The 69,871-nt window shown below is 46.1% G+C and overlaps 4 protein-coding genes across 15 annotated transcripts; 2 read left to right on the forward strand and 2 right to left on the reverse strand.

Moving 5' to 3' along the window:
* The first annotated feature begins 9,226 nt into the window (after positions 1-9,226).
* Positions 9,227-14,956, forward strand: LOC106737825 (zinc finger protein 501). 3 transcript variants are annotated; one of them, XM_014596069.3, is made up of 2 exons: positions 9,227-9,327; positions 12,831-14,956. In XM_014596069.3, exon 2 carries the CDS (start codon positions 12,944-12,946, stop codon positions 14,099-14,101), a length of 1,158 nt encoding a protein of 385 aa, XP_014451555.1. In that variant the 5' UTR covers positions 9,227-9,327; positions 12,831-12,943; the 3' UTR covers positions 14,102-14,956. The 3 variants fall into 3 exon arrangements, with proteins under 3 accessions (XP_014451555.1, XP_019355836.1, XP_014451556.1); XM_019500291.2 differs by lacking the exon at positions 9,227-9,327 and adding an exon at positions 9,452-9,877; XM_014596070.3 differs by lacking the exon at positions 9,227-9,327 and adding an exon at positions 9,884-11,196.
* A 5,082-nt stretch (positions 14,957-20,038) lies between these two features.
* Positions 20,039-26,540, forward strand: LOC102563998 (zinc finger and SCAN domain-containing protein 12). 7 transcript variants are annotated; one of them, XM_019500287.2, is made up of 5 exons: positions 20,039-20,169; positions 20,418-20,481; positions 22,339-22,392; positions 23,145-23,319; positions 24,278-26,540. In XM_019500287.2, exon 5 carries the CDS (start codon positions 24,384-24,386, stop codon positions 25,545-25,547), a length of 1,164 nt encoding a protein of 387 aa, XP_019355832.1. In that variant the 5' UTR covers positions 20,039-20,169; positions 20,418-20,481; positions 22,339-22,392; positions 23,145-23,319; positions 24,278-24,383; the 3' UTR covers positions 25,548-26,540. The 7 variants fall into 7 exon arrangements, with proteins under 7 accessions (XP_019355832.1, XP_019355831.1, XP_019355833.1 ...); XM_019500286.2 differs by having other exon boundaries at positions 22,339-23,319; XM_019500288.2 differs by lacking the exon at positions 22,339-22,392 and having other exon boundaries at positions 23,112-23,319.
* A 4,563-nt stretch (positions 26,541-31,103) lies between these two features.
* On the reverse strand, positions 31,104-47,015 carry ZNF648 (zinc finger protein 648). Of its 2 annotated transcripts, XR_009462444.1 has the most exons (4): positions 46,747-47,004; positions 35,441-35,760; positions 33,490-33,692; positions 31,104-31,506 (listed from the first exon to the last, which is right to left on the reverse strand). XR_009462444.1 is itself a non-coding variant. In XM_059728378.1 (2 exons), exon 2 carries the CDS (start codon positions 43,777-43,779, stop codon positions 42,037-42,039), a length of 1,743 nt encoding a protein of 580 aa, XP_059584361.1. In that variant the 5' UTR covers positions 43,780-43,849; positions 46,747-47,015; the 3' UTR covers positions 36,369-42,036. The 2 variants fall into 2 exon arrangements, 1 of the variants encoding a protein (XP_059584361.1); XM_059728378.1 differs by lacking the exons at positions 31,104-31,506; positions 33,490-33,692; positions 35,441-35,760 and adding an exon at positions 36,369-43,849 and having other exon boundaries at positions 46,747-47,015.
* A 3,371-nt stretch (positions 47,016-50,386) lies between these two features.
* Positions 50,387-56,420, reverse strand: LOC132250812 (zinc finger protein 239-like). Of its 3 annotated transcripts, none has more exons than XM_059728381.1 (2): positions 56,194-56,420; positions 50,387-54,810 (listed from the first exon to the last, which is right to left on the reverse strand). In XM_059728381.1, exon 2 carries the CDS (start codon positions 54,679-54,681, stop codon positions 53,737-53,739), a length of 945 nt encoding a protein of 314 aa, XP_059584364.1. In that variant the 5' UTR covers positions 54,682-54,810; positions 56,194-56,420; the 3' UTR covers positions 50,387-53,736. The 3 variants fall into 3 exon arrangements, with proteins under 3 accessions (XP_059584364.1, XP_059584363.1, XP_059584365.1); XM_059728380.1 differs by lacking the exon at positions 56,194-56,420 and adding an exon at positions 55,432-55,710; XM_059728382.1 differs by lacking the exon at positions 56,194-56,420 and adding an exon at positions 55,038-55,322.
* Between the last annotated feature and the right edge of the window lie 13,451 nt (positions 56,421-69,871).

A 69,871-nucleotide genomic window follows, 5' to 3' on the forward strand; every position in this document is an offset into this window, starting at 1 on the left:
CCAGCCAGTCATCATGGCATGGGCATGGCCTGGGCATAAAACTGTTGCTAGCAGTGGTTAAAGCTCATGCCACGACACGGCAGCCAACCCTTCATGGCCTGGTACCAGGCCATGGCCCAGTGGTTGGGAACCTCTGGTCTAGTTAACCAAGCAGTAGAGCAAAGGAGGGTGAGCCAGGCATTTGGCTGTTGGACTAGGGCTCAAGAGATTACAGGTTTTTTTCCCAGTGCTGTCACTGACCTGGGCATGCCATCAGCTTGGACATGTATGTCACTTCAATGTTTCGCCTCCCATGCATTATTGGTCATTTCTATTTAAGCTGTAAACTCTTTGAAGAAAGAATTGACTCTTTTTTTCTTGTTTTGGAACATGTAGGATAATGGGATTTCTGCCTTTAAAAGCTATGGTAGTAAAAATAATAACCTGAGAAAACTGGAGATCTAAAATAATTCTTGCCATTATTAGGCATGCAGTTCACAGTGCCTTCCATGCAGTGCTATCAGCATGCACCTTATAAAACCTATAGTGAGACCACCTCCTGCCATCAGGGCAGCATAGATTCAGCTGTCAGGTGTGTGTGTGTGTGTGTGTGTGTGTGTGTGTGTGTGTGTGTAAACTAGCATAAAGAACTAGTAGGGTGGATCTTGATTAAGGAAAAATGGCTTTTTTACTTTTCTAAGGAGGCCTCATAGCTGATGAGAGGTTAGGCTTCCAAAGTCAGATGAGTGTAACCTCTCTTGGCATTAACACTGCAGATAGAAAGAACCTGGCATCTTTTTGTTCCCTGCCTTTAGGGGCTGAAGCCGTGTACAGCTGTGCACATGGTTGCTAGGGAAACTGTTACTAAGTTGCTGAACTCTGTCAGGAGCAGCCTCCTGCTGTTTCTGGTCCCCTCCCCTAGCCACTGAAGTCCACCTGCTAAGTCTTGCTGTTCTGCTGTGTAACACCAGCCCGGGCACTCCCTGTGGTATTTCCAAGTTGTCCGTCACCCTAAGTAGGGTGCTGTGTTTGCTTTTAGTTTCATTCCTATGGGAGACTGGAGTCGTGTGGACCAGAATAAAGGACTGAGGCTGGTAAAAGTTGACTTTTCTGAACTAGATAGCTACATGTTAGCAAGGATTGTTTTCCATACCTAAATGCATTCAAGGATTATCCCAAGAAAAGTTAAAAGGGTGGAAATGGCTGAAGTGTGTAGATGAAGACCCAAAATCTTGGACTTTATCCAGAAAAAAGAAAACATGAGTTAAGGAAGCTCAGGGTTACCTTTTCCTCCTATTTTTGATACCAACCTGTTACTTCCCATTTACTGCTGCTTTTTTCCACTAAGACTATTTGCCTGAGATGGAGAGAAAGCATGAAAAGGAAAAGAAATATAAAGTTTATATATATAAAACTGAACAAGGATAGCCCCCCCTGCCACAAAGAGCTCCTTACCAGTTGATTTACTGTAATATACTAGGCACCATGTCTGCTGTATTACAGATGCATGACTCATGCCTAGAAAAATTCCCCATATTATTAGGCCTTGATCTTGAAAGCTTTGTGACCATAGGCTTGAAAGGTGCTGTAGGTATAAGGGATACTTAATCAGGCATAAGGGATAAGGTATAAGAGATCACCTGCATTGATCTAATTGATTATAGGCTCAGTGCCAATCTAAACAAAAATTAATGGAAGGGAAACTTTTTATAAGCATTTCCTAATTAACCAATTTAGCCCTTTTTTTTTTAAAAAAGAGGAAGATCATGTCTGTTCAAGTTCAGTTAAGAAATGGGATCAGGAGTTAAGGGCAGCAGAGGTCTTTCTGTCTAGTCAACTGATTGAACTACCAGTTTTCTTCTTCTTCCATGTAATCTTTCCAAAATAATTCTTCCTTTCAGAGTTATATTTTTAGTCACTAATATGCAATTCTGGAAATAGTTATTTTGAATTATTGACTAATAACTTTATTAGAAAGATTTTGCTTTTAAATAATCTGTTTACACAAAAATACCTAAGAATTCCCTACAGTATTAATCATGCTGTTATAAAAAAACCCAACATCTCATTCAACTAGTATATTAGTTTAAAGTTACCCTTCTTCAGAGACAGAACTGATAGAAAATGTGCTGGGGGCGATGTTCCAAACTGGGCATACCAGAGGCACCTGCAACAGGTGATGGAGCCCCTGAATGCCTGGTAGGATTTGGAGTGGCAGGTTCATTTCAGGCTCAGTCAATTATATTGTGTTTCTGGAGCAAAGTACCATCAGTTGGCTCTAACTTTTATTCTTCTCGTGCTTTGCTGTTGAGGGTATATGTATTGTTTTCTTAGAAGGGGCATCAGAAGTTATTTTTCTACATTGCTTTAGAGAGGGCATTTCAGTTTTGCTGTGCAGCTATTATTAGGTGAGTTTTCCTTGCTTACAGAACTGAAGATGCAGGGCTTCTGTAAAAGTTTCAGCCTTTTGATGAATTTGACTTTTAAGATCAGGCCCCAGACTGTTGTTCCCATGCAAAAGGAAGGGTTAGATTATGCTGTCAAATAATTTCTGTAGTAATTTTATTGGAGTATCTTATTTATCCACTGGCTTCTTTTATCCCATACAAGGCCTACAAGCATTCTATTTCTTCTAGCACTACAAAGACAGTCTGCTATTCCTTAACAGAGTTTAGGTATATATAATTTAACCTGTTCTGACTCTATATTCTCCAAAATAACAATTTTATTTTATTGGGTTTACAAAGCTTTTTTTTGGAAGACTATTATTCTCATTTTTTTTCAAGGTTGATCGATAAAGTCCATCTGTTGCAGAATATTTCTATTAGGTGAGATTACTTTGGACAATATCACAGTTAGAGTGGCCAAGGTCTGGAATGGGCTCCCAAGGGAGGTAGTGCTCTCCCCTACCCTGGGGGTCTTCAAGAGGAGGTTAGATAGGCATCTAGCTGGGGTCATCTAAACCCAGCACTCTTTCCTGCCTATGCAGGGGGTCGGACTCGATGATCTATTGAGGTCGCTTCCGACCCTAACGTCTATGAATCTATGACTCTATGAGTATCTTATGTGGGAGACATTTATGACAGCTCATATGCATAATGCAGGCAGCATACCTCTGAGATGGTTTAGTACTGAGTCCTGGCTCTGCAGTGTGCTCCATTAGCTTTGGTAGTTCACTGATCTGTATTCTGAGAAAGGTAACCCTGAAGTTAGTTTGTTTTACTAATTTTTTTTCCTGGAAAAAATGAATTTTTCTCCTTATATAAATCACATGCTTTAAACTGCAGCATTTAACTGGGGATCAAATAAAGCAAAAATAGATATGTATTTTAGCTGGAATAATCTGTTTTTGCAGAATATAGGGGAGGGCAACTCAGCCAGAAGAGACCAGAAATATCCAGAATTAGGGTGTGTCTGTCACCAGGCTTGTATTTTTTAATAGGAAACTGGCATAGTGGGTAAGCTGGTCAGCAGGTCATACCCAGTCATCCTCCAGAAAATGAAGCAAACCGAACAAAGAGCAGAATTGGGCACCCCTCCTTTTAAATTTACTATTGTCATTGTCAGCAGTCCATCAAGTTGAGAATGATCTCTACCATGGCTCACTGATGGTGACTTAAGAGTCCAATCTTTCAGCTACAGATCCATCTGCAGAAGTTATAGGTCCTTCTGCAAGGGAAAGTAGGCTGAAGGCTTGGATTCCTCTCCTTTTCCTTCCTCTGCTCTCCCTTCTCTGCTTCAAGGGTAAGATGCTTTACCTTGAAACGGGCTGCTGCTTGGACACCATTGTGGTCTGTTGGCAGCCAGCTCCTCCCAAGTCTTGATATCAGCATCCATTGTCTCGAGGTATGCCTTCCATGTGTTCTTGTAGAATTTCCTCTGGCCACTGGGAGATTTCAGGTTGTTACTAAGATTTGAGTAGGGCACTTGTTTTGGGAGCTGAGAGTCAGGCATCTATATATGTCTGGTCCAGAAAAGTTTGTGCTTGAGAATCACCAAGTCAATGCTGGTAACATTGGCTTCAGCAAGAATTCTGGTGTTCGTGCAGTGATCTTCCCATTTGAGGATTTTCCAGAGGTATTGTTGGTGATTTACTATAACTTCTATGATAATGACAGCCACATGGACTACACAACTGATTAATATAGGACTAAGAGATGTGTGGACTCGATCTCAGGGTCTGTATTTGGATACAGACTGCAAATTTGCTTCATCAGCAATAGAGGATTAGTTTGTTAAGAACCCAATGTTTGAAATGTTACTACTATGGAGACCTTGAGCTATTAGTTTCTGACTAATAGCTGTGAAGCAGTTGGAGAGATCTGAGATGCTGCTACTCTTCTCAAAATCTATGATCTAGTTGGAACCAACCTCATATTATGGCCATTCTCTAGAGCAGTGGTTCTCAACCTTTTTAGACTCAAGGCACCCCTTGGTAAACCCAAGGCACCTTTTGGAAAATGTTGGCTCTTCATTTTCACTCTTTTTTTCCCCTACAGAAAAATAATGATAGTAATTTTTCTGTCGCAAAGACTTCAGAAAAACCACAGAGGTCAGAATGTTTTTAACACTATGGACTCCTGCTTGAAATCTCTGGCCATGTCCAGATGAGTGTGGCTATGCAGTATGTGGCACAGTAAATACGTCTGCGGTGCCATATACTTCACATTCAGGTGTTTTCCGTGCTGCAAGGGAGTGCTGCCCATGCTTGCACTGCTTTACTTTTTTTCCCCGCAGGATATCCAGCGGTCAAAAAAACCCGCTGTGAAACCCTGGTTGAGAATCACTTCTCTAGAGACTGAGAAATAATTTCAGAAAAAAGATCACAGGGATACTTATGTGCATGTGCTAAAGTATAGCAGTATAAATGTTATATTGAAATCTTACATTTGAAAAATGTAGCAGTAACAGTAACAAAGTGGTGAAAGGAACACCAGCGGATTTATTGTTTGAAAGCTTTTGTTTAAAAATTACTCATAGTATGATGAATTTGGCTTTGAATATTCTGTGTGTGTATTGAAAATTTGTTTTTCCTAAGGAACTGTATAGAATATTCTGTCTTTGAAAGGTAACCATGCTTTATTTAAACCTACTCTTCTGGGTTTTATGTACAAATTGTTCTGAGGTTTTACTTCATTCTGTACTTTTTAAAAAAGCCTGAAAAAATTTGGATTGTTTTTCAACAACGGGTTAAGCCGAGGTGCAGGGAAATAGGGAGTATAATAGAATTATATGAAACATTGCCTCAACATCTCTTATCCCATTGTGTATATATATAGTTTATTTTCACCTAGCATCTGACAGACTTTACAGATTTAATTTGTTTTCCGTCAGTTCTGCCTTATAGCAGTGTAAAATTAAGTCTACTATGTCCTTTTGAGTCATTAGTTTACTTTTAAGAATACAGGGCAGATGATATCTTGTCTTCCTTGTGCCTGCTTGTAGAGGGGTAGAGAGGTTGCTTGTTTTGATGTTTAATTAAATATAAAGTAAAGATCTGATTGGTTGATTTCTTAATTGCTTAATTTCTTAGGCTAAAAACTGACAACTGATTTACTCAATAATTTTATCTTGGGATCCTACAAGTGTATATGTTCATTTTCCCACTTTAAGTATCCGTAAAGTATCCAGATTAATACTTTGCCCTGAGACAATCAAAGCTACTTCAAGGTACTTGCCATTCAAGCTGCACGTGTAAATGATTGTCCCTGCCTGTCCTGCTGCGAGTTAAAACCCGCGACAGTCTGTTTTTAGCTTTAATAATCAAATTTCCTGTACTGTCAGATACCTTACTGGGCAGGGTGCATGTGGGTGTGTTTGCCTCTGGTTCTGTCAGGCCATAGGTGAGGGTCTGCTCTCTGTGTGTGAGGGCCTTGCACCTTATGCAGTGAGCTACACAAATGTTGACTGGTGTTGTGCTAGCTTGAAGTTTGAAGCAGTCACACCCTTATCTTAGAAACCTTCTCTGCCTGTCCCCCACCTGCACATCTGTGACTTGCCACTAGAGGCCTGGTGAGCCAAGAGTAGGAGCTGTAGCTGTGAGTTGCTACTAGGGCTAGGGACCCACATTCAAAAAGCTTGAGCCTGAACTTATTCAATCTTTGCAGGTTAGTCTAACTTGCAAAGCTTGAGCTGATTTGGAGGTGGATAGACATTCCCTTTTCATTCCAGAAATGCAGGTACATGCCTGCAGTGGCTCAGACTAGAAGCCAGGGAGTGCTATAGCAGCCTCTCCTTTACTTCCACAGAGGGGAGCTGAGGGGGGTGTGGCCAGGCCCAGGTAGGATGCTCTTATTATTCCCATGTCCTGAGCTACCCAGCAGGGAATGTTTATCACCCCTAACTCAGTGTTTATCAACCCATTAAGAGAACAAAGCCTCTCTCCATTAACTAATGGAGCTCTTCTTAAGCAGCTCTTCTAAGGAAGGACCTTAAGCTACCTGTTGATTAGCTCCAAAAGGTCTGTCTGCCTTTATCATCTCCCACAGCACTGACTGTAGCCAGCATGTGGTCTGCTAGCTAATGCTGAGGTGTCTGCATAAGGCAGAGGAGAGTGGGGAATAATCCCTGCTTATCAGGGAGAAGCCAGGCAGACACTTTGTGCCTGTAAGTCTCCGCCAGAGCTGCAGCCAGGGAGCAGAGGGGAGGGGCCAGCCCTGCTGTGGAGCAGAGAGCCCCACAAAGCCCAGCCCAAAGAGCATGCTGGGATGCTGGGGGAGTCTCGTTTATCCTAAACCAGCAAGGGGTCTGGGACAGACATTGCATAAACCAATTTGACCCAAATCAGTTAAGTCTGATACTACATTCAACCAGGTTTATCTCAAACTCGTTTCAGCCATTTTCAAACTGGTTTATGTGCACTGAACATCTGTTCTGTTACAGGTTTAAACCAGTTTCTGATCACTTAAACTCGTTTATGTGTAATGTCTTTCCCTAGCCTAGAGGGCTGGTGAGCCAGGACAGGCTTCTATCCCTGCTCTGCTGGTGGGGGTGTGAGAAATACTGGGATACTAGAGGACTTCAGCTTGGATGGCACATCTATGGGAAGTGGCCACACCTTAAGGAAACAGGAGCTGGGTAGACAGATCAGAGATAATCCTGCCCTGGAGAAGCATAACTTTGAGCTACATAATGAATGCTTAACAACACTCTTAACAGGGGTGACTGGTGCATCCTGAGTCTGGGTGGTCATAATTTGTGGGCGGGCCCAGGCGTGGTACAAAAGCCCCATATGCACTCCTATACTTCTGTGCTGCAGCTTAGTGCCCCTCTCAACATTTGGCAAAAAAAAGCCCTGTCCTGAGCAGTGCCGAGTTGGGGGTCAATCTCAGGGAGGGGGGTATGGGCGACTGGTGTGGCCTTAGGGGGGGCACATGCCCCCCCAGCAATCTTGCTGACTGGGGAGGGAGGTTCCCTGTGGCTGATCCCACTGACTGGGGGGGTTCCCCATGGCCAATCACTGCAACCACTTCCAGGAGTGGCTGTGGCCACTTCCAGGAGTGCAACAGCACTCCACTCCCCGGCCAGCGCTGGTAGGGGGGCACTGGTGCTCATGCCTGCCCCCCTTGTCCATTGCCTAAGCGGCAAGCGCGGCCAGTCAGCAGGTGCACCAGCACTCTCACCCCTGTGCACCCCTTACTCATCGCCATTGAGGGGGGCATGTGCCCCCCTGTGCCCCTCTACCAGTTGCTGTGACTCTTAAAGTGCTAAAGTGCAGACAATCTAGTGGTTAAGACAGGAGTGGGCAAAATACAGCCTGCAGGCTGAACTAGCCTGCCAACTGATTGGCTCTGGCCCATAGGCTAGTGCCTGCCAATTGATTGTATCCAGCTCGTGGCTACACATGGGGCTGAGTCCTCCTTGCTCCTGCCCAGGGCAGCCTGTGCCACACCCCTGCCCATCCCAGCCTGGCCAACATGCACAGCTTCCTAGGCAACTTGGGTACTTCATTAAATCCAGTTCTCCCCACCTCCACTGGCTCCTCTTCCACCTCCTCCTGCCCCTGTTAGTATGGTGAAGTGAGTTAGTATTGGGCAGTTCGTATGGAGAAGTGACGGTGGCTGTGGGGATGCATGCTGGGCAGCAGATGCCCAGCCAGGTTGCGGGGTGGGGGCAAAGCTGCACAGGGCTTCAGTTCCTGCTCTCACTCCCAACCAGCACAATGAGCAGCCACCTGTGGGTGACCAACTGGGTAGAAGGCAGCTGGGATCTGAAGTCCCATGCTCTGGGGCAGGAGCCACCCGGCTGCAGCTTCCCCCTGCCTGGAGCAGTGCAGCATGGGCAGGAGGACGAGCCAGTGGAGGCGGGAGGAGCTGAGTAGTACCTGGGTGGCTGCTGCTACACCAGGAGTAGCCCGGGCAAGAAGCTGTGCATGCTGCCTTGGGCTGGGGCCTGGGTCAATTCAGGCAGGAGAACGGCACAGGCTGCCCCCAGTAGTAGTGGGCAGAGCTTGGCTCTATAGGGAGCACCCCGGGGGCAGTGAACCGCACCTGCACCCACACCGCACCGTACCACCTGGGTGAGCTCTGCTGCATGGGCCCCCTTCTCCCCAGCAGCTCCTGGGACATGGCTGCGGGCATTTCTGCGCCCCTGCCGTGCACAACCTCCTGGACCCCCACAATACACAAGTGTCAGACTTTATTGTGAGCGATGATGCAATCGCCTCTAGACACACGACTCAGAACAACGTAAATCAGGACACAACATATTTATTGAAGCAAAATTAAAATGTGTCACGGTGGATGTTTGGGTTTTAGTTCACGATTTTTCACCTATAACGTGCTACAGTGACATCTCCTGAACGAGGCTGTGCGGGCGGTGCCGGGGCAGCGGCCCCCGGCGGGAGGACTTGCCCAGCCCTGCAGGGCCGAGAGCTGCAGGAGCCGCCCGGAGGGCTGTGGGGGCCGCCCTGCGCCCGGGGCTGCAGGAGGGAGGCTGGTGCGGCTGCGGGTCGGCCCGTGGCCGCGCGTATCACGCAGTGCCAGAGGCCGGGTCTCGCTGCCACTAGGGCGCTGAGGGAGCCCCGACGAGGCGGGGCCGCTGGCAATCGCGGGGGTTGGTACCTGGCGCTGTCAGTCAGACGGGGTGGGCGGTGCCTGTGTGTCAATCCCTGCGCGGTGTGAGGTGGCAGGTCTCCGGCCCTGCCAATCACTCCGGGGGCGGGGCTGGGGCAGTGGATGCGTCACCCCGGGGGCGGGGCGGGGCGGTGCTGCCCGCCGGGCGGGGGGCGGGGGGCTGGGGGCGGCCCGCGCGCTGTCACTCACGGCGGCGGGCGGGGAGAGGGGGCTGTTTTCCTCCTTCCTGCAGATGGTCCCGGCAGAAAATGGCCTCCGCTGGCCGGGATGGGCTGTGAGTGCTGCCCTCGTTGCATGCGGGAGACCCGGGGCCGAGCCCGGCTGCTGGGGGCGGGGAGGCGGGTCCTGAGCAGGCGGGGCAGGGTGCTGAATGCAGGGGGCAGGGCAGGGCAGGGCAGGACAGGGGCACTGCGGTGCTGAGCTGACCTATTGCACGGGCAGCCCCGCTCCCTGTGCCAGCCTGGGCTGAGGCAGCAGTAGGGGCTGCTGCTGTAGGCAGGGCACCGGGCACAGGCAGGCTGCACCGTGGGGAAGGGCGTGTGGCAAGATCCCAGGGGCAGACTGGTGAAGAGGACGGAGGGCGAGTGGGAAGGCTCAGTCTTGCTGTATGTAGCAGGTCGGGATTGACAGGCTGAGGGAGACGGCTGGCAGGCAGGAAGAAAGCCGAGTCCCGCAGAGGGATGCGCTGGCGGTGCTTGCTAGGTTCTTGCCATTCAGTCCACACGAAGTAGAAGCAGATACAGCCGGGGGATGTCTCTGCAGATAGCTCGGGGCTGAAGACAGAGAAAATGTGCACTGGATGAGCCTGGCCTCAAAGAAGGAAGGTAGAAAAACATACAAGTTCCTATTTTTGGAGTAGGTTTTGCCTCCTAAAATACAGGCTTGGTTTGTTTGGGGGTTTTTTAAGCTGGAAGAAAATGAATAGCATAGTTGGGGAAATCTCAACAGCTTTTGGTGGGATTTGGATCAAAAGCATTAAGAGGAAAGGGGGAGATGGCTAGGACGAAAGGAAGGAGGAGGAAGAACGTAGCAGAAAGCATTCATCGAAGGGGAAGAGCACCTTCTGCAAGCAAAGTGCTGCTGGTGACAGTGAAGGTTATGTGTTAGGAGTAAACATGAGACTTGCCGTGCTGGATCAGACCTCCTCGTTCATGTAGCCTAGCTACCGCCTCCATCAGGAGTTTGCAGCTGGTATTTCAAAGGAAAGTGCAAGAAACCGCACAGTGGATGTGGGAACTCTGTCCCCTCCCTCACCCATGGATGAATTCCTGCTAATTTCTGATGGAGGTTAGGTTAAATGAGCAGTTTGGGTTTACCTCAAGATTCCTGCTGCTGGGACACAAGATTTTTCTAAAAGGGGTGAGCGAGGAATGTCAGGAAATGGAAAGAAGGTGCAAAGGCAGCAGGACAAGTCTTAGGGCATGTAGAAGAGAAGTCAGAACGTTTCTCTGAAACTGAAGTCTGTGTAGTTTGGGGGAATCTCCATATGTTCAGTCATTCAGAAAACCAATACCTATTCCTAGTAAAAGTTGTTTCTCTGTAGATATTCCCATTGGGGGAAAACTAAAAGAAATTCCATTTGCTCATAGTAATATAACCATATGCCCATCCTGTTTAAATAGATTATCCACCATTTAATCCAATAACTGGACTATAAAAAAATTCAAACCAAGAATATGGTGATAACCCTTTAGCATATAAGAGTTTCTCAGTCTCTTAAGAGTTGTAGTTATACATCGTTTGGCTTTAAAAACAAGCGTATCAAAGGTGTAGTTAAATTAGGAAGAAAATGTTCTCCCTTACATCCCTGTCCCATAACTCCAAAAAATTAGTGCAGAAGTGATTGAAGTTGCTCCTTATGAAGTCGGCAGAGGTGGATCTTGCAGATTCCTTAATAGTTTTGGACCCAACTCATTAACGGACCTGTTGGATTCAGACAGTGGTTATTGGCAAGATGAGCTCAGAAGTACTTGCCTTGGAAAGCAGCTAAACATGTAAACCGGCACATGAAGGATAATACCGCAGTTTGAGAAAACAGTGTACTTGTGCTAGAGAGCTCGTTGTCGCTCGGCCATAGTTTTCCAGTCATTTGCGTAGTTCCTCAAACTGTTTCCATCTCTGTGTGGCTTGGCTTTAAATTTATGTAAGTATACCTCCCTCACTCTGGGTTACCCCTCCTTTTCTCAATTCGTTAATTGTTCCAAAATGCGCTCACCCTGTAATGTCAGGTGATTGTGACCCAGTGGTCTAGAACAGTGGGGGCCAACATTTCTGATGGGACTCTGGAGGCCACAAGGTAGCCCCACATCCTTCTCAAGTCCCACTAAAATCCCTTCTACCACCCAATCTGCTGCTCTGCTTTCTGCTTCCTTCCCTGTGTTCTGTCCAATCTGTTGTTCTACTTTCTGCTTCTTGTCCTTTCTGCCACTGTGCTGCTTGTCCATTCCCCGGTCTGCTGTGTGCCACACAGAGGCTGCCTGTGCCAGGTGTGGCACACATGCTATATGTAGGTTGGCCACCTTGGTCTAGAAGATCCTGGAGAGGTTCACAATAATGAGAATTATGATGATAGGCCAAAAGCAGTTAAGGAAAACAGACTGCATCTTTGTACCTCCATGTTTGAGAATAAATGACATGAGATTTTGCAGTTTCTTTTATCCCATCCACTTTCTCAGCTGTTCATTGCTAGAGAAATAGCTTTGTAGTCTCCCTACTGCAGTTGAAATTTGCTGGTATATTATATAAGAATGTCATGGAGAAAGCACATAATTACAAGTCTTTGTGGTGTCACTCATGCAAAATAACTCTAGCAAAAAACCCCAAGTTTAATATAAATCTTCTGACAGGCTGAGCCCTGTGGGGGATCTTGTCTGTCCTCTGGGAGTTAGTCAACCTTCAGTCTTAGGAGTTGGAATATCTCAGTCCAGCTTATATTTAAAGAAGGAACATGTTGGTTATTTGCTTACGATAGACTGGGACTCTGTGTAAATTGCAAAGCAGTGCTAAAAGAAATGGACGAAATGATGCAGTTAGAAACTACATAGCCAAAAGGGGTGCAAATCTGTACAGAATGCACTTTAAATTATTTCATAATTTGTGTAAGCATGAAGTATAATTTGTACAGACAAACAAGGAAAGATTGTATCTTTGGGGAATTCTTGAAGTAGGAGGGTACAGCTCTGTTTTTGTTTTCCCCAAGATTTTTTTGTAGTGTCAGAAGGTAATTAACAGTGAATAAATAATAAAATGTAGTTTGTTCAGATAAACAGACCACAGATAGGCAAATATTTTATTTAGTATAATTGTTATGAGGGGAAGAGAGAGAATAATTTTAGATTTCAGGACAAGAAGTTGGGACTAATAGGAAGAGATTAAAATGCAGAATTAACAGAAGTCTTATTTGCATAAATGCAAGCTGGGTATGAAGAAGTCCTGAAAGAAAGGTTTTTACATGGGTAGGGGCGGGGGCGAGCACCACAAAGACAGTGAAAGCATAAAGAGAACTGAGTATTTGAACTGGTTGCCCCTGGGACATCCAGATAAATGTCTGAATTTAAAAACAAAAAAAATTCTCTGTTCTGTGGTAAGACAGAAGAGACACTCCTATATTTTGTACAGCCTTTTAAATATTCCAATTAAAAGTATTTCCTGTATGCCAGTTTTTAGCAAAGCAATAGATTATCCTTTGGTGAGAGAGTAGGCAAATTTCTTAGTGCCATCCCTGACATCAACATCTGCAAAGGTAGCTAATAAAGTTGCCTCTGTTTCTTTTCTAAGGTGGCTGTAATTGGAACTGAGAATGAAAGGGGCCAATCATGAGAAGACATAGGTACTTGGTATTCTGGCCTCTACAGTTACTCATCAGTAAGTGCCCTCTATGATGCCAGAGGATGGATGTGGAGGTAGACTTGGAGTCTGATAATGACACTTGTGACACAGGTGAGGACCATTCAGATGATTCCAGTCAGACATCTGAGAGGGTGGGTCGCAAAGCCAGCCTCCAGCTGGAAGTTGAAGAGGATTATTCACCACCATCCAGTCCTGACTGCAACCCTGCTGGAACTTCAGGTAGGCAAGAACTTCCTGTAGAACTGCAGTGTGAAGAGGAGGAAACTTATGAGACCTATTACCAGAAGCGTAATTCAACCACACCTGGGGTCTTTGTCACCTCCAGCACCAACTTTGACTTGCAATGTGAAGATGAGGACCTGGAACTCTATTCCTCAGAGCACTCTGAGGAACCTCAGGGTGGACTAAGTGAGGATGATGAAAACATCATTCTTATTGATGCTTTTGATGAGGAGGAACTGGACCCAATCTCTGGAGAAGCTTATCGATGCAGGAAGTGTGGTACCTCTTTCCAGGACCTTAGTGAATTACAGGAACACCAGCAGATTCACCCAACAGAGAATTCATACCAATGCCCGATCTGCGGCAAAGAGTTCTTCCGAACTGCAAACTTGCGAATGCACATGCTCATTCATTCTAGTGACAGGCCACACAAGTGTCCAGAGTGTGACAAAGGCTTTATCCGCACAGCAGATGTCTGGAGGCACCTACGCAATGTACACAAGATTGAGCGTTCAAAAATTTTGGGGAATGGTATGGTTAGGAACCCATGTTCTTCAGTGCACAGGAACCAAAGTGGTGGAGATACCTATCAGCAGTGTTCAGCTGATCAACAGCCTGGAGAAGAACAGTCTAAACCTTACATCTGCCCAACATGTGGCAAAGGTTTCCATAAACCTAATCTGCTGTCCAAACATAAAGTGATCCACCGGCAGGACAAGCCCTATGAATGCCAAGAATGTGGGAAGTCCTTTGTTCAGCTGCTCAGGTTGAAAAGACACCAAAAAACTCACTCTGGAGAACGCCCTTTCTACTGTGAGGAGTGTGGAGGGACCTTCACACGTCTAGCTTCTCTACAGCGTCACCAACGAATCCATACTGGAGAAAAACCCTATTCTTGTGCTTACTGTGCTCAAGACTTCACAGAATCAGGCTCTTTGAGGAGACACGAGCGCACGCACAAAGTGAAGACGGTTTAGTGTCTAGAAAATGTTGCACTAGTAGGAATTTTGTTTCTTATCTGACTGAAACTTGTCCATGCTGCTTAAAAAATGTTCCCACTCCCATGAGAAAAGCCAGTTAAGAGCCTTCTTCTCTAGGTCTGACTGGTATAACCCTAGTAAGGAGACATTTCATAAGTAACTGCATGATCTCTGCAAGTAAAGACAGTGCTGAGTGGCTCTGCAGACTTACTTAGCAGTTGACAGAGGAAATATCTTCATTGCCATTTTGTAATAAGCACACACAAGTCTACTGATATATGTAGAAAGTAAAGACCCTTGAAGGTATATGACAATTTTATAGCTAGTTGAACTTTCCCAGGGGGTGCCTCTAGGAGTGATGCATTAAATGAAGCCCTTTCACATTCATGGTCTCTGAACTGGTTGGTGTTGCTGTCTGTAATGTGACTGTTCTCTGGCACTGGATTTGGAGATGTGTCATTGTTAGGCCTTCATAATACAGTCAGAGCTGGCCCATCCATACCTTATCTCTGTGCATTCTCTGTTTTTTTTAGTGAAGTATTTTATTTGGAAAGAAAGCATCACAGCACTTGTAAAAATGGACAGTTAACATCTACACTGCATACACATACCTGCCGATGGAGATACTGATCCATTGTGTGTTTATACATAACTAGAGTTATATATGTATATTGGTAAATGGAGAGAGGGTTGTATGGATGGTTGTGATGGTGCATGTGAATGGTCTGTCTGGATCTGTGCCACTTGTGTCTAGCTGGAGGAGAGCCTTTACCCTGCCCAGCTACTGCATTACAGTAACAGATATTTGAGAACTTAAAATCAGAAAAAACAGTAATAAAAATAAGGAAAATACTTGCTGTTGGTTTCTGCAGTGTGTAGTAGTTTGAATTAATTTTCCTCTATCTCTAGTTCTTACTCCAGAAGAGGCAGTGTGCTAGGTAGCATGCATTTTATCACAAATTCTAGAACTATTTTTAAAGAGATACTGAGAATTAAGGTATTTTGTGAACTTGCTAACTTGAAAAAAAACCTTTGCTTTGCAGCTTCTGCTCTCCTATAGTGTCTTGTCTTGAAATTTAAAAAAATATCTTCATAAATAACTTGCTGGTTTCTAGCTCCCTATTTTAATTACCTTTCAAATTCTCATTCACTGTATTCTCTTATGACTGCTGCCTGTGCACTTTCCATTTCAGCTCTGCACCTGCTGTTATTGGTGAGAACCTATTTTTTTCAAAGACCTAAGAATGTGTAACTCTCTCCACTAAATGGCATCTAATAAAAAAATTAAAAATAGGAATAATCTTCTCATTCAGTTATAATCTCAGGGGGTTACCTATAATAAGAATGAAATTGTCAGAAGTAATTACTATAGAAAACTGACTGTCCCTATGCAGTTGGTTCTTTTGATGTAAAAAACTACACAATGTAAAAGCAGGTAGGGATTTGAGTTAATGAAAGAGTATATAATCTGTAAAAGTCTATTTCAGCAACACCTCATCTGCCTGTTATTTTCTCTTTTTGCAGCCATGCTCATATAAACTATTCCTGTAGCAGGGTATGTTATGGACAGGGATCCTGTTTTTTTCTGATTTAAAAAAAATCCCCAATTTTCAGTTTAAAAAGTAAGCCCAAATCCATATTTTTCTATGATTAAAATGAAACATCGCTATATATATCTATATATTAGTGGTGTTTCATTTAAATCATGGGAAAATGTGGATTTGGGCTTACTTTTTTAAAAAAACCCAAAATTGGGGATTTTTTTAAATCGGAGAAAACCAGGATCCCTGGTTATGAAGATTGTTGGAACATGACAATAAAGTCCCTGCTCAGTTTTAAATTTGCTTTAATTTGTTTGTCAGTATCCTAATTTCAAAGAGTTGCCTGCCATCTTAGCCCTGTGTGAACTTTTTCTTTCCCATTAGAGATGTGATAATTTCATGGGTAAATTAAGTGTCTTGTATTTTCCACTCCTAATGCTCCTCTCTTCTTCTTCATATTCCTACCCTCTGCCATCCACCTGGTCAGCATGTCATCCAGCTCGTGGGGCTCCCCAAGAGTATTGAAATTAGGCAGCCAGGGAGCAGTGGCAGTGTTCATTGCCAGTCTCCTGCTGCCAAATTTCTGGGCCCATGGAGAACCCCAAGGGCATGGGATAACATGGTGTTGCACACCAGATTGTACCAGTGTGTAGCCAGATTTAGGTGCATGGCCAGAAAGTAGGATTCAGGCTGCTGGGGCAAAAGGTTGGGTGCTACAAGTGCAAACCATGCCGGTATCTAGCAGAGAAAACATTTGCTACTGTCCTCTTTACTTTATCTCTGTCCTTTGCTGTATTTACTCTTTTCCCCAGGTTAACATGTATATACTGATTTAATGGCAATATGCAGGGATGTTTATTTTTAAAATTGAAAACTAATTTTTTAATTGAAGACATTTAATTTTTTTTTAATTGAAGATGGTTCCTTATGTGCAAATCAAGGGAAGTGACTCTTCTGCTCTATTCAGCACTGGTGAGGCCTTACCTGGAGTACTGTGTCCAGTTTTGGGCCCCACACAAGAAGGTTGTAGACAGTTTAGAAAGATCCCTGTGGAGAGTGCCAAAAACGATTAGAGGCCTGGGAATCATGACTTGCAAGGAAATGCTGAAAGAACTAAGGCTATTTAGTCTGGAAAAGAGAAGCTTGATGGGGCGAGGGGGAGGGTTTGGTAATACTGTTTAAATAGCTGAAAGGCAATTGGAGAGGATGGAAACAGACTATTCTCTGGGGCCATAGAGGACAGAACTAGGAGCAATGAACTCAAGCTGCAGCAGAGGAAATTTAAGTTAGAGATGAGGAGGAGCTTACTATAAGGGTGGTCAAGCATCGGAAGAGGTTACCTAGAGAAGTTGTCTGAGTAGATGTGGTATCTTTTATTAGACCAACACAGTCTAATAAAAGATATCACATCTACTCAAAGAACCTTGCCTGCCTATGTCCTTAGACCAACACAGCTACAACCAGAAACCTAGAGAAGTTGTGGAATCTTCATTCTTGGAAATTTTCAAGAGCAGCTTGGACAGATACTTGGCTTGGATGGTTTAATGAGGGACAGTCCTGCCTTGAACAGGGGCTTGACTAGATGACCTTATGGAGTCCCTTTCAGCCCTGCTTTCCTATGATTGTATGTGCAAATTTGTGTGATGTGACCCTAATGGAACGTTACTGCAGATTTTAATACGTGCCTTTTTTAATGCTTTTGCATGCCATGGGGAATTCTTAGCGCTTTGTTTTGCTGATGATAAAATTGAAATATGAATAGTTAGAGTCCTAGAAACTACTGCCACCCAACACTTAACACCCCTAGAGACTAGAAAGAGGAGGCCATGTGAAATCATTGATGTAACTGCTTAAATATTTTCCTGATCATGTCTTTGGCATACACCTAACTGAAAATAAGCATTTGTATCAAATGGCATTCTATACCTCAATTTGTGAAGAAAAGAGAGGTAGTACCTATTTCCTTCAGTTTCTAGAGTAATCTTTTAATGAAAAAGTAGGAGGTAGGGCTAAATAAAGGTATCATAAGCATAAGATTTCTGGCCCAGAATTTTACAACACATAGTTTAGATTTTTTAGCATAACACCTAATATCTACTACGCAAAGCCTTAAGAGTGGGAGACTCCATGATCAAAATGTTAAATGTTATATTCCTCTTCAAACTTACTGATACAGTTCTCATTTTGCAAAACCGGAAAAAAGTCATGTAAGGACTGGTGTTTGCAGTTGGTGACAGGTGAGGAAAAGAGCCCTTAGACTAGAGGATAAAGGAAGATCAAGAAGACTACAAGGCTACTAGCAGTGTTAGATTTGTCGTGGGCTAAATCCTTAAAAAGGTTCATGGGATAAGAAGGGCTAACAGCTTATCCCTGAACATCACAACGTGAATCTGAATGATTATTTTAAGATTGCATCATTAAATCTGGCTGACAAGTGGCAGGGCATTCAGCTACTTGCTAAATCCTGATTCAAAGGGTGATGTGTGTACATCTCAATCCCGGGATATCTCTGTTGAGAAAAAAGCAATGTCTGTTCCTAGCCCAAGACACCCCTTATGTGTAAAGCTGGGAATAACCAAGTTAGAAAACAAGGAGTATTTCTCCTAGGAGAGAGATGTATTTGAACTAAATGCCCTCACTGAGTTTCTAAAATAGTGGCCATGATATATTTAAGCACTGCACTGTTTTTTCCCCCCCTCAGAAATAGCAAATCCTACAGCCTGTAACCAAAACTACATCCACCACCCTGGTCTCCAATCCTATTTCATGTTTCTCTTTTCTCTCTCTCTCGCTTCCAGTTACTGCCAGGTTCCAGCTACCTTCACTTCTGCTGCTGGCCCTACATGGGGTGAAAAACCAAATCCATTACGTTTGTGGAAATGGCAAATCGTTTTTCTGTGTAATATAAAAAAATACTTTAATTCAGTTTGGACTATGCCTGAGCTTTTAGCTACTGTGGCATTTTGAAACAGATTTACCAAAGCAAGACTTTTAAAAATGCATAAAGATTAAGCAAAGACCTTTTATTTTTTGGCATGTACATGCATGGCAATGCATTATTCACATTGTTCCCCTTTTACTCTTGCACTAGCCCTTTAGGTGGTGGAATCTCCATCTCCGTCCTTGGAGGTTTTTAAGGCCCAGCTTGACAAAGCCCTGGCTGGGATGATCTAGTTGGGGTTGGTCCTGCTTTGAGCAGGGGGTTGGACTAGGTGACCTCCTGAGGTCCCTTCAAACCGTCATTTTTATGACTCTATAGGTGCTGCTCTGACAAATATCATGGCTGCATATCTTGAAGTTTTGTCCATTGTCTTAAAACAACTCTTCATGTATTCTGGTGACTTAATTTGTGGTAACTTCCTCCTAAGTAAGGACAGTCTGTGAGATGCGTGCAGCATTATTACTCAGTCCTGTGCTGCCCTCAGGTCTCACCCCACAATTCCCAGGATTAACATGAGTCCGATATGCAGAGGAACTAAAATGGAAAATGTTGTACTCTGCAGGCTCATCCCATCCTGGGAAGAGAATGTGGGAACTGTATCCAGAACAAGAACTTAAGAAAGTTGTCATTTTTGCCAGGCAGTAAGACATTCGTTCATTAAGAAATGTTGTCTTTTTTACCAGGCAGACCAGAATCAGAGAGAAGGAGGGTTGGAAGGGACCTTAGGAGGTCATCTAGTCCAGCATTTCTCAACCCACAGGTCACGACCCAAAAGTGGGTTTCAGGAATATATAAAAGGGTTGCAAACAAACTTTAAAAATGGATCAACAAAGTTTAAAAGCGGATTCTCCTTTACAGGAGAAGTGTGGGAAGCTGTGGCTTTTCCCTTGAAGGCTGGCAGAGCTCCTGCCTGAGGGGCTGCTTGGCCCCCCCGCCCCACATCCTGGGGACAGCAGGTCAGGAGTGCGGGGCGCTGGGTTGGGACGGGCCGCTGACGTTTACAAATGGGTCCTGGTACAAAAAAGGTCAAGAACCGCTGCTCAAAGCCGGACCCTGCCCAACTAGGTCATCCCAGCCTACGCGATCTCTCCCCACACCCCGACGCTACCGACCTCGCAACGCCGGTAAGTCCCGCTAATAAGCTGGGCAGAGAGCCCTCCCGAGGGCCCTCCCCGGGGGAGAGGAGCTGCCCGGGCCGCGCCGCCGCAGCAGAGAAAGGCCCAGGCCCGGCTGCAGCGGGAGCAGAAGGCGCAGCGCTGCCGGAGGCCGTCGAGGCTCAGGGACTCGGCTCGGCTCGGCTCGGCCCGGCCCGGCCCGGCCCGGAGCGCCTCGAGCCCAGCTATGTCGTCCCCCGCCCTGCAGAGCGCTGCAGCTCCGGGCGGAAGCAGCCCCGGGCCGGCTTCAACGCGGCCAATGCGCCTGCGCCGCCTCTCGGCGCCTGCGCCCTGATGCTGGGAGGTGGTGGCCCCTCCCGTCCCCACCCCTGCCGGCGGCTGGTGCGAGGCGCCCGGCTTGTCCCGGCATGAGGGGGCCGACCCGCCGCCTGCGCCGGGCCCCGCTGGAGCTGCGGGCGGCAGCGCACGGTGAGCGCCTGCAGCCTGCGTCACCCCCCTCCCCACGGGAGCGGGATGCATGGGGCCTGAAGGGCGGGGCTTCCCTGTCGGGTGGGGGCGGGGCGTAGGAGGGGCTGGTTTTGGGGGCGGGGCGTGGGGGGCTGATCATGGGGGCGGGGGTGTGTGTGGGGAGCCGATCCAGAGAGTGGGGTGTGGGGGGGGGCTGATCGTGGGCCAGGGTCCACCCAGCCCTCTACTCTGCCCCCTTCATCCCGCAGGCCTGGAGATGCAGGGTTCCCACCAGGAGATGGAGCGACCAGCGCTGCCAGGCCACGGCCAAGGGTGAGAACCTCACGAATCCTGTACGGCGCCAGTCGGAGGCTGAGGGAGGTTGTTGGCGGCGGTCGCCCGAGGCAGGGCTGCATGTGGCAGGCAGTACTCGGCTCCTCACCCTGCAGATGGTTGGCCTGAGAGTGATGTGGGTGGCAGCAGGTGTTATCATGTGCTCACGCTCAGTCCAAGTTGTCGCACGGTCCTGCCAGCTATGATGTAGAGGGACTGGAGCCATCTGCAGTCAGCCAACAGCTCTTTTGTGGGCCAAGCCCCGGCATCGCACCAGAGCCTTGAGTTAACTGCATTGTAATACTGGGCAGTGGCTCTTAATCCCAGCACCTGCACCATACTGTAGCCCGTGAGAACTGTTTTTTATCCCTTTGGAGCAGTCCCACGATAGCTGAATGTGTGCAACTTAAAACCGAAGCTCTGTCTTTGCTACGCATCCTTTACTGCTCGAATGTGCAGGTGCTGGTGCTTCAAGTGCAGTTAACACGTCGTAAGTGTAACATATGTCAGGGCACTCCGATTAACGTGATCAGAGAAGCATAAGCAATCATAGGTGCCAGCCATTGCTTTGATAGACAAAAGCTTGTGCCTTTCTGAATGTGTTCGTCTCTAAAGTTCTACCATAAGCAGAACCCTCAGCGACTGTGCCCTGAAAAACCGCACCTAATGCCTGCAGCAGGGAACAAGCCATGTGCATCATTGGGTCGGGCAGGTTCAGGGCAAGTTCCTACAAACTGAAACAGTTTACTGCTTCGGAATATGTCCTGTGAGGTGTTTGGCTGTGTAGGAGGAGGTAAGACAATAGCTTGAAGAGGGGAATGAGGAAATGGAAAGACCATAGAAAGGAGGGAAAGAAGTATATGTAGGGAAGCATAAGTATTCAACTGAAGGGATAATTGACAGGACATGCACATAATGAGGGTTTATGAAAACAAAACTAGATTTATCTCCGTATGTAAGGGCAGTTTGTGAAGTTCTGTATTGATTATACGTGGTTCCAAAACCATATCCATGGATGAGGATATATCGTCTCTTGGTACCTGGAAGTAATGTTTCCATAAATCAAGTTATTGTAGAACTTCATCTGTCACCAGCCAACTTTAAATGGCCCAGGTACTTGAAATTCCCAGTTTTGGAAGCAATATAGCCACAAGAGTGTGGTGCTGGGACCAGTTTGATGAGCACTGTTTCCTAGTTCATGGTTGTCTGGCTGGCAGACCGTGTCTCCTGAAGGGTTTGCATGCAACCTGTGGGCTTCCAGCTGCCACTTCCCTACCATCAGTTGCTCCTGCCCCAGTGGGTAGGAGTAAGCTAGAGTGCCTGAGCTGCTGGCAGCAAAGGGAGCCAGGCTGCCCACGGTGTAGGTGGGTAGTACGTGAAGCCAGGAGAGCAGGTGTGGGTGGGTTCTGTGCACATGGCATGTATGGGGAAGTGGGGGGTCAAGGAAGGTGCCTGTGTGGCACTCATAGCTGGGGGTAGATCCAGGCTGCTTGTGCTATGTATTCAGCATGGAAGGGGTACTGGGCTGCCTGACTTCCCCCCACTTCCAGCTGTGCACACTGTGCATGCAGACCACTCTCCTCAGGTGCTATGTGGGTAGGGCCAGGCTGCCTGTGCTGCATGGGTATGGGGGAGCTGTGCAAGCAGCCCTTTGCAAGAAGGGTCGGGCAGAGCACTCTTCAGATTGCATGCTGGAAGGGAACTGCAGAGCACCCACCCACCTGCGTAGGTCTGTGGCCTGTGTATAGTGTAGCTTCTACGTCTGTAGTCTCCAGTTCCCCAAAATTTAGACAGCCCTGACCTAGATAGTCAGGGCACAGTACTGCACTGCTGTCACTATACTGCTTCTGTTTCTAGGGTTGGCTCTGGTGTCTTCACAGCACTGCCTTATGCCATGCAGACATATCTTGGGTGAGACCAGCACTCATTTGTAAACATCAATGGCCAGTCCTGACCCAGTGTCCCTCACTCCCAACCCACTGCCCCCTAGGCCCCAGCCCCTCAGTGTTTGGGGCAGAGGAGGCCCCAAGCAGCCCCTTGCAGACCAGAACTCTGACAGCTTGCAAGAGAAAAGCTGCAGTCTCCCACATTTTTCTCCATTTTTAAAGTCTGTTGATCCATTTTTTTTAATTTGTTCGTGACACTTTCATATATTCTTGCAACCCACTTTTGGGTCACAACCTATGGGTTGAGAAACGCTGTTTTAAACTACACTTGATATTAGCACATTCCTTGCAAGAATTTCATGTGGTTCAGAGAGATTCCTTTGGGCCAGTTCAGACAGCTCCTGTCCACTGCCATTTGTAAAGCGAGCTTTTCCAGGGAATTTAAAGATATTCTGGGTGGCCAGCTGTAGAGAATTCTTATGCCTATAATATATATAGGGTCTGAAAGAACAACATACAAGAATAACAGCCTTAAAGATTATTGTTATTTTTCTAACTTCAAATTCTTGATCAAAACACCTCATTCTGAGGAATGAATTTGCCTTGTATTACCATCCTCATCTTACTTTGCCAGCTTTTCACCAAAATTATTTGCCCATTGCAACCTAGCCATTTCCTGTAGTTGTATCTGACGTGTATTATTTCTGTCGTTGTACCTTTTTCTCTGACAAATTATTTCTCCAGAATTATGTCTCTTTCTTCTCTATGTGGTGCCAGCTGATTGTTGTCAAGTGGTCTGGAAAGTCCTGAAGAGCTTCATAATTATGAGCTGTGGTGATGAGCCAAAGCAATCACAGTGCTTCATTGTCTCAGATGACCTGTAAGGGAGCAGTATGAGCACATACAGCTTCTTTGGGCTCCGCCTCCGCATACAGCTGCTTATTGCTACAGGGTTGGTTATTTGATCTACTTACTATTGCTGGATCTCTCTGCGTGTGTTATGCAATCAGCATCAGAAAGATAATGCCTGTGGCTGTTTCGCCTAGTTTCACTCATGGAAAATCCATTCTCCCTTGCAATGTAAAAACAGTGCTAATATTAACCTTTAGGTGGAGCATAAGGTGGTGAACCTTAAGGTTTTCAGTGTAGTGAGTCTGAATATCTCAATTCCAAACCTTCTTGAAATAAAAGAGAAGTTTGTAGTTTGCTCATGGAAAACTGGAATTATCTGATGTTTCTGCATCAGAATGCTTGGAAAATAAATAGGCCAAATAATGTACAAAACAACATGGCCAATAAGCACTAGCATCTTGAATGGGTGCAGTTTCAATTATTTAAAAATTGTATTAGACTCCCATATAACTTGCATGGGCCAGAAGTGAGAGAGCCTATTCTAGGAAGGCATGGGGAAAAATCTAGACATGCAAGTAGCTCAAAAAACAACAACAATAACACATGTTTCTGCTATTTCCTCCATGTATTCTGACCAAATATGCATTACTGTTGGGCATTTTGTGTGTCTGGGTCTCAGACCTAAGAGAAATCACATCTAATGGCAACATAAATGTGGAGAAGAGTTGAGTACAAATAAAAGTGGGAATAATTTCTAAATTATGAAAGGGGAAACTTAAGACCTAAATACTCAGAGTAGAAGATGCATGCTAAATCTTTGTTCTAAGGTGACATAAGCCAGAAATGGTTTTTGTTATATTTTTTAATTTGCAGTAAGATCCAACTAAGTAAAGAATTTAATGTTATGAAATTTTAGAAACATTCCATATGACCATAGCCATATAATGAGTCAGTTTTTTCCATGGTGAAACTAATGCACATATCCATGATACTACTCTGTTCACCCGAAAAGGAGCTGTACTATAGTGGTCTCTGAAATAATCCCGTATGTTTTTTAGGGAAGGCTGTGATATGAACTGTGGACCAGCCATGAAAGACTCTTAAGTTCTTGGTGAGCTTACACCCCACTAAGCCATATGTGAAAACAGTGAATGACATCACAGGATGGATGTGGAGGCGGACTGGGAGTCTGATAATGACACTTGTGACACAGGTGAGGAGCATTCAGATGAGTCCAGCCAGACCTCTGAGCAGGGAGCTTGTAAATCTAGCCTTCAGCTCAAGGTTGAGGTAGACTACTCACAACCATCCAGTCGTAGTTGCAGCCCTGCTGGACCTTCAGGTAAGCAAGAACTCCCTGTAGAATTACAGTGTGAAGATGAAGAGACTTATGAGACCTATTATCAGAAGAGAGGTGAGACCACAACTGGGGTCTTTGTCACCTCCAGCACCAACTTTGACCTGCAGTGTGAAGATGAGGATCTGGAACTCTATTCCTCAGAGCAGTCAGAGGAACCTCAGGGTGGATTAAGTGAGGATGATGAAAACACCATTCTGATTGAGGATTTTGATGAGGAGGAACTAGAGCCTATCTCTGGAGAAGCTTATCGATGCAAGAAGTGTGGTACTTCTTTTCAGGACCTGAGTGAATTAAAGGAACACAAGCAGATCCACTTGACAGAGAATTCATACCGATGCCCAGTCTGTGGCAAAGAGTTCTTCCGAGCTGCAAACTTACGAATGCATAAGCTCATTCATTCTAGTGAAAGGCCGCACAAATGTCCAGAGTGTGACAAAGGTTTCATCCGCACGGCAGATGTCTGGAGGCACCTACGCAATGTACACAAGATAGAGCGCTCCATGGTAATTTTGGGAAGTGGTATGGTTAGGAACCCATGGTCCACAGTGCACCGAAACCAGCATGGTAATGGGGACAGTGATCAACAGTTTTCAGAAAACCAGAAGTCTGGGGAAGAAGAGTCAAAATGTTATATCTGCCCCACATGTGGCAAAGGTTTCCGTAAACCCAATCTGCTATCCAAACATAAGGTGATCCACCGGCAAGACAAACCATATAAATGCCAGGAATGTGGCATGGCCTTTGTCCAACTACTTAGACTAAAAAGGCACCAGCAGACTCATTCTGGAGAGCGCCCTTTCTATTGTGAAGAGTGTGGAGGGACTTTCACACGACTGGCGTCACTACAGCGCCACCAACGGATCCATACCGGGGAGAAACCCTATTCTTGTGCTTACTGTGGTCATTCCTTCACTGAGTCAGGTACTCTAAGGAGGCATGAGCGAACACATAGGATGGACAAATCTTAGTGTGTAGGCCTCTGTGAATGCAGTCTCCAGTATTTCCCTGTATCTGAATGAGACCTATTCAGCTATGTTAGAAGATCTGCCCCATGCTGCACACAGAGGCCAATCCAGAGTCCCCTTCCTAAAGATGGCCAGTATAACCCTAGTAAAAATACACTGCTGCATAAGGAGCTCTATGATCTTTGACCACGAAGATGGTGCTGACTGTTTTTGAACCCATCCTTATCAGTTAAAAAAGGAAATAGCTTTCATTGCCATTGTGTAATGGAGGAGATATTTTAAGCATAAAGTCCCTCACAAGTGCTGTGTAATGTCATAAATGACCCAACTGGTGGGTGGGAACCAAATTCAGCTTTTCTCAAGGATTTTATTAGTTAAATGAGTGATTCCCAACCAGGGTGTCTCAGGATCCTTTCAAGGGTGCAATATTAGCACGGTTAGGTGTGCAAACGTGATTCACAAGGCAAACCGAGAAATTTCAAATAGGAATCCATAGCTTTATGAATATTCTACTCTGTTGTGGTCTTTTTGAGCTCTTTGCAGCAGAAGGATTTGCTCTATTATTTTTTATAGTAAAAAAAAGTGAAAACTAAGAATTTCAGGGATGTAGTTTATAGCTATATATAAAACTAAGAGTTGGCATTTTCCACAGAATGCCACAAGTCTGTTGAGGGGCACCTCGATTCCATCAAGGGGTGCCTCAGGTCTGTTGAGGTTGAGAACCATTGGCTTAAACAATGTTCATCTGCAGTCCTTGTCTCTGATTTGGTTGGTATTACTGTTTAAAATGTGATTGCTGTCTAGCACTAGATTTGGAGATCTGCAGACATTTGTGAAGACTGCACAGTCCACTTAGTTGGAGTTGGCCCATCCACACTTTCTCTTTGTGTGTTCTTTCATGTTTTTTAATGAAGTATTTTTATTTGAAAGAGAAGCATTGTGTCTGTTGTTTTTAAAAAGAATTCCAGATTCTTAATAAATCAGACAGTTAACAGATGTGCCTATACATGCTGCTTATTTATTGCCTAAGGGGATATTTGGGGTTGTGTGTCTGAATAAACATTGTTTCACTGGACTGCTGTGGGAATCAGGCTTTTGAATCACAAATCACAATCAGGCTGCTGTGGGAATCAGGCTCTATAATATCTGTAGAACTTAGGTCAAACTTTCTACAAAGTTCAGGGAACCTTTCTTATGTGACATCCTGCATCCACACAGCAGCTGATCGAAGTGTTTTACAAGACCTGATTGTATCACGCTCTTGCAATGCTTTCTATGAGGGTCTTGGCTCAGAATAAGGGTGAAGTTACTCATTACACTTAAACAATACTAAAGACACTTTAGATGTAAGTGTCCGTATATTAAGGCTTGTTAACTCATGCTAAATACCCTCTAAAAATTTCAAAGTTACACTGCTTTAGGTGAAGCAATAACTCTGGGCTGTGCTTCCTAGCTCATGTTAGGATAATAGCAGTCTGCTCCACAGAGATAAAGCAATTTGCAGTCTTCCAGCATCCCAGGATACACTGCTCCCAGAGAGCAAGGATAGAGCCCAGGTGTTCTGGCTCCTAGCTGTGCTCTAGTGGCAAGTCAGAGCTGTGCAGGTAAGCAACAGTATTAACCCTTAATGTACAACTATTCTCAGCATGTTCTCATTTTAATGAGGCTTAACGTTCCACATTTAGTATAGTCTAAGTGCAACGTGTAACTTCAAGTCTAACTGCTTTAACTTGTATCTTTTGACTGCAGATAGGAAGCCAGTTGTTACAGCTTCACCAGTTCAGTTGGTCACTTTGAGCACCTGTACACGTCGGGTGTCTGCTTCAAAGCTTGCTAATTAGTATGCTCCAGCAGCCTCCACGTCATGTCTATTCAGTGTCCCTGCACTTCAAAATGGCAGTGGGGGCACTTGAACTAAAGCTCATTGAACGAGCTTTAGTTCTAGCACCTCCACCACCATTTTGAAGCATAGGACACTGTATACATGTGACACTGTGTGTGCTTTAATTAGAGCGGTTCTCATAGCCACTCCAATTAAAGTGCCCCCCACCTCCACCCCAGAGCCCAAGTATAGATGCTCTAAAATTTCATCCAACAATGGAGTTCATGTCCTTAGAAAAATGACCAATAGCCCACCTCCTAGAAATGTTATGGAAGGTTGGTTTCAAGGTTCCTCAGAATCAGTAAAAAACCTAGGATTTTATGGTTTGCTACATGTTGATATATCAAAAACAGTGATGCCAAACAGACTTGCTTAACTGCTGCAGGGACAATGTGACAGTCAAATGCTCTGTGTAGTCCATGCCACTGAAATGATCTCCCTCTCTAATATAGGCAAATCTCAACATATAACTTGCAGTCTTATGTATGTGCCAGCTAATGTATTTGTTACAAAAATACAGGGTCCTTCTCCAAACTCAATTCTGTGGTTAGTGCCAACAGTATTAAATAAGGGTGGGGTGTAGTTTAGCAGTTGGTCTACACTCAGGTTTTCCCTGACTGAACCGAAAACTAGATTTAGATACATAGGTGCAGCATTCTAATGTGGACGCGGTATTATTGATATAAAGATGTTTTGGTATCCAAGCCATATTTACCAGTATCAAATACCTTTCTATCTGTATAGATGCCTTTCTTTAAGTAGGTTCATTTAGTTGTCAGCAAGATCTGTGCAAAAAAGTGAGGGTAGATAAGTATTAAGAGAGGCTCTCAAGCCACACTCAAGCAATTGGTGTCAGATCAGATGTGAAATGGTGGGTCTATCTCACGGCACTATACCAGTGTGCAAAACCTGCTGATATAACTTATCGAAGGAAGCCATTTATGTCCGTCTTGAAATACCAACTAAAATTTGTTATTATTCTGGCTTGCCAACATTTTAGTTACCCAACTAACAAGTTATGAGTCAAATGGTAAAAGTTTAATGCTATTAAAATATGTACATTAGAGTTCTTAATGATCCTAGGAGCACAAAGGATGATCCTAGGCTCCTAGGTTCCTAATGATCCTAGGAGCCCAAAGGAAGTCCGTTCCCTTTTGTAAGGAAGGCAGCAAAAGGGCTGGAAGACCCTCTTGGCTCAATAGGGAAGTCCTTGACCTCTGGAAATTTAAAAAGAGAAGCTTATAAGGGATGGAAGTCAGAAATTACCCCCAAAGAGGAATACTTAGCAATAGCTGACACCTGTAGGGAGCAGATTAGGAAAGCAAAGGCACAAACTGAATACAAATTGGCAACTGGAATCAAGGACAACAAAAAGTCCTTCTTTAGATAGGTAGGACGCTGGAGAAAAAATATGGGGAACATAGGGCCCCTGATGAACAAAATGGGATAGCTGATAACTGACACTCAGGACAAAACCAAACTCCTTAATGAATACTTCATATCGGTATTCCTCCAGTCCAAGGATGTTAGACTGCTTGACAGGATACAGCATGATCAAGGTGGAGGTGATCACCCTCCCATAGCTGGCAAAGATCTTGCGGGGGAATACCTAGAGAGGCTGAATAGCTACAAGTCAGTTGGACTGGATGAACTACACCTGAGAGTGCTAATAGAACTGGCTGACATAATTGCGTGACCTATGGCCAAGCTATTTGAGGACTCATGGTGCTTGGGAGAGGCCCCAGAAGACTGGAAGAGGGCCAAGGTGGTGCCTATCTTCAAGAAAGGGAGAAAGGACGACCCAGGGAATTACAGGCAAATCAGTTTGAGCTCAGTCCCTGTTAAAATCCTGGAAAAAAATACCAAAGAATCCATTATTGATAAGCTTATTGATTGATAAGTCTTTTCTGCCCAATTACAGAGGGGCTGAACCTGATGATCTTGTAAGGTCCCTTCCAGCCCCTAACATCTATGGATTTATGATATGAGATAGGATATGCAATTGGTAGAATTAGTGCCAGTGAGTCTAGTGTTGTTGAAAAGGCTCCAAAGGCGTGAGTAATTGAGAAGTTATAAGATGATATGAATGAAAACTGTGGTAGGCTCATAAAAGGCTAACAAAACCTTCAGAGTGATGTAAGGCAGTTGGATGTGCAAAATAAAAATTAAACAAGAGTATGATGGCTCCTGTGAAATGTCTCTTCACCCCATCCAATAAAACTGCCACTGATTCCAGTGCATGGAGTCAGAATTACAGGAGATCTTCTGGTTTCACCACTTACTTAGTTGAGTTTAGAACATGTGTTTAAGGTAATCTTCCTTGCAGTGTATCTGATCTGGGTATGAAATATTCTGAAAGCTTTTCCAAACCTTAAGTCTATCATGGTGGCACACTGGGGTGCTAGAAGGGTTAGTGCAGGCCATTTAGGTGACCAAATGTAGTAAGAAAATGGGAAAGGGAAAGAAAGTGAGAGCAAATATTACTGGTCAGTGACATCACTTCCTTGCAGAACTCTAATATTGGGGGTCTCAATAGAAATTACTTATGTTTTGTTCAGATTTGCTGTTGTGCATCTAGGTCTGAGTTCATCCATTTCTAAAAGCTGGGAAGAGAAAATAGTTTTACATATTAATAGTGTGTGACATGGAGCATTTGTCCAGCTTGCATAAATGCATCCAGCTCTGAGACATCAGTGGAATCAATGCAAGAAGCTCCTACTTCAGTTATCTGAGACCTGAGCTGTGCAAATAATCTCTTGTGGCTGTTAGATGGTATTTAAGAGAAATGAAGTTTGGACATTTACTCTGACTTCTGCTTTCTTTTCCCCAGCTAACTATTGTCATTCTCCTCAGCCTCACTTGTTATGTTGCAGAAAGCACCTTAGCAGACTACTAATTGATTTTTTTTATTTGAAAATTTTCTCTTTCCTACTTTGCATTTTATCCTATGGGACACGTAAAATATATATCCAGTGATATCTTTGCTTCCAGCAGTGGGAGAGTTCATCCACCCCAAACCAATTTACTGTCATTTTCATTTAGCAGGCTGCAAATCTAACCCGTGCTGAAGATGCCTTCCCTGAATCTCTTATATATGGAAATCTTGGAGAGCTGAGTTAGCAGGTACAGTCTGGGACTGAACAGTTACAAGGAGCTATATGGCTGTTTATTTTTCCCTGTATTAAATTATTTTCTAGAGTAGGAGTTTTCCTATAGTTTCCTGTTGTGGACCATTTGTGTCTTAACATTTTTTATTATTTTCATGTTGGTCCACTGAGCCTTCTAGCTCTGATTTTACGCCTTTCCTGTGGCAATGCTGACTGATGGCCTGAAAACTTATATAAGGACAATATCAAGGAAACAAAGGTGAGAATAAACTCTGCTAGTGCAACAAGTAAAGTTAGTTATGTGTCCCATTCCTTTTATAGCTATGTTGTTCATTTCTTCTCTGTTACGGGGATTTCTATGTATTAGTACTGAACAATCCTTCATTGCATCGTCTTTATTGTTTAAATATTTTCAGATGACTGCAGTTCACTCTTGTATCATTAACTGACTTTCAGCATGATACCTTTTTACGTTCCCATTCATGCAAGAAGTCAGGCCAAAGAACAGTGCTAAATTGAGGCTTTATACATTAGCAAATTTAATTATTCACCAAGGTTATACCTGACATAGTTGCTAACAGCTAGGCAGATAACCGATTGTTGCTTTTTCCAGGTTTGGTAATGGAAAAAGGTTCTGAATACCCCAAAGGAATTCTTGACTGCATCTTGAAACATGTCCATGATCTGTAACACAGATCGGGAGCCACTAGTAGAAACAGGAAATGTCACTGATGGGCTGGCGTGGTATATACTTAAGTTTGAACAGTTTGTTCACTGTAAGCTCAGAGAGAAGACAACCTGGGAAAGAAGATTTCTGAAAAAAAACATTGTTTTATTTTCAGTTATGTAAAGTGGACTTTGTAGTTGTGAGAGGTGCTGGAACACTGATCCTGAGATTGGAGCTTTCTATCCACAAAACTGGTACAGTCATTTCAGTAATGTATCACCTGGACATATGTGCCTTAGTCCTAATCTGAAAGGGTTAAACATAAAAAGATAGGCTTATTCCTACATCTGTTCAGTCCTCAGTCTCAAAGTAGAGAGGCCATTAAGATTTAATACCAGGTGTTTACATTACAAAATATGGATATCTGCCCTGGGAGAAGGACCAGCATTTACATTTTAAAAAAATAACAAAAGTGATGGGGAAACAAGTGTCTTATCCTTTAAACTAGTTATTAAAACGTAATATCAAGAAACTAATTTTTTTCCTTTGTTGGATATAGGGTTGTGTGCAGTTTCAGGTGTTGATTTGATTCGATGGAGATTTGGACCAATTCGGTGGCCGAATCTCTGAATCCAAACCAAATCAGGGGACCAATTAAAAGGTCCAAATCTCTGCCACGAGCCCCCTGACCCCTGCCTGCTCTCCCAGTCCCTCATGGCTGCCCCGCCCACCCCAGCTCCTGTCCCTTTAAAAAAAAAAAACAACAACCCCCCCCCCCCCCCCCCCTGCACCCACTGGCTGCTGCAGCAGCTGTCGGGGCTTCTGGGAGCCCACCCATGCAGTGCAGGGCTGTGGGGATTGCTGTTCCACCAGGCAGGAGCTGGTGAGTTCAGGGTTGTTTGTTTTTTTTTAAAAGGCCAGGAGCTGGGGCAGACGGGGCAACCATGGGCAAGGGCTGGGAGAGTGGGTGGGGACCGGGGGGGCTCATGGCAGAGTCCCCAGTGCAGTGGGAGGCAGCGGGGATCACCCCCTGCTGGGCAGGAGCTGGTGAATGGGGGCTTTTTTCTTTCAAAGAGCTGGGAGCTGGGGCCAGGCAGGGCAGCCACTGAGAGCGGGCGAGGGATGGGGCCTGTGTGATTCGTAGATTCAGCTGATTCGGCAACAGCCAAATCTCTGAATCAGATGCAGCTGAATTGATTTGGAACAGTGATTCAAATCACTGAATCAAATCACTGTCCCCCGAATCAGCCGAATCCGAATCCAAAGTGAATGCTAGCCACTATGCACAGTCCCAGTGGGATATGTCTGAGGCCCCAGACTACACATAGAAATTGCACTGATTTAACTACATTAGTATAGTTAAATTAGTGCATCTTTATGAATGAGCACTTTTACACTTGGTTATGACCTGAAGCAACCTACATCATTTCTAGTTATCCTCAAATCTATTTAACAGTATCCACAGAGGGGCTGCCTTGATCTAGCTAATTGTTTTTGTTAAGTAGGTGTAACTCCTCTGTGTAGAGAAGTCCTTAAGTTCTAAAGAATTCAGTGCACTGTTGTCCTGCACCTTGTATAGTCATTTACATAAGTAGGTTAGCAATACAGTCTAAATAATATAGCAGTGTTTTACATCCATTCTGCATTCACGCTATACTTGTGTAAATTACTGTGCAAGATACAAGTCAATGGAGAATCAGCCCTTGATTTTATAAATTCATTGCATGCCTATACATAAAATATGTATAAACAAACAGTTAAAGCATAATAGATCATTTGTATGTTCAAATCCACAATTTTCATGGTATTTTATAGTAACTGCACATTCAAAATAGGCATATGTTTTCCAAACTCAGGCCCTAAAAGTTAATAGTCTTACTGCACAGTGGTGGCCTAGCTATGTAATTGTACTCTCCATCCAGGAGCTGTTAATAGACTATATAAAGACTTCAAAAGAATCTTTGATTCTTACAGTAGTATTCTAATGTATTATAATATACTTATATAATTATAAGTATTCTAATGGTATCTGAGTGCAGGGTGACTATAGCCTTAAGTTGTCACTATCTGGGCATACCACACAAAGAGAATATTGGGTTTGTAGGCTGATTCAGCACCTGACACAAAAGAACAGGCTACTGTCTTTTGAGCTAAATCAAAGGTTCCTGCATCTGCCTACTGTATGTAGGGGGAAAGAACAAGCTTTGCAAAGCAAAGTGGTGGGATATAATCTGGAACAGAGACCCTGGGAGGGGAGAAAATCCTGAGTGACCCCTCTCTGCAACTTACCCCAGATAGAGTGAGGAATGCCGGAAGGGAATGGAGCTCCAGGTGGTACTTCTGCAGCCATTGCTCTCTCCATATGGGTTGTGGGCTAGCCTGAGGAAGTACTTTCAGCCCCAGAGAGGGGCAGCTAGGGAGAGACTGCAGTGTTGAGGGGCAGAAGACCCTGGAGGACTCTCCCACTTGTGCCAGTGTGCAGCAGGCAGCAGCTGAGGAGTGCAAGCAGCAGGTAAGGGCGATCAGAGGACTGCCAATCAACCCAGGTACCGAGGGCCAGGATGTTGGAGCTACCGTCCTGACCGCAGTTGATTGCCACAACAAGAGGAGTAAGGTCAGAGGTGGCATGGGCAAGTTGGGAGCCAGGGAGGTGCTGCCCAGCATAGAAGCCTCCCGTACCAGGTCATTCTCTGACCAAAGACCGAAAATTAATTGATAAGGGAAGTGACCCAATGGGTATTTCATGGACTGAGCACTCAGCTTTGGCTCACAGATGGGGGATTAATTGATGGAAGTATTTGTTTTTTTTGTTGGTTATGACCAATTGAGTCCTGAGTTGATTTGTTTTGTTGAATTTGGCCCTCGGTGCGTGTAAAGACAGTTGGCATGGGGCATTGACCCCAAAGACAATGCTGGACCAGTCAAATTAAGGCTGGTTGGGGGGAATTGGGTAAAAAAAGAAAAAGAAATTGATGTAAATTTGCATGTGCCTCCTCCGTCAGCAGAGGACAGGGTTTTGCCTCCAGGATAAGCATGTCATACAACACTGAGGAAGTGGTAACAGTGGGGTGTAGGGGAGGTGGAGCCCAAAAAAGATGCTCCTTTGCCAGGCCCAAGGTATCATCCAGTGGAACTAGCTCCCCAACAGAAGTAAGATCAAAGTCTTGGCAGGTGAGAGAATAACAACAAAAAGCAGCTGCGTGATAGTGTGGCTCCTTTCACCCTGTTGTCACTCATCAGGAGGGTGTCAGGCTAGAGGAGACGCAGGCCTTACAGCACTTACCCTTGATACTCCTATAAATGGGGAAAATCACGCAGCCAAACAAGTCAACCATTGAAAAACAATCTAATGGAGAGTAGGGGTTTCAATCTGATCTTGAACACCTCCTCATCTTTTCCCCCATACATATGAAGTGAAGCTTCATCAAGTAGGGATCTTATCCCGAGTTTGCATTGTTGTACAAAGTCTCTTTACACTTATAGCAAGGGTTTGATTTCTTTTGAAGGCTGAAACTCAATTGCGGCAGCATCGTTCTAAAGAGAAGGGAACTAGCCTGTTCTTGGTGGTGGCAGATGACAGAATGAGGAGCAATGATCTCAAGTTGCAACAAGGAAAGTTTAGATTAGATATCAGGCAGAACTTTCTCACTAGGAGGGTAGTAAAGCACTAGAATAGGTTAGCCTGAGAGGTTGTGGAATCCCCATCCTTGGGGGTTTTTAAGTCCTGGCTAGAAAAACTCATGGGTGAGATGATCTAGTTGGGGATGGTTGTGCTTTGAGCAGGAGATTGGCCTAGATGACTTCCTGAGGTCCCTCCCAACCCTAATTTTCTATGATTTTTATGCAATTTGATTTAATGATTCTTGCTTTTTTTAAGTGTTACAAATGATGTGTGCTCCCTTTTTATTTTTGAGAGGCAAGGATTTTCCATAGCGGTTATTAGACCAACTTGATTAGTTAGGAAAACTGTTGGACAAGCTTTGGGACATGAAGTGCTCTTCTTCAGGTCTGTAGCAGGTCTGCCATTTTATTCAGTGAGGACAGGAAATCAGGTGAGCATCCAACATTGTTCTTGCCCATCAACTCCAGACTTCAAATTTAAATGTAATGGGTGTCCTTATCTCTTGAGGGTAATAAATAGCATTTATATAGTAATGCACACATTCAAAAGCTTTGAAATCATTAACTGTATTTGATTTCATCTTTGTATCTTTTTCTTTTTGAACAAGAACGAACTTACCTGCTTCCTGGACTCTGTTCACTGCCTTTGTGCAAAAACCAGTTCCAGGAGCCTGAATAAGAAGGGTCTTTCTGAAGTACAAATATATCCAGGCTCTGACCTGTGTGCTGAGATAATCACATAGTTCATTGAATCCACATGGCAGCATTTTCCTTGGCACAATGATATGTTAGTGCTTACCATGCTACAAACCATGATTGTAGTGGGGAAATCTGGACACTCATGCCACACTGCCACAGCTGTTGGTGCCCAGTCCAGAGATTTATGGGTGTTTTTCACATGGTGCCATGCACTTTGTGAGAGGCTTCCTTCACAGAGACCTGGAAGGTAGGAGCACAGGAAAACCTGGGTACAGAGAGATGGTTAGTTGGTCCCATTTACAAAACTGATACAGCATGTCTGAGTCCAGATACAGCCTTACAATTATGTCACATTTCTTATTGTGATCAGGAGACAGGCAGGGAGGGCACGGGGGAAGGGGGAAGGGAGGCAGGAGGGGCACATGTCCCCCTGAGATTGGCCACTGCCGCTGGCTTCTGTGAGCAGTCACCTCTTGCCCCCCACCCCACTGACGCCCACTAATTGTACCCCCACAATCTCAGGAGGCACCAGTCATTCATGGATCAGAATGAAAATGATATATAGAGTCAGGAACCATGTCATCTATGTTGTGGCTGGTCACTAAGCATAGAACCAGCATTACTACCACCTGGTTACAAATCTACTTAAAAACCTGCCCCTTTGAGCCTTTTATAGCTGTGCATACCAAGACATAGCAGTGGGTTATATTTGGCACCTTGTGTTCATGTCTGTAAACTACAGAAACACAACTATGGTTACTTGCATGTTTTCATGGCCTTGTGCACTTCTGAACATGCTTAAATGCATATGCTGTTGAGGACAATATTAGAGATTGAAAGACTGTGTCTGTAAATACACCTATATTTAATAAGGTACACAGCAAAACATGTCAGCTGAAAGCACGAGAGCCTGATTCCTTTAAGCTACTCTGAGTGGTAATAGACTATTTATTTCTGGTGTCTTAGGTTGAGACATAACAGCTTTAAATAGCTTGGGCATTGGGGAGTTCATAGGAACACAAAACAACATCCCCAGCCCTGGATACATTATTTTCCTCTTGGTCCACATCGTATCTTACAGCACCTGTTTGTAATGATCATAAGCAGCAGCCTTTTCAAGTGTGAAAAAAATTAAAACTGGATTCCCCCTCCACCCCCAGCCAGTCCTCGGCAGTGATTACACTGTTACAATACAAGCACATTTATTATTATTATTATTATTGCTATCATTTACAGATATTTACATGCCTCAAACAGCACTGTGTATCCAAATAGTCCAGTCAGGGGGTGGTTCTGTGCAGTCCCCCACCTGCTTCAGCATGAAGGGCAGAATTAGCGATCCATAGACAATGTGTCACAGGAAGCATCCTGTCAAGTGCAGAGACCAGGAGCATTCCTCCTCAGCAATAGTACCTGGTAACTCAGTTCTGGCCTACGGGCAAGAAAGAGCCTCTGTCATCATCCTGCCACCTGGCACAATGGGAACGATTAAAGTTATTTCCTGGTAGGGTCTGGCTTCCTTTCTCAACCCTAGTTAGGGGAAAATGGAGGCTTATCTTCATCTGTCATAGCCTCTTTTTCTCTCCCTCTCTATTAAAGAGGCATTTTTCTCTTGTGGAGGCAAATTGTTAGCAGTTTTCACTGTTTCCTTAATGGAAACTCTGCATGGAGTGCTCAAGTTAATCTGAGGTTCACCATGAACTTCCCTTTCTTTTAACCCTTTTTTTCTTTGATGGTTTATTCCTGTTGATTCCTGACTTTCTTGTGATCATTTGCTCTATTCTCATCAAGAGTTGCACTCATTAGGAAGAGTTATCAGACTAAGCCTGTTTTTTCTGTTGTGCAGCTCGTGCAGCTTTGCTCTCAAGATAAACGCATGGAACTATAATAAAATGGCCTGAAGGATCCCACCGTACCTTTGGGAATAGACTGAGTTACTTTAGTGCCCTTCTTCCATACATTTCCATTTTGGTATAATATGCCATCCCACAGGATCTTAATTCTTGAGTACAGCAAAAGAGCAGAAACATAAAGATGAAACAAAGGAATACAGAGGTCAGAGCAATATGCATCCACTATAGCGTTGGCCTTCATTCTTGGGCTACTGATATTGTGCAGGAGGTAGTATATGTCTTGCAGCATCAGATCCCCTTGCTGTCTTCTAGTAGATGGCAGTGATACCAAGAGGCTCTGCAGTGCCTTCCAGCTTTGTTTGAGAGCCAAAAAGTAGTCAGTCATGGCAGAGAGAGGAAATAAATGAAAGCCCCTCTTCAGTGAGGTGTGTTGATAGTTGTCTGAGTAGAGCAATGCACTGCCAACCAAGGGACTCAAGTTCTGAACTCAACCTGGAATCTTTAACTTTTGGTGTGGGGGAGAAGAAGACTGGAGCTTTTCTAGGTGTTGTGTGCTCTTTCTTCCCACTGAGTGGCTGGGTAAAGAACTGCTGCAGATTGTTCATCCTTTCTGTCACAAAGCAGAGACAGAGAAGTGTTGGGGCAGCTGTAATGAGAAAGGGTCCGTGTGTGTATCTGCAAAATGTGAAAGGGGAGCGTGGGCAGAGAGGCTCCCTAGAGTGACAGTGCAGCACTGAAAAAAATTACTAGCTGGCGGTATGTGCACCAGATGAAGAGATGGTTGCTTACAAGATGCAATTCCACAAAGTACACAGTTGGGAGGAAAGGAGCTCGGATCATTTTACCAGGTTATTTCCTTGCACCCTATTTATGAGGCAGCATTGCTTGGAGATGCCTGATAAATTTGTCCCCCTCTTTAGCTAGTGGGAGGGACAGAAAGTGCTTTGGCTATTATCTTACTGCTCCAGAATTCTCTAGCTGTTGCAATAGGTAAGTCTCTGATACATCTTGCCTAGTTTCTTAGCTGCTGTAAGGAAGAAGAGAGGAAGTGGGTTTCCCACAATCTCTTTCTTCTCCCTGCTGAATGACTCCAGTGTCATCTCTCTTTTATTCCATTAACAGCTTTCCCAAGAACCATAAAATAGACAAGATTCCTGACATTTACACTGCTGCCCACCAGTTTCTGAAAGAGCAGTGGATCTCCCCTGCCCAGCTATCCAATAGAGCTCTAAGAAGCAACAGTACACACATTCATGCTGCCTCTCTCCAGACTGGTTTGAATTCTTCTGGTTTATCTTAACAACCAGAAAGACAGAGATTCTAATATCAAGTTGACTTTGTGCATCTGCTTAATTAGGGGACCAAATTATACCTACTGGTTAGTACCAGTTGGCATAATTTCTAGGGCTGTGTGAAATTTCACCGCCAGTTTTGTTTTGACACTGTTTTGACCCATTTCGAGGTCAAAACAGCAAAATCAAAATGAACAGATGTAGTTGAAACAGCCTCAAAACCAAATGAGGCAAGTTGAAACATTTTGCCGTTTCAATGCTTTGCCCATAGGCTATAATGGGGAAGGTTGAAACAGCCTATAACTTTGTCATTTCTGGCCTGATGTGGATGAAATTTGCAGGAATGGTAGCCCCATCTGAGGGCATGAAGCCTGCCAAGGTTCAAGGAGATAGGTGCAGGGGGTTCGGGGAAACTGCACCCCAAAGTTTTCAAAGCAAAACCTGTGTTGTGTGTGTTAAGCCACAGTGGGGTCAAAACTGCAGGTATGTTAGCCCCTGTGGAGGCCACAAAGCCTGTTAAGTTTCAAGGAGCTCAGCTGTGTATTGAGCTGGTCCCTGAGTGAATCATGATTGATTGCCTAACACAGTAGCTAGCTAGCATAAGGAGTTAATGAGCAAGAATTAACACCTAGGAAACCACACACTAAGGAGAGGAAAGAATCCGTACAGAGCTGGGAATGGCTTCTGCCCAAAGACAGACAGTCAGTTGCACAAGCACCCATGTCACGAGTTTTGCCTGTCAGCAGCTAGAGGTGCAGGGCCCCAGATCCCCCCCCGCACCTATCTCCTTAACAGCTGGCAGGCTTTGTGGCTGCAGCAGGGCCTAGCAGCCCGGCCTGCAGTAGTTTCCCCACCTCCTGTGCCCCAAGACAGACACGGTTGCACAAGCATCCATGACATGAGTTTTGCCTGTCAGCAGCTAGAGGTGCAGGGCCCCAGAACCCAGACACCTCTGCACCTACCTCCTTGACAGCTGGCAGGCTTCGTGGCCATAGCAGGGGCTAGCAGGCTTGCAGCTTTCACCCTGCTGTGCCTTAACACACACAGTGTCACCCATGTCACGAGTTTTGCTTGTCTGCAGCTTGAGGTACAGTTTCCCCCAAACCTACCTCTTTGAAACTTGGCAGGCTTCATGCCCTCAGATGGGGCTACCATTCCTGCAAGTTTCATTCAAATCAAGCCAGAAATGACAAAGTTATAGGCTGTTTTGTCCTTCTCCATTATATCCTATGGGTGAAACATCTAAACAGTTTCGCCGTTTCAACCCTGTTTTGACCAGAACAGAACAGAACAGAACAGAACAGAACAGCTGTTTCAAATCGAAACAAAATTGAAACGAAACGCTGTTCCATCAAAACACTGGTCGAAACAGAACACTGCCATTTTGCACAGCCCTAATTGGTACCTAATTAAGCAGAGTCAAAGTCAACTTGATATTAGAGTCTTTTTCTGGTTGTGAAGTTAAACTGGCAGAATTCAAACCAGTCTGGAGAGGGGACTTGAGACATCAGCTTAGTCAGGAAGCTACGACTGCTTAGTTGGGATTGCTGTTGCAGGTAAGAGCCTTGGGACATACATGTTATGAAAGGAGAAACACGAGGAATTATGAATACTGCACATGCAGAACTGAGCAGTGGGAGGTTGCTGACTGATATCACTGATAGAGCTGTCTTCGGTTAATCTGGTGTCTGATCCTGTGCTATTAATTCCAGAAATTGGCCAGGTCTGTATTTGCCACCAAATATCTCTGCTTTCACTAGAAAATTGTTGTATAAAGCATCAGGGAACGTATCAATTATTCACCCAGCTGGAGTCAGCACAGCTACAAATAGTACTTTCTTCCCTCTGCCTCCCTTTTCTTTATTTTTCCCTTCCTTTCCTTTTTTTAACAACAGACTGGTAAGATAATAATGTTGTCAGTGCTTTAGTTTATAATTATCCTATAATAATACATATGTACCATATACTTTTGCATTTTAAATTTCATATTTGTAAATGGCACCATATGTCAGGTATCTGGAAAGCTGCTTATATCAAGAAGTTGTACACTGGGACATCTTCTTAAGGAACATATCTAACAACATTGCAAAGTGCAATTCTGCTTTGAAAAGTCTCTGTCCAAAAACGACAGTATGAGATTCCTTGTTTATAGTCTGTTGGTGAATTCCGTGTCCAGTGTGCTCAACTAAAAGTGTTGTATTTTGTAGTTGTGGCCTTGTAGACATCACCTGGGCTCTCAGTGTTCAGAACATTTTTTTCTCTTCTTGTGCGTTTTTGCCAGTAATCAACAGTAACAAAGATTTTGGCCATGAAATGTGTCCCAAGTAATCCTTGTTCTAGTCCATTTCTTTCCCGGGCCTTTCACCGGTGAATTTAGATCTTGCCTACTCATCACTTTAACTGGTTTGTTTGTTTGTTTAAATTAAGTCAGTGAAATCTGTGCAATCTCTGCATATAGACTAGCCCTCATTAAATAATTCTGCTAGTGAAGCCTGAGCTACGATAGACTACAGTTCACACTTCCTTAACTGAGCTGGAGGGCAAACAGGTGCAAAAAAAGTGCTGTTTTGTCACTGAAGTCTGCAGATGCAGTTCTAAATCAACACAAAAGGAGTAGCACTGCCTTTTTCTTATCTAGTCAGTTTTCAGAATAGGCCTACATTTGGGGGTACAGAGGAATGGGCATGAGATCCTCTGGAAGAAAAACAGGTTTGTGGCATATCAGTCAGTGGGTGATGGATTCTCAGCCCTTGCCCATCAGGGAGATCTTGGCAGAGAACTGAATTGCATGACTGGACAGATAAATAAGGTGTAAACATTCTTCATAATTGCTCTCCTTACTCCCCTGCCCCTATTACAGGTAGGCAAATGTAGCTTTGATTGGGCTCTTTTCCTGTGCATTGGTGAAAACAAATTTTCTGGTTAGCGAGCAGCTCCTTTTGAGAACAACCCCTGATCTATACCGCTGTACACGGTTCACTCTGCTATTTCTCTCTGCCTGGTTCAGCTCATTTTTGTGGTTTTCAGCCCTGCATTGGGAGAGAGCCTATTTCAAGAAGCTTTATTTTATGCTGATACTTATTGCTCCCTGGCTTGTCTGCTGCCCTAAAAGAGGAGGAAGAATGAGCCTCCAAAGCCTGGTTGACCAGGAGCTGCACTGGCTTGCCTTCCCATCTGTGCCCCAGTTTCATGGGGTTCAGTGGGAAAGGCTGAGACCCCTCCAAGCAATCAGGAGAGAGAGAAAGTAGTGTCCAAAGTAAAGTGCTTCTCTAGTAGAGGGAGAGGCTAATCCTGCTGACGGGGAGCCAGCCTTCTTGTGCAGATGGGGGAGGAGGGGTGCTGCCCCCACTTCCCCTCCAGAGGAAAGAGGCTCATTCATTGGAGAAGAATGGCTCCCCTTTCCCGATGCCATGCTTGGCCTGGTGGCGGACAAGGTGGGTGGACTGGGTGAAGGCCTTGCTGCACTGGGGGCATCTGTAGGGCCTCTCGCCTGTGTGCACCTGCGCATGCTGGGTGAGCTGGGAGGCGTGCCGGAAGGCCTTGCCACAGTCCGAGCACAAGTAGGTTTTCTCCCTGCTATGGATTTGCTGGTGCCGCTTGAGAGTGGAGGAGCGGGCGAAGGCCTGGCCGCACTGGGCACAGGAAAAGGGACGCTCCCCAGTATGGATACGCTGGTGGCGGATGAGGCGGGAGGACTGGGCGAAGGCCATGCTACACTCAGAGCACTTGAAAGGACGCTGGCCTGTGTGCAGCGTCTGGTGCTCGAAGAGATTGGAGGACTTGGTGAAGGCCTTGCCGCAGACAGAGCAGGAGAAGGGGCGCTCACCAGTGTGGACCCGCTGGTGCTCCACCATGCGACTGGCCACGGCGAACTCCTTGCCACAGTCGGGGCATGGGAAGGGTTTCTCACCCAGGTGGGTGCGCTGGTGGCGCAGCAGGGACAGTGGCTTGTTGAAGGTCTTGCCACAGTCTGGGCAGGGGAAGGGCTTGTCATTGCTGTGCATGTTGCGCTGGTGCTTGCGCAGGTCGGAAGAGCGCACAAAGGCCTTCTCACAGTCCAGGCACTGGTAGGGCTTCTCGCCTGTGTGCGTGCGGATGTGCTTGCGGTAGTCTGAGGACCAGGTGTAGGCCTTGATGCAGAAGGGGCACTTGTAGGGGCGCTCACCTGTGTGCAGCCGCCGGTGCTGCTGCAGTGTGCCCTGGTGGGAGTAGGCCTTGCCACACAGCTCGCAGGCATATGGCTTGACCCCACTGTGGGTATCGATGTGGCTCAGCAGGTTGCTGGATTTCTTAAAGGCCCGCCCACACTGCACACACTTGTAAGGCCGCTCATCTGCCTCACTGCCTGTCACTTGGGTTGCCATCCGGATCCGCCTCATCGCAGCTGCTTTCAGGGCCCCGACACTGCCTGCCACCTCGCCCAGCTTTTTGGTGGCTTTCAGGGGCAGCCGCTTCACTGTTCTCCTGCCTTTCAGGGAAAGGTCTTTGCTGCCCCCCGGCTTGCTGGAGTCTACACCCAGGTTTCCTGGGAATGCCCCCACCTCGGCTTTCCTGGGTGTGTATGTCTGAATGCTTTCTGTGCCATTGCAAGACAGGCTGTCCCCAGAGGGATCAAAGTCACTGTCTAGGGTAACTACAGTGTCCACATAGTCTCCAGAGCTTGGCAGCCTCCTGCTGAAGTGCTGGATGCCTTTGCTCATTGGCCTGCTAGGCCACTTCTGGTATGGTGTCTCCTTACCAGTTTGCTCGCCATCCTCCTCACTCTGGGTACAAAGACTGACCTTCATGTTCAGCTGCTTGGCCACGCCATTGGCATTGATGAGCGTGAAAGTCTCATAGAAGACTTCATCTTCCTTGCATAACAGGTCCTCTGGCACGTTCTCCCCAAGTGCAGAGCTGCTAGGCACCAGATCTAGTCTTTCACAGTCCTCCCGCAAGCCATCCCCGAAATAGCCACTGTAGCTTTCCTCAGCTTCTTCATCTTCCTCACTACCTTCCTCCTCATTTCCATGTGGCAGGTGCATGCTCCTCTTCCTGTCGTCATAGGATCCCTGAGCCAAACTGCTGCAAGGGTATTCCTCATCTGGTCTTTCAGAGCACTCTATACTTGTCATGGTCCACAGCTACTTCACAATATCAACTTTCAGGATGCTTCAGCCTGAGGCTGCTCTCAAGATAAGTTACCTGCATTTTGAACAAGAGAGGAATGAACAGCAGGTAGGAATGTTTTCGAAGAAGAGCAAGTATCTAGGCATTGTTGCTACACTGTCACTCAAAGGGGCTAATTAGGCCTGGAGTTTACTATGGTAGGCACTAAACAAAGAGGGGTGGCATTATGATTGCCCCAAGGAGTGGGTTAGAGCTGAAATTGGATAAAATGACAGACAAGCCACTTGCCAGGAGTTATCCTAGCTACACAGCTAGGTAGGATTTCTTAATTTCCTACTTCCTATCTTCACTTTTTTCGTAGTCATTGTCTACTCAGTGGACACACCTACGAGATCATTAATGTGCCGTGGTTACTGAGCGTTTAGTTTAGAACCTGTAATAACAGGTACTAACTGAATGCGCAGAAACCAGCACTACAGCTTTTTTGTGATGCTACTGCGCAGTAGACTAATTCTGCTGCACATTTACGCATTAGCACAGCTGTTGCCATGACACACTAATCCACAGTAGAATTAGTCTGCACATTTAGCATCACGTGTAGACACACCCAGTGTTACTGACCTTGTTTTGACTCAGGGCTTTGTTGCTTTAAATTCTGAAGTTGGGCAAAAGGCAGAGCAATGTAACTCCTTATAGCAGGGGTAGGCAAAATGTGGCCCAGGGGCCAGATGCAGACCACCAGGCCATTCTATCTGGCCTGCAGGGCCCCTAAAAAATTTAGAAGATTAATATTAATTTGCCCTGGGCTGCCTGTCATGCGGCCCTCGATGGCTTGCTGAAACTCAGTAAGCGGCCCTCTGCCCAAAATAATTGCCCGCCCCTGCATTATAGACTACCTTGTTCAGAGAGACATGAGATATAAAAATAGGCTACAGCCTACTTTATCAGATGCTATGAATGGACATGCAGAGACCAGGGCTACTAATTAGAAAGGAATAAGGTCATTTAAATAGAAATATTTATTTACTGCCCCTGTTCTCTGCAAGCCCATTCATGAAAGCTTCTGTCTCTCTGAACAAGTTAGTCTTTAAGGTACCATATTGTCCTACCTTTTTCTTTAACATTTTATAGTTTAAGACCATTGCCTATTTTCTGTGTTTTTACAATATGTCTACCAGTATTTGCCTACTCTTTAAATATAGGAGCACCAGGAACTAAACTGCAGATGCTTTTAATTATGTTGCTGCATTACGATGCTGGAAATCAAGCCACTATTACTCTTGCTTATCAAGGAGCTAACCTGGCAGACTGCGCATTAAGGAACCACATCTTCTCTTTTTTGGAGAAGGTCTGACATGGGAGGACTGGGGATCAATCAGGAGCCTTCCTGTGTTATGGAGAGTCAGATACTGTGATGACAAGATACTGACAGGGGCTGCCTGCTAATTCCAATTTTTGTTTTAGAAATAAAAACAGAAAGTGGGCAAGAGATCAGAGCAGTATGTCTTAGAACCTCAGGAGCTCTCAATTTGCCACTTTTGCATGCTAGAATTTCTCCTCCCCTGTCTTAGTGCAAAATGCAGGTGAAAAACTGATTGCAGAATAGGGTGTTCAAGCTGCCTGCCTACTTGAATTCTGTAGGGTTTTAATTACTCTGCAACCTGAATATGCAATGCCTCTAGCTCGGTGTTTCTCAATTGGGTGCCAAAGCACCCCAGGGTGGCTTGAGATCCTTTCAAGGGTGCTGCAGGGTGTCACGCAATGTTAACACTGCTAGGTGTGCAAACATGATTGACAAGACAAAGCCAACATTTTCAAGTAGAAATCCATAGTGTTGAAAACATGATGCTCTGTTGTGATCTTTTTGAGTCCATGGCAACAGAAGAATTGCTCTAGTATTTTTCTGTAGTCAAAAAAAAAGAGTGAAACTAAGAGCTGGCATTTTCCTAGGGATGCCTCAAATCTATTGAGGGATGGCTCAAGTCTAAAAAGGTCGAGAATGACTGCTCTAGCTGGAGGCAGAATCTGTAATGGAATAAGTTCTTGAGACACAAATTGCACACTGCTGCCGGGGAGTGTGTAAGGAAAGACTGAGGAACTCAGCCATTTGAGAACCTATGCTTTCATGAAGCTCACAATTTATTTGCAAGAGATCATGCATATGATTTGGGACTCTGCAGTTAGAGCACCAAGTGCAATGGCACACAGCAGTGTTGACACAGTGAGATATTAAGCCCCCAGCACTGTACAGTGATATTAAAAATATAGCTTGGCTGATGCAAATGAGCAATCTGTCCTACTGGTGGCAAAAGTATCCCTGAACTGTGGAGGAATGGCAAAGAAATGCTACTCCCCACTGACAGTGGCAAGTACAGAAAATTCCTCCTCTGAGATGCAACCAACCCAAAGATGCTGACATTATTAAAGTGTCAACAAAAATAGCCCCCCGCACTTCTTTCTTTTGAATTTCAGTGCCTCAGAGTTTCCTCATTTACTGGTACTTTTTATAGTCAATTGGCAACAACTCCAGCAATTTTAATAGAGCTGCTTAAATCTCCACTACTTTCAGGGATTTGTGAAACTCTGGGCAATTCTGAACAAGTTCTATCAGTACCTATGATAAACTAGGCCAGGAGGGAGAACAGGTTGTTCAGGTCACTGCATCCCCCAGGTGCAGGGAGATGGAAGTGAATAGAGACCTGCACAGAAACTTAAAGATGCTCATTTACAGGGTAAAGATGACCCTGCTGTCCTGATCCCCAGCAGCCTGGAAAAACAGGTTGAGGTTCCAACACAATGTGTGGACTGTCTGACTGCAGCAAGTACCAGATGCCAGGCCTGGAGGGCCCAGCTGCCTCCAGCCTGCCCCTCTTTGGGATTTTTTTTAAATAGCTCCCCCTCCCACTTCTCTCTCCCTATTGCTTTCAGGGCTTCCTCTCCCCCTCAGCCCAGGTTTAGATGCAATGACTTACCTTGATATTTGAGTACACAAGTATGGGCTGTCCCAGGCAGCTGGCCCCGTGGGGTTGTGTGCTCCAGCTTACAAATGAAGAAAGGTAGGGAGTTTGGTGCATAGCAGCACTAGCAAATGTGCCTGTGTCTGTCTCACCCTTTTGTGTCCAGTGTAGCAGCTGCAGAGCCTCAGGAGGTGGGGCCTGTTCAATATACACAACCTTCCTGCCTGCATCACAGAGAGCAGCCTGGGAAATACAGCAGGGCTGCCCTGTCTCAGTGCCTGAGCTATTCTTCCAATTTACTCTTCCTCCTCCCCTCTCAGATTCTAGGGATGGACGAGACCAAAATAGCCAAATAGATCACTGCACTCTCAAAGCAGGATTGGTCCTTACAGCAGTAGCTGCACTCAGTTTGTCCACTGTGAATTTTAAATGTGGTTTCCACTTCTGCTAGGAGATTAGCCCACCCCCTGTCTGAAAGCTCTTCCTGATAATCAGCCTAGATGCTCCTATAATGATTTCATCCCATTTCTTTGTTATGCTTAGTTGTATTGTACTAAATAATTTCTCTTCCTTCTTGATACACATTTCAGATATTTGAGCATTCCCCATTTGTTTGGTCATTGGCTATAGTATACCCCACTACCTCCAGCCAGATCATTGCAATGTGTTTCCAGATGCTTTTTTTTTTTTTTTTTGGGGGGGGGGGGAGGGGGGGATTGGTTGGTGTCCAATTCTTCTTGCTGCTTCTGTCACACATGCTACTTAGCTTTCTGTCTGACTATTGCAGCAGCAAGCTTTTCCTCTTGTTTCTAGGAATTAAATAGTTTTACCCTTTGTTTAAAAGCTCTGGAGCCTTCTGCTTCCAAAATTTTTCCTCTCTAAATATGCCACTTTGTACTCATTCATTCCAGGGAGGAGAGACACTGTGACCACAGCTTCTTTTCAAGGGGTTAATGCCAGATAATACAGTTTGCCTTCAACCTAAACTATAGCCATGAAACTCCTTTCCATTCCTTGTTTCAAAAATACTTATCTTGCTCTCTAAAGAGGTCTGCTGGTAGCACTGGATATGGGACTGGCTATGGATCCCGGTCCCTTTCACTTCCAAAACACAGATCAGATATGGCCCATTTTGGTATACACTGAAATTATATACCATCCAATGGATGTCCAGTGACCTTTCATTGCTTCAGTCTGGTTTTTAATGGTTATGTATCAGGTTGTCACTTTTCACAGAAGTTTTATTTTCCCTGGGGCAAACTCGTCCCCACAGAAAATGACCTAAAACATAAAACAAACAAATTTATAAACAATAAATGGTTAAATCAAACCCTGTGGTCCTTTTGCAGACCCTGAGAAGGCAACCCCAGCTCTGTGCTGTCCTCTGCACCACAGCCTTCCTTCTCTTCCTCAACTTTCCTCTCTGGCAGTGTTTGACTTCCTCCAGGGCTAGCCAGTCATCCCTATCAGCCGGCCCAGTCTTCCAAGGCAGGAAGCATATCCCCTTCTAACTGCCTGCAGTTGGGCTGCAGCCCCTGAGCCATGCACCCTGTTACAGGCCCTAACTGAATTTCATTTTGAAACCCACTCTGGTGGGCCCACACTAATTCAGCTTCTTGTTTGCAAGATCCTACAGATACTAATCTTTTTTGTTCTGAGAAGAGGTTCCTCCAGGACAGCAAGTGAGTGGGACACAGAAGGAAGCTTACACCTAAGCAGCCTGTACTTTACGTGTTCTCGTAAGAGGTTTACATCTCCAAAGCTGAAGGACCTGCCATCTCTCACGTGCACTATGCTTTTTCAGATTGTCTTATAGCATAGAAAAGGGACTGTCAGATTTAGAAATAAGGAATGATGCGGTTTTCCATGCTCAGTCAGAACTTATTCCATTTGCTTCCAGCAGGGACAACTGCCCAGTGCTTCAGAGCAAAATGGAGCCTATCTTCCTTGCTTTACAAAGCACCAGCCAATTGTGTAATTCTATGTGTGAGAGACTGGTGGAAAACCAGGCTGGTCAAAAATGAAAAGTAGGTTAATCAAAAGTTACAAAACAAAGATGACTGATTCTAGTGTTTTGGTGAATGATTCCTATTTCAATCAAAAATTTCACCTGGACTTTTCAGATTTGGTTTTTATCCTATTTCCAATTCAAATAAAGGCAAAGCTGAAATTTTCACTCCTATTCATTTTCTTCAAAAATGACAAAAGTGTTACTTTTTCATAAAGGTTTTTATTTCTGGAAGTCCATTTCTTTTGGATAAAAACCTCCCCACCTTTTGAACAACTTTAAAAAGTCCCTCCCTGAATTAGCTTGTAATCGATTTGAACCATGAAGTCTGGGATGGGATGACATTCATTGTTAACTTATTTTTGCAGTACTTAATGTGCTGTTATGAAATTAGGTAGCTCTTGAAAAATCTAGTGAAAGCACTGTCAATATGTACATGTGACCCTCGCCATTTGCAGGGGATACATTCTTGTATCCCCCGTGAATGGTGAAATCCGTGAATAAGGCACTGCATTCATGAACAACAGTTCCCTAGCTCCGGCAGGAGCGTGGCAGTGGAATCCCAGCAGCGGCAAGCATGGAGCTCCCGGGAAGCTCCTGGTTAAGTGTATAAAGTGTATTTAAAATGCAGGTTCAGCATTCACGAATATTTGAAACCGCAAATGCCGAACCCGTGAATAGCGAGGGTTTCCTGTATACTGGATTTTTAATGGACTTAAGTGCTTACAATTCTTCCTTTTAGGTATTTTGTACTTCATAAACAAATTGCTTATTACTGTGTCATAAATCATACCTGTAATTCAGTGATTCTCAATCTGGGTGTCAGAACCCAGCCCACTGCCCAGCCCCTCTGCAAGCACAGTAATAAACAGTTTTTGAAATGAGATCCTGCTCAATTCACAAAAGTTGAGGAGGGGTGCCTCGGGACAAACAAGTTTGAGAACCACTGTTGTTGCATGCATCATTTCAAAGTCATTATGAAATCGTTTGTAAAAAAATATATTTGGGGAGGAAGGAGTTAATGCTAACAGAGATGGTTGCAGAGGGCATGGAAAAGGCCTGGGTTTGGGAGAGGATTATTTAGGGACAGAGCCTATGAGAGGGGTGTGTTATGAAATCCACAGTGGTAGCTGGATGTGGGAGTACAGGAAAATTGTCCTTGTGCCTTGAATGGGAAACTAGGGGACCGGTAGAAGTCGGAGTTTAGATAGGAAGAGGAATTACGAGAGGTGATTTATAAAAGGAGGGCATGTGGGACCTGGCAGTGGCTAAGCACAGAGGGACAAGCTTGCATTCCATTTCACCACAGCACTGGGGCCAATCCCACATGAACCCATGCATGCCATCAGGCACTTTGCATGTATGAATGCATATACTCATCCCCATGCAAAAACACACTACCATATATACACTTCTTGTACACAGGCTGTGAAAACACACACACAGGCACCAGCTCTCTCAAGTTGCCAATCTCCATGCTAATCAGGAAGGTTTAACTTTCCGCTGGAGCTCTGGTCCCCTCTGCACCGGAGTCTGAATTCCAGCACCCAGGCAAGCAAAATAATGTAATAACTGCAGGCCAATCACAGGTCCAGCACACAACACATGTTCATTTCAGGAGAGATGAGGTTTAGAAAGACACAAAAGTGTTTTTTAATCAGAAATGTAACTTTTATTCTGGCTAGAGAAGTCAAGAGATTATTAACAGGTTTCCTTTCATCACAGTGCTGTGGGAGTGTTCAGTGCACTTGCTGCTCTACAGTGCTTGTGTTCTTGGCAGCTGTACCCCAAGGAAGTGTTTTTTTTACATACTAAAATAAAGATAGAGTCTTCTAACATTGCTGATAGTTTGTTCAGGCCCGAGCACTTGTAGTGAACATGCAGGGCCACACAGGCCAGCAGAGGCTATTCATCAGCCCTCAGCTTATTCCATGTCCACTCCCATCGATTCTCCTGCCAGCAGGACTAGAATAGGAGGTAACTCCTGCGGATCCAGAAGAGGAAGCAGTACGCAGCATGATTTCTTTCTCTTGCCGCTGCTGGCCCACCTCGAGCACTGGGGTCCTAAAGATCTAGAGAATGGTTCTGTAATAGATATCCTATGTTGTTGCTGCCTTCTCATTGTCTCCTGCATCTGCATGAATATTTCCTACCCTATATATATATATATATATATATATATATATATATATATATATATATAAAAATGAAGCTTCAGTAGACCAGCTTGAAACTATCCCTTACTATTACCCAGAGTTTCAAACTGCAGCTTTAACATGCAGGACAAACAATCAGTAGGTAATACTCCCCCAATACACCTCCCAGAAACTGGGAGGTGTATTCTGAGTTGGTCTTTGCTGAACGGAGTAGAAATCTAATGAAAACAGGTCACTCTCCCTCATAGTAAATTCCAATCCCAGATTCCCAGGTTGGATATTTCTCAGGATTGTAGATTTCTTCTGGTTAAAAAGGAACAAAAATGGAGTGGGTTCACATGAACAACTGATTTCCAGTGAAATGGCAAAAACTGATCTTCATGTTTATCCAGAGGACTCATCTAGAATCAACTGTAGTGGTCTAAGTGAGAGCAGAGACTCATCATAGCTGCCCTGGAGGCTCCTAGCATCAGGCTAGAGACCCTGTTTTTCTGGTACTGATGGGGTTGAAACATGGATATAGCTCTGAGTGGTTTCAGATACAGTGAGCTGAGTGCCAAACAGTAGAAGAGAAGTGGCCTCTTTGCTGGCCTTGTCAAAATGGTACAGGAGGAAGCTCTAGCTGTGTTGAAAATCCAACACCATCTTTTTCCAATTGCTTTGAATGCAATTGAACAGGAAGCTGTTTTTCAGCAGGTACAGGGAGAGCTCAGGGCTTTTTCGGCTGGTAACAAAAGGTCTAGAAACTGCTGCTTAATTTCTTCAGAACTGAAAAGGAAATAGCTAGTGCTATGTTAAAGTTGAAATCCCTGAAAATTACGCTGCTTCCCCACAAACTAGCCCTGTCCCCTTGTTCATCACATTACATTGAAGAGAGGTAGGTTTTGATAATACAGTGGAAACTAATCACAGTAAATTGAAATGCACCACCCCCAACTCCCTGCACTGTGAAGTTTTGCCTTGTTCTAAAGCATTTCCATGTTCAAACTGCAATTCTGGCTACCGTAACCCTCAGTTTATGGTGAATTTATATGCTTTATGAATGGAAAAAAAATCACCTATTTATCAGAAGACTTCCAGAGCATGTATTTTCAGTTCTGCAGCATCAGTATCAATCAAAGACTCTGGACTCTTCCAACCAACCTTCTCATTCTCTTTTCCCTTCCTCATGGCCCTTCCTCTTTCTAGGCACTAGTCTTGCTTATTTAGGTTCCTCCAATCATCATTAGCACTTGAATTTGTATCTAATCAAGCCCTAAGTCACTTTTCTGCTCATTTACCATTTTTCCCCTCACTAATCTGGGCAAAATGGAGACAGAATAAGGTTTATACTCAAGATGGATGGCATCAGAGCTGGTCAAAGTCATTCATATTAAGTCATTGTAAAAATCTGGCCTACACTTTCTGAATGTTTATATTTTTGACAATTTTTGCTCCAATGCTGACGAAGAAGAAAATGAAGGGAAAATATTTTGACTTTTTCCTGAATTTTTTCCTTATTTGGGATTTTTTCAAATTTTTACCACAATTTTCAGTTCAGAGAGACAAAATGGGTGTTGTTGAAATGTGTATCCTGCTTTTCAACAATGTATTATTTACTTTTGTCAGCTCTTTTTCTCTCTCTGACAGACTGTGACTTCTCTTGAACTTATTCAGAATCACTGACCAAGTAATTTCTGCCAATAACCCTTGGTCTGAAGTTCTTTGGATTGGAGAGACAATGTGATGTGCCCGTGGTATGTTTCTGTTTCCTACCTGGATGAACATAATTCTTAAAATCAGTTTTCCAGTGTCAATATAAATTTGAAATTTAGTTTACGTGAATATTTTGCAACAATAGAATATGCTGTTCTAGCAGGTATTCATCGTATTAAATCACTACAGTAACAGTTAAAAGGTAACATTTAAAGGCATATGGATAAAATCAATGTTGGCAGTCAACAAAAATATTTTTTAGCATTCACCCTATTCAAGAATAGCTCTAATACAAACTGCGTGCAGTGGTAACAGCAAGTCTCTATAGAAGAGAACAGAATTTGAACCTGTACCTCTGAAGGATAAGAGGTACAGGAATAATCATCTCATGTTTACGTTGTGGTTTCAATCCAGGCAGATTCCAAAATGTTTTACAAATGCCATGCAAGGATCATTTTGCCCATCAGTGTAATGTAGCCACCTCTAATAGGGTGCACTAAGTGGCACTATATAGCAGTTTAGAATATGAATTTAAGAACATGAGATTTATCTGAAAGTACATGACACTGAGAGTAGTGTTTTAGATGGGCCACTAAATTGAAATTTGGCATAGATATTGGAAATAACATCTGCACCCTTGTTTTGCAGAAAGTGCCTTTGGATGACCACATGTAGTTAGGACCTCAATTAATCAATTTGCTTGACAACAGCACAACGCCCCTGTCACCAAGCCAGGGCACTGGTTCAATAGTGACCTAGAAGAATGCCAGACAGGGTCCCCAAATCCTCCCTCTCAATCACTTGTGCTTTCTCTGGAGGTTGTCATTGAAGACCTGGTTCTGCATGACCCATCTAGCTTATCAGAGTACATAAGATCATAGGCCAAGAAAGCAAGGCAGTAGCAAGAGGATGGAGAGAGATTCAGATCTGAAATGTGAGACAGGCAAAAGGTATAACAGGAAGTGATGTGACATAGTTGTGATACAGAGAAGGGCTCTGGTCTCTACTAAAGGAGACCTATTAGAATGTGGGAGACTGGCCAGTGTATATGGAAGGGAGCGTAGATCTGCACCCATAGCCTCAATATACCTCTGATATCCAATGGTGCAGATGAATAATGGTGCAGAGTTGAACACAGTCCTAGGGTCAGCTGGATTCTTCCTGCGGAGCCAAGTTCAGGAGGGGACAGTCTTGAGGCAGAGGATCTGGGGCAGGGAACCCCAGCTTTACAACATCTTGCCTGTCCTCCCAGCACCTCCGCTTGTTCTCCCTCAGCTCCATCTCTATCCGTCGGCCTTGGGCGTGCATACGCTGGTGGGAGCGGAGGCCTGAGAGCTTCGGGAAGACCTTGCTGCATTCCCCGCAGCAAAAAGACTTCTGGACGTGGGTCTGGCGGTGCTTAAGCAAAGCTGTGGAGCGGATGAAGGCCTTGCCACAATCGGCACAGATGAAAGGGCGATCGTTGGTGTGTGTGGCCCGGTGGAAGGTGAAGCTGGATGACTGGCTAAAGGACTTGTTGCAGATCCCGCAGTGGAAGGGCTTGAGGCCCATATGCATCTTGCGGTGCTGGAGAAGGGTGGAGGGGTCGGAGAAGGTCTTCTCACAGAAGGAGCACTCATAAGGCCGGTCGCCGGTGTGTGTGTTCTGGTGGATCAGCAGCGAGGTGGAGCGGGCAAACGACTTGTCACACACGGAGCAGCGGTACGGCTTCTCGCCGGTGTGTGTGCGCTCATGCCGCCGAACCATGGAGGCCTGGTAGAAGCCCTTGCTGCAGTAGGAGCATGTGTAGGGTCTCTCCCCTGTATGGATTCGCTGGTGTACTTTGAAGTCCGACTTCCTAGCAAAGCTCTTGCCGCAGTCCCCGCAAATCAAGGCCATGGCGTTGGCACCAGGGCCTTCCGTGGGCTCGTGGTCCCTCAGCGCAGGGCCAAGGTTACCGATTTCTGCCACTGCTGCTAGGTCAGCAAGGACCCTCCCAAGCTCTGCCCTGCTTTGGCCACGCTCTGTAGGGCTGTCCAGGATCACGCTGTGCTCCAGACTCTCCCGGGAAGGCGTGGCACAGCCTGCATGGCTGATGATCTCCACGGCCATCTGCCAGCGGCTGCTTCCTGATCTGGCTGATCCTGCTCTTCTTGACTGGTGCAGGACACACTTTCAGGGCTGTCGGGCATGAATGGTCACCTGTGCCAGCTGCCCGTGATTCCTAGCACCTCCTGATGCCTGAAAACAAAGCCGCGAGCACAAGATGAACGTCTCTCTCAAAACAAATGAGGAGCCTTCCTTTCCGGAGTCTACCCCTCTTCCCAGCCATCCTTCCTCGGGCCTTGAGCCTCACTGTTCCACGCAGCTCCAAACCCAGGCGCCGAGCGGCCAGCAGCCCCGGGGAGCCATCGGGCAGCGACAACGCGCGTGGCCAACGTGGACCGACCTGCCGCAGGGCTTCGCACCTCGGTGGCTGCACGGCCGCGACGCGGACGGGACCGTCGCATCCCCCCACAGGTGTGCACCTGGCCCGGGGCGCCGGATGGGGCCTGCGGGGTTTCTGGCCGGCTGGACACCCCGGCGGCGACGGGGCAGAGGGGTGGTCGCCCGCGCCCCAGAGGGTGGGCGAAGGCCGCCCCCACGAGGGTGCTGGGGGGACACCCCCGCCAGGAAGGAGGCGGCCCGCCGGCGGGATCCCCGCGCCCCGCAGCGAGCTCCGGGCTGGCCCGCAGGCCCCGATGCCGGCCTCGCCCCCGACCCCGGCTCGGCGCTCCTCGGCTCCCCGCGCCCCGCCTCCCCACAGCGGCCGGGCCGGACCGCGCCGGCCCCGTGGCCCCCGCCCGCCGGGCGATGCCTCACCTCGGCCCGCTCCGCCCCGCCACGGGCCGCTCGGGGGGCTCCAGCCTCGGCGCCGGGCCCGCGGCCTCGGGCTGCGCTGCCTGTGCCCGCCGGGCCCCGCTCGGGAAGGAAGGGGCGCCCCATGGCTCGGCTCCCCGCCGCCGAGGAGGCACCACCGCCTCCCTCAGCTCGGCGGCGGCGTGTGAGCGAGCCCGGCCCGCGGCAGGGTAGGGCACCAGGCCCCGGGGCGTGCGGCAGAGCTGACAGATCAGACAAGGGTTTGCGGGGCGGGTTGGGCAGGCACCGTCCCGCCTCAGGCAGGGCGCGGGCCTGGATGACCTCCTCTGTCTGCCCCCTCCGGCCCCACTGCGCTGGGCAGCAAGGCTGGGATCGCTGGGGACGGGCAGAGGTTTGGGACCCACTTGGGCCACGGAACGAGGTGGCCCACCCGGGCCATGGCCCCATCAACTTTTTCCACGTTAATTTAGCTCTCTTATGTAGTTAACAAAAATAACTATACAGTTTTAACCGGAATGACAATTGCGCGTTTGTGGGTTATATAAATTAATGTGTAAAAAGTTGGTGGGGCCATGGCCTGGGCAGCCCACCCTGTTCCACAGCCTTTGCGTGGCTGTACTTCGCTGGGAAGCTACGGGACGCAATGCTGGGATCGCCGGGGACTGGCAGCCACGTTCCCTGAGATTTGCAGCCCTACTTCGCTGGGAAGCTATGGGAAGAAGCAATGCTGGGATCGCTGGGGGTGGGAAGCCAAGTTCTACCTACCCAAAATAGTTTGACTGCTGGTTGTGGCTACTGGTTACCTCCGTTCCTGATCAGTCTGAGTCTGAATTAACCGTTGTGCTGGTAGAGCCTTTATAGCAGGTGTAGCCAAGTTGCAGCACACGTGCCACAAGTAGCACAGGCTGCTGTGTGGCACGTGGCAGATCAGGGAGGAGGCAGGCAGCACGGCAGTAGATAGAGCAGGGAGCAGGAAACGAACCAGTAGATCAGGCAGGATGCAGAAAACAGTCGCAGATGAGAAAAGAGAAGGGGATCGGAGGGCTTCATTTGCGGCATGCCTGCTGAAAAGGCTGGCCCCCACTGCTTTATAGTGTACTGGAATGACTAAGGTCAAGACAGGTAATGTGGCAAACTACTGTTTTTTAGTTAATCCAGCTGTTGCTTTGTTCCTCTTCCTCCTCAAAGATGTGTGCTTTCTCCATATATCAAGCCCCAAATCAGCAAAGCATCTCCACTCAGGATTGCTTAAGCCCCTGCATAAGTGCAGCTGGGGCTTTAGTTTGAAAGGGGAAAGGGCTGCTGTTTCTACCAGCTCAAATGCAAATGATGGATGGATCCTTTCTTTTTCTATCCCATGGGATCTGGTTGCTCTTGAGCCAGTCTTTAGTGATGGTCCCCACAGTTTAATAAGACCACTTCAAAAATGCACCCAGCTTTCTTCATCATGGTTTCTCTCTCTGAACTGCTATTCAACAGCATGTTACCACATAGTGTGCAACATCTTTTCCTCTCAGGAGACATTTAAAATCCATTTTTGACAATGGCACTTTAGGCCCAGCAGTGAAAACACTGTAACTCAGCAACCTGATGCTGTTTAAAAAATGCCATGGTTTTTAAAAATATATTACATATTACATTCCTTTACCAGCAACAACAGTAATCCAACACTTTCTTTCTAAAGGTTATACTTTTAACACTGCAGATAATACACATGATGATCTTTTTTTCCATTTCACAGCACCTTTCATCTGGGACTTTCAAAAGCAATTTGGAAACATGATATAGGTACTTTAAAGTTAAAATAAATGGGTAACATCCTACACTACTGCTGGGACATAGATATTGCCATATTCATTTTAGCCATGATTAAACCAAGTACAAGAAGTAAAATGATTTGATGTCGTTCACCTAGTGAGTCAGTGGCAAAGCTGAGAATTAAACCCCAGGAGTCCTAATTTCCTGTCCCTTGTGCTATAATGATCTTACCCGTAAGTAGAAACTTTTTGTCCAGATAGATATGACTTTGTAATTTTCTGACTGTAGAAAAAAGTGCTGTACATCTAAGGTTCATTTCATCCTCTACTGAAATGTCACTATCTCAAGATGGAATCTGGTGACATACAATGCTATGAAACAGGAAACCTAGGGGAATGCCATAGCCAGACTTTGAAGGGAGAATTTAAGTTAAAAAATCTAATTACCAGCTTGGAATATGACCAGGTCATTCATGTTACTACCCCAACCCTTTTGAAAAAATGCCAGGGGATTTTTCAGAAACGTAAGGTAGAACTTTGAACTTGGCTCTCATCTACAATTTCTGTGTAGTGTGTTTAATAGGTTAAAATATGCAGAGAAGTCCAGTTAAAATATCAAACAAAATGTGACTAAATTTCTTATAACAGCTGATCTGCACATACCAAACAAACCTCAGCATCCAGTGATCTTCCTATCATATAGCACAAAGTTAGAAACAGGATCTCAAATTGACCATCAATCTGTTCCAGTCTGGCACTTCCAGTGTTTTCACAATGTAGGGTAACTACTTCTGTCCTAACAGCACAGGGATCTACTTCCCCTGAGAAGTTATGCTTTTCTACAGCCTAAGAAATTTCATGTGTTAGGCTCCTTTCCTCCCTGTACCCTGTCTTTACCTCTAAGGGGGTGCATCTACACAAGATGCTTAATGCGCAGAAGACCAATTCTACTCTGCGCTAGCACAGTAGGCAAAAGCCATGCTAATGTGCAGTAGACTTAGTCTAATGTGCATTAATGTCACAAAAAAGTATTAATTGGCACTAATGTGCAGTAGCACACATTTTGGCACATGGAGTTAGTACCTGTTATTACAGGCAATAAACTTAATGTGCCATAATTACAGGCAATTAATGAACATGTAGATGCACCCAGGATATCAGTAATATTTTACAGGGATCACCTTATGTTGTTTTCACCAAACAACGGGGTTTTTAAACATTTCATGTCAGTCTGAAAAGCCATGGCCCAGACTGGTCAAACTGAAAGGTACCTTAGAAATGCCTCAGATGTATTAGATTAGGTGGGGCCCCCTGTGGCTCATTCCATTGATAGACTTAGCACAATTGCCTCCAACATCCCTTACCATCACACCTCATCATTTGCTTCCCATCTGTTCACCTCCACACTGAAAAGCAGTGGTAGAGTTCCAGTTCTGTGAATGATTTGGGCCATGTTTAACCTTTATTGATCTTGGCCTCCCTCAGCAGCAGAGAATTTGTCAGTTTGCTTTCTTGCTGTCCCCCAGTATGGAGGAACCTTGCCACTGTAACCAAAAAAGGACATCCTACATTACACCACCAGTGACCGCAATGGACCTGCTGTTAGATCACAGTGAACTTAGAGAAGATGCCTGGCATATCCCATGGACTGGTGCATAGCACAGCTTTCCATGGGACTCAGCCCACCAGCACTTTTAGTCTGTGGCTGTGGGACCCAAAAGGTAACTCAGTTCCAAATAACAGAAGCAAGGAGCAGGGGGGAAATGATATATAAATACAGTCTGGTTAGCAAAGTCCTCTCTAAGTGACTGATCATGCCAAAGTCACCTAAGAACTGTGTCATAGATTCATAGATGTAGGGTCAGAAGGGACCTTGTAGATCATCAAGTCCAATCCCCTGCACTGGGCAGGAGAGAAAACTGGGCTCAAATGACCCCAGCCAGGTAGATGTCAAGCCTCCTCTTAAAGACCCCCAGGGTAGGAGCCATTACCACTTCCCTTGGAAGTTGGTTCCAGATCCTAGCCGCCCTGACTGAAGTAGTGCTTTCGGATGTCTAGTCTAAACCTACTCTTTAACAATTTGTGGCCGTTATTCCTTGTTACCCCGGGGGGCGCTAGAGGGAACAGGGTCTCTCCCAAACCCTGCTGGTCCCCCCTAGTGAGTTTATAGATGGCCACCAGGTCCCCCCTCAGCCTTCCCTTGCGAAGGCTGAACAGGTTCAGGTCCCATAGCCTCTCTTCGTAGGGTCTGCCCTGCTGTCCCCTGATCATGCAGGTGGCCCTCCTCTGGACCCTCTCAATGCTGTCCACATCCCGCTTGAAGTGTGGTGCCCAGAACTGAACAAAGTACTCCAGCTGTGGCCTGACCACTGTCGCATAGAGGGGGAGGATCACTTTCTTGGCCCTGCTTGAGATGCATCTGTGGATGCATGACAAGGTGTGGTTGGCCCTACTGACCATGACCTCGCATTGTCGGCCCATGTTCATCTTGGAGTCAATAATGACTGCCACCGTGCTCTCAAGAAGGGAGTTTCCCAGCTTATAAGTGTGCTGCTGGTTCCTACTGCCCAAGTGCAGCACCCTGAACTTGTCAGTATTGAAACCCATCCTATTTTCATTAGCCCACCCCTGTAACCTGTCCAGGTCCTGCTGTAATCTGTCCTTCCCTACTAGCGTGCCCACCTCACTCCAAATCTTGGTATCATCAGCAAATTTAAACAGGCTGCTTTTTACCCCATCGTCCAAGTCACTAATAAAGAAATTGAACAGTGCAGGCCCAAGGACCGAGCCCTGGGGGACTCCACTGCCTACTTCCCTCCAGGTCGAAAAAGATCCATCCACCACCACTCTCTGAGTACGACCTCTCAGCCAATTAGCAATCCATCTGACTGCGTAGGCATCAATGCCACAGTCGCCTAGTTTTTTGATGAGAATGGAGCGGGAGACAGTGTCAAAGGCCTTGCTGAAGTCCAGAAAGACTACATGTGTCCAATGATTTTGTGACCTGATCATAGAAGGCAATCAGGTTGGTCTGGCAAGATCTGCCCCTAATGAAACCGCGCTGGTTGCCCTTGAGCATCATCCCTGCTGCTGGCCCATCACAGATGTGCTCCTGGATGATCTCAAAGAGTTTTGCCGGGATTGAAGTCAGACTAATGGCCCTATAGTTGCCCAGGTCCTCCCTCTTCCCTTTTTTGAAGATGGAGACCACGTTGACTTTCTTCCAGTCATCTGGCACCTGGCCAGAGCAACAGAGTGCTCGTAAAGCCATGCCAGGGGCCCCACAATAACCCCTGCCAATTCCCTTAACACCCTGGGGTGGAGACCATCTGGACCTACTGATCTGAACATGTCCAGCCCCTCCAGAAGCTCTCTAATCTGGTCGTCCCTGACCTTAAGCCTGGCGGCGTTTCTCCCGAGTCTGTCTGGAATCTTGGTCAGGGAGTCCCGGTCCCTGCACAAGAAAATGGAGGCGAAGAATTTGTTAAAGAGGTCTGTTTTCTCCTCTGGTGGGACCACCAGATTTCCAAGCATATGCTGCAGGGGCCCCACATTACCCAGTGCCTTTTGCATTCTCTCTATATATTTAAAAAGGACTTTTTATTATCTTTGATCCTTGATGCTAGCCCTAGCTCTGTATCTGCCTTACCTTTTCTAACAGCCCCCCTACAGACCCGAGTGGTGGAGGTATATTCCTCTTTGGTGATAGCACCTCCCTTGGTGTACGCCTCCTTTTTGGCAATCAGGCATTTGCGAATGCCCTTGGTGAGCCAGGGGGGCTTTTGGGCACTTTTGCCCCCCTTGCTTCTTGTTGGAATTGTCACCCCTTGGGCTCTGAGTATCGTCTCCTTAAGGAACGACCACTCATCTTTGGCACTGAGTTCCCCTACTTTTGAGGACCCCAGCGCCTCTCCCACTAATCTCAAGTCATTGAAGTTGACCCTCTTAAAGTCTAGGGCTACTGCCTTGCTGCAGGCCCTTGGCACCCTGCGCTGGACGGTGAATTCCAGCAAGCAATGATCACTATTGCCCAGGTGGTTGAGGACCTGGAGCCCTCTTACCAGGTCGTTGCCTGTGGCCAGGACCAGGTCCAGCAGGGCATTCCACCTGGTAGGACTGTGCACCTCCTGGGTTAAGCGGAGATCTTGTATCTCGGCCAGGAACCTCCGTGAGCGGTCCGACCCGGCTGACTGCTCCTCCCAGCAGATGTCCGGGTAATTTAGATCACCCATGACAACTACATCCCTTGCCTTAAGTGCCTCTGCAAGCTGACCAGAGAATTCGCGGTTCAGCTCTTCCCCTTGGTTGGGAGGTCTGTAGTAGACTCCCACCGTTAAGTCCCTTTCCTCACGACCCCATTGTATCCTGACCCAGAGCACTTCAGCTTGCCCCTCCTCTGACCCCATCCTGCTGGTAGAGGATGTGTATTGCTCTTTGATGTAGAGCACCACACCCCTGCCCTTCCTTCCTGTTCTATCTTGCCTGTAAAGCCTATAGCCCCTAATGTTAACCGCCCAGTCGTGGGATGAATCCCACCGGATTTCTGTGAGCCCTACTATGTCTGGGTTTGAACAGGCTATTCGGAGGGTGAGTTCCTCCTACTTATTCCCCATACTAAGAGCATTTGTATAGAGGCATTTAAGGCCTTGGATTGCTGCTTGTGCCACCCCCCGATTTTCAAGACTATCTGGACCCGTTACATACCTGGGTACTCCTTGCATATGTCACCTGTCTTCGTCGGGACGTGTCCTTAAGTCTTCCTGAGGCCCCATCCCCTGGCAAAGCTAGTTTAAAGCTCACCGCACGAGATCAGCCAACCTGAAAGAGAAGACACACTTGACTTTAGGAAAGAGGTGTAGCCCATCCCACCCATGCAAGTCCCCTGCACGAAAGCATGGGTCATTATCTAGGAACCTGAGGCCTGCCTGGTGGCACCAACTCCATAACCACTGGTTTACCTTGCCAGTGCAGGCCTCGTGTTGCCGTCCATGCGTACTCACCTGGAGAATAGAGGAGAATACCACCTGTGCCCCTGTCTCCTTAAGCTGGGCCCCCCCAGAGCCTTGAAGTCCTTCATGCTGTGGTCTGGGTTGCCCCTGGCCGCATCATTTGTTCCCACATGGATGAGAACCATGGGGTACTGGTCTGCGGGTCGGATGTAGGCCAGGCTCCTCTCTGTGATGTATCGAACCCGAGCTTCAGGCATGAAGCAGACCTCTTGTGCCATGGGGTCGGAACAGCAGATGGAACCCTCCAGTCCTCGTAGGATGGAGTCCCAGATGATGAGGACTCAGCATTTCTTCCTGCTGGTGTTCGTTCTCTGCGCCATCTGTGTCATGTGGGGAGTGGCAACATCCCCGCTGGAGGCATCCCTTTCGTTGTTCTCCGTCACAGCTGCCAGGGCCTCATACTTGTTCCCCAGTTGTACCTGGGGAGCCTCCATCACTGTAGCCCGAGCAGCTCTGGATCTGCTCGAGCAGTTCAAGTGTCATCTTTGACTGAAACATAGCAGAGTCGGGATAGAATTTAGCAGCACCTGGCAGGGCTGCACGTCAGAAAACCAAGAGCCTTGTGACAAACTATGGGTCTAAACAGATGTAGTGGGGTTTATGTGGCAGGAGCACCCAAAGTCCCAGTTAGGATCAGGGCTCCATGAGGTGCTGTGCTGTTCAAATACTTACAAAGACACAGCCCTGCATTGAATGGGTGTTTTCCATGTACTCAAGGGGTGGAACATGGAATTGGCTCCATTGAAAGAGCAGAAAGCTGCTTCTGTAATAACACCCAGCACCACAGAGCACAGGAGGACACTGTATTAATGAGTAAGTGCTCTGTGTTGTCATGTCTAGGACTGGCCAGCAGGTGGTAGCATTGCCCTACCAATGATCAGAAATGGTACTAGGCAGTTGAAAAAAAGAAGTATTTGAGTCTAAAGTCCAGCAGAAGGCAGGGTAGGTTTGCACCTTATAAGGTGTGTCTATATGTGTTCTTTAATGTGCAGTAACCTGTTTGACTGTGCATTAGAGCAGTGTGTCAAAACCCATGCTAATGTTTATTCAAATAAGCTACTGCACATTGTGTCACTAAAAAAAGTGCGCTTGCGCTACTGCACATTAGCGCAGCCTAATGTGCATTTATTTACTACCTCATATTGGAGAGCCTAAATTTAATGTGCATTAGTAAAAGCAGTAATGCATGTGTAGACACCCCTAGAGTAGTTAAATCACAGATATATACCATAAGCTTAAGTAAGCAGGGAGCAGATGCTGTGAAGGGACTACTGGAGGTTCCTGGGAAAGAGTAGAATCTGTGCAGGCAGTAAGTGAGCCTGTGAATGATTGGACACCTGCATTTGTGAATGTGTCTTTCACTGCCTATGCCTGAAGAAGGGTGACTGCCTGAAAGCTTGCCAAGAACTTTTTTCCAACTACTCAGTTGGTCTAATAAAAGATATCACATCTTTATCACATCTAATAAAAGATATCACAGTTGGTCTAATAAAAGATATCACAACAAGAACCTTGCCTGCCTATGTTTTTCACAGAGGCTTTAAGAGCTGACCACAGGGTCTACAGCAATGACTATGGGGAGGCAGGGTGAGGAGTGATTTTTGTTTCATTATTTCCCCTATTTTGTACAAGTCCCCATCCCAGGCAACCTCTTGGAAACACCTCTGCTAAGGGTGCGAGACCCCCTGACCTCAGCTTCCTCAGACCATTCCATGACTGCCAAGCGGCTCCTGGACAGTGACAGACATTCAGTAAGAGGCACAGCTGAACAGGGGATTATTTTGAACAGCTCTGCTGCTGAATGGGTAGCACGTGGCTCTCAACTCAGCCCCAGGGCACAATGCTTTGAAAATCAGTGGAGTTTTGTTGATTGACAGCAGCAGGATCTGGCTTAAATTTTTAAGGCTCATTTAGACTGAATTTTAGAAGTATTTTAGCGCTGTCGTAAATAGAAGATGGCATAAATGCTCTTAAGCTGGGTTTACACTACAGAGCCTCGGGAAGCTTTCTATCCCAGCAGAGCTGCGTCTCCTACTGGAGAGAAAACATATGCCAATGAAGGATATAAGGATTGTGGTACCTTTCATTGGACCATCATGGCTACAACATTACTTCAACAGTACATCATCAATGAAAGGCATTTGTCTCACATAAGAGCTACAACTCTTCCACTGAGGACATAAATTAAGCCTCTTTTGTTGGCCTTCTTGCATCCACCCCTATGTTAGTGAAGGAAGGTGATGCTCTCACATTCTCACATTCCATAACCAGTCTTTGCTGGCTATCCCGGAAAAGCTGTGCCATATGCCAGTATCATGGGACCAAGCCCCATGAATGAAACTAATTAAAGGGGTGAAGGTGCCATTTTGCTGAGCTACAACTATGTTTGCACTGGGATCTTTGCCAGCATGGCTCTGTTGGACACAGATCACTCCTCTCCATACCTGCATTGCCAGAATACTGTAGCAGAGGAGTGGCCAGAAAAAGGATGAATGATCGAGCCATTGCGTATCTTCCTTCTCAGTGTGCAGATCAGTGTGTTCTGTCTCTCCAGTCCCTGGTGAATGAACTGTGTGAGTCTGACAGCTGAATGTTACCAGACTAATAGCAGTGCTAGGTCAGTGATTATGTAAATAAGGGCAGGGGAGTTCCCTGGACTGATTGCCCCCTGGCTCCATGTGTGCTGCTGAGAATTGTACCTCAAGGACTCTGTATGCTTACACCCACTCTATCTGATGGGAAAGGGGCCAGAAAAATGGCCATCACTTTTCTCTTTCAAATTTTAGCTGCTCCATTATATATGTTATCAGGCTGGGCTGCTGAGCTCAGGGAAATGGACCAAAAAAGAACATTACCCCAGCAGGACCAGGCTGGTCTAAGCAGGTCCCCAGTGAGGGGGCCAGGCAGCTGGGAGTTCCTGCGTTGCCCAACCTAACACACTACCATGCATCTCAGTGACCCAGGGCTGTAGCTGGTGAGGCCCTCACTAGATGTGCTCTACTCTGTGTGCTAGATTCATCCCTCAAAGTGCACCAGAACACCAAGCACCATGAGCATATTTAACATGGGCTGCTGCGACAGGTCAGACTAGGTTTGAGGAGTGTCCTAAAGTAGACTTGAGATGACACATTACAACTAGATCATGTTAAGAGCACTTCAAACTGGAAAGATCACACATTAAGGCTCATTAACAAGTGCTAAGTGCCCTTTAGGTGTCTTAAAGTTATGCCACTTAAAGCAAGTATTATCTTTGAGGTGTACTACCTAGACTGAGTTTAATTAAATTCTGGGTGTATACCTGAGATAAAATCACCAATTTTGCAGTCCTCCAGGATCCCAGGAGGCACTGCTTCCAGGTATACTAGCTATCATCCAGGACTCTATGGCCCTGGACTGACAGCTGGGTGGGGATAGGGTGAATGAGGATGGAGAGAAAAGGGAAGAAGTCGGTTGAAAGAGTCAGGGGAAGGGGAGCATAGGGAATGGGTGAGGGGGCAGGATTGGAGGGGGCAAGAGGGAGGGGGAGTGGGCGGGTGGAGAGCTGCCAGGTAGCTGAGCCCTCTGCTCCCCAAATCATCCCCTGTATCCCCAGATCACTCCCCTGCCACCCCAACTGCCTTGGCCCCTCCACCCCCTGCAGCTCTGATAAGCCCAAGAGTGGTGGAGGTGCAGGTGAGAGGGTTCCCCCTCCTTGCCTGCTCCTGGCATCCCCAGAGACCATTCAGTCCATGTGTGCCCAGGTGTGCCCCCCAACAGGCTCTTCAAGGGATATGGGGAGGCCCTTTCCTCCCCTTCTCCCCAGCCTATACTGTAGCTAGAAAGCCAGTGAGCAGGACAGGCAAGGAGCAGACTTGCAGTCTCTATCTCACACTCCTGCTCACCAGACCTCTAGCAGAAGGTCTGAGCAGTGCACATTAGAGTGGGTATTAACCCTGATCGCTAGCACTAGTTAACCCTAACACAGACTAACATTGTGGGTTAAGTTACATGGGGGGCAAGGGGAAAGGGATTTGGTGGTAGGGGTTTGCTACAGACCCCCACACCAAAGGGAAGAACTAGATTCGGGGCTCCTGAGGCAGCTCTCAGAGACCATAAAAACTAAGGAGGCAGTAGTCATGGGGGACCTAAACTACCCAGACATCTGCTGGGAGACGCAGACAGCAAAGTCCCACCGTTCACGCACGTTCCTATCCTGTGTACAGGACCTCCACCTGATGCAGGAGGTACACGGTCCCACTAGGGGGAATGCCTTACTGGACCTGGTATTGGCAACGGGGGATGACATGGTAGGGGACCTACAGATTGGTAGTCACCTGGGGGACAGTGATCACCAAATAATAGAATTCACCATAAGACATCGAATGGATAAGGTAACTAGTAGGGTGAAAGTCCTAGACTTTAGGAAAGCTGATTTGAATGAAGTCAGGCGATTAGTCAAGGATGCACTGCAGAGTAGGAGTTTTGAAGAGATGGGAGCCCAGGAAGGGTGGCTGTGCCTTAAGGAAATGATCCTTCGGGCACAGAGGGAGATGATCCCGATGCGAGGAAAAAGAGGGGAAAGCCAGGAGGCTTCCTTGGCTGACCAGAGAAATCCAGGGCAGCCTGCGGAATAAAAGGGGAGCATATAAAAAGTGGAAACGGGGAGAGATTACCGAAGAGGAGTATACCTCCTCTGCTCGCACTTGTAGGGAGGCAGTTAGACAGGCCAAAGCTACCATGGAGCTGAGGATGGCATCCCAAGTAAAGGATAACAAAAAATTGTTTTTTAGATATATAGGGAGTAAAAGGAAGGCCCAGGGTGGAATAGGACCCCTGCTAAATGGGCAGAAGCAATTGGCGACGGACAAGGGGGACAAGGCTGAACTCCTCAACAAGTTCTTTGCCTCAGTGTTCCTAAGCGAGGGGCATGACAAGTCTCTCACTGGGGTTGTAGAGAGGCAGCAGCAGGGCACCAGACTGCCATGTGTAGACCTTGAGATGGTGCAGAGTCACTTGGAGGAACTGGATACCTTTAAGTCGGTAGGCCCAGATGAGCTCCATCCGAGGGTACTGAAGGCACTGGCTGATGTCATTGCACAGCCACTGGCGGGAATATTTGAACGCTCGTGGCGCACGGGCCAAGTCCCGGAGGACTGGAAAAGGGCCAGTGTGGTTCCCATTTTCAAGAAGGGGAGGAAGGAGGACCCAGGTAACTATAGGTCAGTCAGTCTCACCTCCATCCTAGGCAAAGTGTTCGAAAAAATTATCAAGGCTCACATTTGTGAGAGCCCAGCAGGACAAATTATGCTGAGGGGGAACCAACACAGGTTTGCAGCAGGTAGATCATGCCTGACTAATCTAGTCTGTTTTTATGACCAGGTTACAAAATGCCTGGACACAGGAGGAGGGGTGGATGTCGTATACTTAGACTTCAGGAAGGCCTTCGATATGGTATCCCACACCATATTGGTAAACAAGTTAAGAGGCTGTGACTTGGATGACTACACAGTCCGGTGGGTGGCGAATTGGCTAGAGGGTTGCAGCCAGAAAGTCGTAGTGGATGGGTCGGTATCGACCTGGAAGGGTGTGGGCAGTGGGGTCCCGCAGGGCTTGGTCCTTGGACCGATACTCTTCAACACCTTCATCAGCGGCTTGGATGAGGGAGTGAAGTGTACTTTGTCCAAGTTTGCGGATGACACAAGACTGTGGGGAGAAGTGGACATGCCGGAGGGCAAGGAACAGCTGCAAGCAGACCTGGACAAGTTGGACATGTGGGCGGAAAACAACAGAATGCAGTTCAACAAGGAGAAATGCAAAGTGCTGCACCTAGGGAGGAAAAATGTCCAGCATACCTACTGCCAAGGAATGACCTGCTTGGTGGAACGGAAGCAGAAAGGGATCTTGGAATCCTAGCGGACTCCAAGATGAACATGAGTCGGCAGTGTGACGAAGCCATCAGAAAAGCTAATGGCACTTTATCATGCATCAGCAGATGCATGACGAACAGATCCAAGGAGGTGATACTTCCCCTCTTTCTGGTGCTGGTCAGACCGCAGTTGGAATACTGCGTGCAGTTTTGGGCACTGCACTTCAAGAGGGATGTGGATAACCTGGAGAGAGTCCAGAGAAGGGCCACTCGTATGGTTAAGGGCTTGACCAAGCCCTATGAGGAGAGACTAGAGAACCTGGACCTCTTCAGCCTCCGCAAGAGAAGGTTGAGAGGCGACCTTGTGGCTGCCTATAAGTTCATCACGGGGGCACAGAAGGGAATTGGTGAGGTTTTATTCACCAAGGTGCCCCTGGGGGTTACAAGAAATAATGGCCACAAGCTAGCAGAGATCAGATTTAGACTAGACATTAGGAAGAACTTCTTCACAGTTAGAGTGGCCAAAGTCTGGAATGGGCTCCCAAGGGAGGTGGTGCTCTCTCCTACCTGGAGAACCTGGGGGTCTTCAAGAGGAGGTTAGATAGGCATCTAGCTGGGGTCATCTAAACCCAGCACTCTTTCCTGCCTATGGAGGGGGTTGGACTCGATGATCTATTGAGGTCCCTTCCAACCCTAGCATCTATGAATCTATGAATCTATTCCTTAAAATTAGCACCTGCTAACTCACCCTTATGTTCCTGCTATCAGGGCACCTTTGCCACCTTTGGCTTTGGGCACAGGACTTCATTGGCTACATTCCCACCTACCCCTGTCTCAAATCATGTCCTCAGGGTCTGCAATGCAAATAGTGATGAGCTGGCTTTGAGTGTCTTCCTCATAGCCTTTGGTGGGCAGAACCAGGCGTAATGTAATGTTTAACCAGACCCCTGTTCTTCCCCCACAAAGGAATGGGGCAGCTGAAGTCAGCAAGTGAGAAAGCTTGACACCAAGTGAGGTTCATTCCTTATAGCCTCCTTCCCTGACTCAGCATTCCTGATGCCAAGAGTTGAAAGAGATGAGGAGATAAGAGGTGTTCTGTGGGGTAACAGCATATCTCTTAATTGGGTGCAATATAGAGATACGGGCTGTGCTCTCTCAGCAGTATTGGGGTCACAGGTGCTGCCAGGAGAAAGGGTAAGATGAGAATGATGATGTCACCTATATTAAAATGTCTTTGGAATTTGAGAAACCCATTTGCTTTTGTCAGGGCTCAACCATGCACCCAGCATGGCAGAAGGGGACACCTTACTGTGGAGGTGCCAGCTTTTGGACATTGCTTAAACCTGAAGTGTTGAGCACTGGAGCACTGGAAAACTCAAAGCATCCTTCACCAGGAGCATTGGCTACAGTGCCTTGGCCCAGCTCCAGGTGGATTAATTACATTCTACCTCAGATAGTCTGTAGCGTCCACTAGAGGTTTTTTAAATATATATATTATTTGTCCAAAGCTGTGTGTGGTGTTAATGTGTATAATGAGTGATTTCATGGGACAAAAAACAGTGCAAAAACAGGAACGGGAGTGGGGGGTCATAGGTTCATAACAAGCAGTCCAAGGTGGGACACAGAGCAGAGAATACCAGCCAGCATCCTCTGGTCCTCAAATGAGTCCAAGGAGTTAGTGAACATCACCCAGCAAAACTCTGTCCAGAAACATGAATGAATGAGGGACAGGAAGACAGCCCCACAGTCACTGGGGTGGCGGGGAAGAGGGGGAGGCAAGCCAAAACTTCCTTCCTGGTCAAGTAGATGGCTAGCTTAGCAAGGGCCAGGAA

Source organism: Alligator mississippiensis, chromosome 5, assembly GCF_030867095.1.
Source record: "Alligator mississippiensis isolate rAllMis1 chromosome 5, rAllMis1, whole genome shotgun sequence".
NCBI lineage: Eukaryota > Metazoa > Chordata > Crocodylia > Alligatoridae > Alligator > Alligator mississippiensis.

What these genes read in the sequence shown, in the direction of transcription:
- LOC106737825 (XM_014596069.3), top strand. Translation starts at nt 12,944, where the DNA reads ATGGATGTGGAGGTAGACTTGGAGTCTGATAATGACACTTGTGACACA.
- LOC102563998 (XM_019500286.2), top strand. Translation starts at nt 24,384, where the DNA reads ATGGATGTGGAGGCGGACTGGGAGTCTGATAATGACACTTGTGACACA.
- ZNF648 (XM_059728378.1), bottom strand. Translation starts at nt 43,779, where the DNA reads ATGACAAGTATAGAGTGCTCTGAAAGACCAGATGAGGAATACCCTTGC.
- LOC132250812 (XM_059728381.1), bottom strand. Translation starts at nt 54,681, where the DNA reads ATGGCCGTGGAGATCATCAGCCATGCAGGCTGTGCCACGCCTTCCCGG.